General features: G+C 37.6%; 1 protein-coding gene across 1 annotated transcript; it reads right to left on the bottom strand.

Moving 5' to 3' along the window:
* Positions 1–17,945: 17,945 nt before the first annotated feature.
* Positions 17,946–52,832, bottom strand: LOC104154641 (protein MMS22-like; the record flags this gene model as incomplete). The annotated part of the gene is made up of 13 exons (XM_009696973.1): positions 52,648–52,832; positions 50,325–50,450; positions 47,108–47,160; positions 44,020–44,107; positions 43,746–43,923; positions 42,530–42,623; positions 40,395–40,525; positions 36,327–36,440; positions 34,339–34,518; positions 28,009–28,071; positions 21,660–21,779; positions 21,013–21,236; positions 17,946–18,455 (listed from the first exon to the last, which is right to left on the bottom strand). Coding segments are annotated over exons 1-13 (2,060 nt in total), but the record flags the coding sequence as incomplete, so codon positions are not given.
* Positions 52,833–54,167: the final 1,335 nt, after the last annotated feature.

Genomic DNA, 54,167 nt, shown 5'->3' with positions numbered 1-54,167 from the left:
TTTTTTTTTTTTTTTTAAGAGCTACTGTCATAGAAAAAAAATCTAAATTGGAAGGGACCTCTAGAGGTCACCTGCTCCAACCTCTCCTCAAAGCAATGCCAGTCTTGAATAACCCTAAGGAGGAAAATTTTACAACCTGACTTAGAAACTTGTTCCAATGTTTCACTATCCTGTGAAAATCTTATCTTTGTAACTAACAAAAACTTCCTTCATCACCATTTCAGTCCATTGCTTCCTACCACTATACACCTTTGTGAAAGGTCTGATTCCATCTTATTTAAAGCCCCCCCCATTCATTAGATTGCTGTACAAAACAATAAAATGCCTTTCCCCCGCCACCTCCCATCCAATCCTTCTTTTCCTAAGGACGAACAAACTCAGTTTTCTCTGTCTTCCCTCCCAGGGCATTTGCTCCAGACCCCTAATCATCTTGGTGGTCCTCTGCTGGACTTAAATCAGTATTTCAATGTTTTTCTTGTACTGGGAACCCAACATGCTGCTTGCTTACACAACATAATTTACTTGAAACACATTCTTCTAGAGCACCAGGAGGGCCATGAAGTGTAGCTGTCTATAGCTACACAATAGCCCAGACTCTGATACAACAAATTTTCAGAATTTTTACAAGCTAAGCCTTTTTTACCAATTCCTCACTGTCTTCTGTTCTCAAAAAAATTCCGTGAGAAAAGATAACTACACAGTGCGACTGGAATGCCAAGCATCTGGTTCCAAAAGGCCAGTACCGAAACCCATTTTTAAGTACAATCATTTCCAAAATCCTGCCTTTAGCTCTTCTGTGTGACTCTGAGAACAGGATAACAACAGTTGACAGAGAATTATAACAACGGGACAGGTTCATCTCTTCTGTAAGCTATTGTTTACACTTTAAAAGTAATTTTTCACATAGTAAAGATATCTAAAAAAAATTTAAAGCTTAACAGTTTGACCTTAAACAGATGATTTCTTACAATTCAGAGCCCAGTAGTTTAATAGAGGCCCAGTGCTGATGTACTCTCCACACCAGGGAACAGACACCCGCATATTGTACTAAAGTGGATCTCTGTTTAAGCTCACAGGGTTTCATTCAAACAGATCAAAAGCATACAGGTCACTTTGGAAAAGCTTACAATTTGAGATGTGATGGTAAATTTATGGCCATGTAAAGATAATTAAAATTCTTCTTAGCCATGCTATTAAAAAAAAATAAAAAAAAAATCAAAGTTTGGCAAATTGCTTGAAAAAAATTCACTGAGGTCAACTTCACCATATCTTTCAAATGTTTTCCTTTATCTATCACAGCTTTAGAAATGCAGTTTCTCTCACGGAGCGTGTTCTCACTCAGACTCAATTAGCAAGAAGACTGAGAGAAACTGGTAAAACAGCCATTCTGGCTGCAGAAGTTCAAATGTTGAATTGGTGTCACCTCAGTTGACACTTCCTGATCTGATCAGGAGATGTGAAATGCACTCTGAGGATAACTACACAAAGTTCTGAGGGGAGGTAAAGGAGCAGCCTCACAATATAAACCCCAAATACTGAAAACGAACAAACTAGAAGTATTACTACCCACAGTTATGTCTTTGGACATTCTGAATATAATTTCTAGTAACACACTTGTCTTACCATTACACATGTAACGCTTTGTTATTATCATGCCATTCTTATTTTTCAGGCAGGAAGTCTGAGAAAATACTTCAAGTTTTCTGCATGTCTATTAATTTAAACAAGACTGTAACAGAGGGAGTAACTGTAGTTCAAGTGAAGTTTTCATTTTCAAAAAATGAAACACTTTCTCCAGCTCCTCTAGCTGCCTTCGCAGAAAATCAAAGCCTATATGCATATGGATACTCTCTAGCAACCTGCTGGGAGTCATAAACTATAAGTGGCTTAGGAAAATCTTTCTCTCCAAGAGAGAAAACAAACAGATTTTGGAAGGCAGGCAAACTTGTACTCAAGATAATGAACTAACTTGTTTGCAAATTCCGAAACAAAGTATTTTATTTCCTTCCTGAAAAATCAGGTTTTGTTCTTTATGGAGTATCTGTTGTGTTACAGGATGCTGTTTGTGTAATACATCTTTTTAGTGAAGGACATTACCTTGTTTGTAACACATCTTCTACTAACACTGTTCCCAACATTTGGCAATACAAGCAGTAGAGCTAATTTTCTGTCATTCAGGAAGAACTGTAGGCTTGCTAAACTTTTATCATCATCCCCTCTGAAACACAGTAAAAATCACTGTTAGAACTGATAGTTTATTAGATCAAAGCTACCATCAACAATGTCAATTCTGCCTGGTCGTGTTAACAGGAAAATGTTTTACGAGTTCTACCACTGGGCATCCATTTAACTTCCAGCACCAGCTACGCTGTAAAACTGTGCACATAATTTATTTGGTGACCTGCATGTGTGGGAAACATTATCCAGGCAAAACTTCTCACAGTCTGACAAAACGCTTTGATTTGCACTGTTCAGATGATTGAACAAAAAGACTTTAAGCAATCACCAACAATAGCTTTTATCTCCAAGTGTGCTAAAAGTGCAATACTACATGAGAGCAACCTATTGCCTTCAGACGAGATTTGATAAAATACAAGTGATTGGATAAATACTACAGTTTAAACTTGTATGCACCTTGTCCATCAGGCTGAAGTATTAGTAAAGTTCACGCTTATCATAAACATCATCTTTAGCAATTTCCCCACACAACGCTCATAATGCCTCCAGGGTACCCATGATGACCTGTTTGCTTACATATAGCTTAAAACAGACATTCACTCTAATTACATGAAGTAAACAGAAAACAGCCATTCATAATTCCTCAAGTTACTGCCCTCTTTTCTCTTAAATAGTATTCAACAGTCTTCAAAACAGTTCCCAGTTTAAGTCTGCCACATGCAGGTGAGGACAGATAGGTCCGTCACCAAATTCTCTTCCCTGCATCACAGCAGAACTGATTTAATTACGGCCAATAATATGCACCGTATACAAATACAGGTATCTAATTCCTACATAATTCCAACAATGCAGATTCAATAACTTACTGTGTTTCTTTTCAGTGCAAATGTATTGCTACTACTCTGCAAGGCTTCCTAGAGTTTAATTTGTTCTTTCTCTACACTATAAAGAACATCTGATTTATAGTAATCTGACACATGCTGTAATGTCTTCCAAAAAAGACTCACCTCAGACAGGAAACATAAAATATTATTATATCTAATATTCCATTGTATTTCATATCAACACAAAAGGCATGTTGTTTAAAAACTTGCAGCACTTAATTTTTAAAAACATTCTGCTCCTATGGGCCCGTTTGGTACTTTTTTGAATTCCTTAAGATGCGCTAATCTAGTTCATAACTTCTTTTTTTGCGAAAGCAGCCAATAAAGGCATTTCCTGATGTTTTTACATAAGAACCACTACTGTGAAAAACCAGCACGAGCCTTGGGCCACCTACCAGCTCCTACTACTCTGCCTACGTTCAGCATGTCATGTCCTTGCTACACAGCATCACCTACCACAGATAGGTGACACACTGTCAATAATGCCAGAAATAACTGTTTAAAGTTTTCTGTGCAGCTGCTAAAAGAATTCAGAGACGTCGCAAGACACACAGAGTTAAACGTTTAAGCTGTTTTTCCTATTTTGCCCTTCAAAACCTTAAACTAGAAAATCCCTTGAGTGAAAAAGTCAGAGAAAGGCTACTATCCCTTCTAGGGTTAAAAGATGCTTTTGTAAGATTTTTAGGTCAGATTAACCTTTTGCTCACAATAGGGCTGGTTATTGGTTTTATTTTTTACTGTCTTTAACACAGGTAAAAAAAAATCAATATGAAGCGAGACAAAGGGCTCTGGAGGCCCTGGCTACACCAGCTTTTGGTTTGGCTCACGCACAATGCTACAACATGCTGAGGCTGGGAAGGATTAGCCTGCTTGTGTTGAGTAAACCGATGATACTCAATAAACAGTTTCTGTTGTAAACCCCTTAGGACGTGCAAAGCCACACTAGTTGGCATTAGACCAGATAAGCTGCCGAACCAGCTGTAATCTCATTTAGACCTGAGCTGATCCTCCTGTCCTTTCATTCCACAGGATCAAAGCAAACCACTGAGGAAGCAGCTGTATTATAGCAGCAGTGCTTGCTGGATGCGGCAAACATTTCATAAATTCCTCTCCTTGAAGCAAGCCTGCACATAATCTACCCAGAGCCAGTTCAATCAATGGATTTCTGAATTCGTTAGTCTTATTATTACAGGATAACAGTTTTCTCCACATAGCGTGGTAGTTGTTGCAAGCCAGCTTTGCAAAACAGCTCTTATTGCTGACCATTTCTTTCCGGTAACGTGCCTTTGCATTTTTGCTGTGCCACATGAAAACAATTTAAATCACTTCAATGCAGTATTTTTTTTTGTTAAAGACTGGAAATAAAACCAATTCACAAATACTGAAGTAGGAAGCCCTGAAATATAGTAAGTTCTTCCAAGCATAATTTCTGGCTACCTCATGGCATGCTTCCATGCATCAGTAATAATGACCAATGTTTTCTGAGCTCAATGACAGCAAATGATAATAGTGAAAGCAGAGATAATATTATTGTAGTAGCATAAATACAGGCTAAAATTACAGATGTGAAGGGAGTCATTCTAAGAAAAAGATTTCTATTTGTCTTTTACTCTTTGTGTTCTCTGGAATTAAAAAGAAGAAATATTTTCATTGTTAAAGAAATGAATAGCACAACTTAAAAATCCCCAGAAAACCACAAAAGCAACAGGTCTTTTTAAACTAAGCAAAAATGAAATCCAAGACACTGGATCAAATAAGACTTGAGGGCCCAACGTTCAACTTCCATACACCATTTGGAGTTTCCACTGTGCAATTATACCTAAAAAAATGTTATAGTGTAACCTTAAGAGCTTTAGAAGAACAGAAAGTGTAATTCAGAAAATGTGTCAACTGCTCCATTTCCCACCAGTGAAGTCTGCAATATAACACATATTCACAGATAAAGAAAGTAAAATTAGATTTGTAACTTACTTTGGAATAGGGATATACTATAAAGAAATATTTTTCAGTCCTTTGATTTGCCAGTTTTATTAATTGTTCGTGTAAAGACCTAAGTTTTTTAGTGCAGTTGTAATTGGCAAAAAAAAAATAACGATGCGAGAGGAGTTATGCAGTACAGCAGTGATTTTGTGGTCACATATAAGTAATGTTAGTGATTCTTGGATCACTCCTTGAAGAATGAACAGTAGCCACAGAACTAAGTTTGGCCAGCAAAACAGAGGCCAGGTAACCCTTACAATTAAGGTAAAAATAGCAGTGTTTGTGACTTACTGTTATTTGCAGTAACTATAAATATACAATACCTTCATGCACGCAAACTGAAAAGACGGAGGAACCCTCACAAAGAGCTGCTTTGAGTTTAGAGAGCGCAAGATCTGTATCATCTTTGCACGCAGATCCTAACCTACGCTGCACAGATCTATAGGACCTCTGTATCTGGTCGTTAATGTATTTAATAAGAGGACCAAAAAACCATCCCTGTAATAAAAAGCTTCAATGGAGTATAATAAAATCAGATGTTTAACACATGCAAACGATTTTTAACAGATTACAGAGATGAGGTGTTTAGTATGAAACTGTTTTGAAGCACTGAAGCACAGATGTGCTAGAGCATGTCATAGGCAGCTGGCAAAGATGAACAAAAGGTATTTGAACCTATCATCTACAGATGTGTAAAAAAACCCCACCACACATCTCTTCCTCAATCACTTAGAAGCCATCTGATGTGTTAGTTAATGATTCCCCTCTCTCCACTTCATTCTTCAGACATAAAGGGGTCCCATTTAACATAATCACTTAATAACAGCAAAGTGATGGGTATCAGAACCCTAATTCTTCTAATATTTGCAAAATCCAGCTCTTTGTAATAATAATAACACCATGATAGCAAACTGTAAAACTGTGTAATTATACTTTAATTGTATTGTGAGGCATGCATTAATCACAAAGTTTAAGTACCAAGGATGGAATTATAATAATTCTGTAAAACAAATTTAAGCTAGCTAAGTAGGTCAGAACCACTAGCATGCAACAGGAGACCTCTGGGAATTTATCAGTTAATGGCTATTTATGTGCAAATGAGTGCCCTCCAACCCTCCCAAATCCTGTGTAGCTGAAGGGTATTTCTGTTAACCAGGAGCATGCTTAACTGCTGAGGCATAAATTAAACCATTTATTGGAATGATTTTAATTCTTTTCTCCCCCCACCCACTCTTACTACTCCCTCCACCCTCACTAGTAGCACAATTTACAGTATTAATTTACATGGAGATAGGATTGCTGAAGAGTTTTCAGAAATTACTCTGTTTCAAGGAAGAGGAAAAAAAGAAAAAAAAAAGAGCAAGAGAAAAACTTTCAGTAAAAGACAGTAGCAATCCTATACTTAATCTTGAAATCTTCCAGAGGGCAGATTGAGTTATTAGAAATTCCAGAGGTTGAGTATCACAGCAGTGCAGTGGAAACCCTTTCATAATGAACTCTAATGAAATGAAATTCTGTTTTATGTCCTCATGTTCTAAAGTTGGAGAAGACAATGAAGCTCAAGGGGGACTGCATCAACTGTATTTTCTGTTGGAATGCACAGACTGTACACATATCAAAGGTTTTCTTTCGAGAAAGAAAACAACAAAAATGTCTTGGCTGCAGGAAAAAACACCTTCAATTTTTTGAGTTTGACTTGGAAAAAAACTAGTCATTTTTGATGTCTTAGGAAAATAGATACCTTTACAAAATACTCAGAATCAAGATGTATTGAATCTTCACTGTGATGTAAAATGGGGATGATTTACAGACAATATAAATGATTTCTCAACATATAATCATAGCAGTAATTCAGTACAGCAAGGTAATGCAAGTATAACCTCAAGATTCACTTTTAGGCTTATATTTTCATATGTTTGGTGTTTCTTTTTTCTAAGCACATGCACACGTTTTCTTGCAAAGCCTAGGGTCTCAGAATAATAAAACAGCAAAAGTTTGATTATCCTAACATCAATTAACCATAGCTCCCTGTTACCCTAAACAGGGTCACATCTCCCCAATGTCTAATAATTACATTGTAAAATCCCTTGATTGCCTGAATATATTCACTCTCCCTATGACATTTGGATAATCATGGTTGTATTATAGTTAATTATTATTTAAGAGATGATCACAGTGCTTTACTTTCTGATGTCATCTTTGCACCTAACACAAAACTCCGTGTAAATACAACACACTGAACAAATACATACACAGCATTTCCTCCCCAAATCAAGGTGTTGCAGAATACGCTTGAATATATAAGTGTGGTGTGAACTGGAGGAATTCCCTGGGAGCAAATCTTTAGCAGCTTTAAAATATTTTAGGCAGATACCTGAAACGCTTACTGAAGTGTTTTCAAACGCACATTGCCAATCGCTAATCAATATATTCCTGTCCAGGAAAACAAAGAATGCCAATGAAAATCTTTGCTTTTATTCTCCTGGTTGACTTTTTGTAAGGAAAACAAGCCTGCGAAAAGCAGTAAAAGAAAAACCTCATTGTCCTGGCAGGCACATCTGTACTGGTACTTGCCTGTTCCTCTCTTCTCCTGCCCCTCAATAAAAGATGACACACATCCCCGGCTGCGGCAAGCGCTCTGGCTGCGTGCGTAATGGCTGCTGAGGCTGCCTGCCTAGTCCCTCCACTTCCACATAGAGAACCAGAAGGTTTCTGTTTCTTAACGGGGATTTGCAAGCACACACGTTAAACCAGAGACTTCATACCACTCTTTGGTAACAGCCAGAAATTAATAAACAAACAGAACTATTTGACAAAAAAAAAGTTCACTTGTGTATTTTCAAGGAGAATTAGCCCAGCTGTACTGCCAGAGCCTGCCACAAGCCCACCGTTACCGCTCTATTCCCTACGGTGAGGGGCCGCAGCCTTGATTATGTCTGTACCTTCCAGCCATTGGCAGGGTCTCAGCATCACCCTAAGGCTTTAATTAACCCCGATTAGAGATAAACAGGGCCTTCTGGTTATGAAAAAGAGGAGAGAACAGATAGCACCTTCAGCTTATTGGAGAATTAAGTAAACCACAAACTGCTTTTACCTTTCTCTACTTGCTCCTCCCAGTAACAACATCAGGAAGGGACCTCCACGAGATGATGCACGATGTACGCGTTGCCGGGTATGCCCAACTCTTTCCTTTTTTTTTTTTTTTTAGGGAGGATAGGGTAGCCTGCTATTTCAGGCTCATTTCACATAAGGCACATTTTCACTGTCCCTGGTTCAGTATCACTGGAAAGAAAGCTGGAGCATTTAGGCATTGGCAATTAATGGCACTTGGACTTGCTCCAAGCCAAATAAAACATGACAACTCACACACACATGCCCTGTATCAATTAGCTTTCTTTGGAAAGTGTCTAAAAAAGCATTTTCAAAGACGTTTTCTAGACAGATTTCAAGACTTGAACACAAACCCACCAAACACCCAGCACCCTCTTCAGCAGGGCCTCTGTGCTGCACACACGGTACGAGCCACCCTCACGCACCCAGCCCAGAAATTCCAAGAACTAGTAGGACACAGAAGCACTAAACAGGTTCAACTTCCCCCCTGCAATAGAAAGGGGAAATTAAAAGGAGTGCAGATACTACAATCAAAATGAATGACAGATTTCCAAAGTTAAAATTTATGGCAGATTACAGTTTCAGGTACAGTTTCTTTACCTTCTGATTTCACCGAGTTTTTGTTCTGTAAGGAAAAGCACAGAATACTGTTTAGGAAGCATCCTTCCTGATCAGTCACCAGCCACATCGAGCGCTCCTCAATATCGAATCACAGAAACGTAAGTGAAGGGCTGGGTAGCATCTTGAGAGTCATTTAGGGAGTTCATCTCAGTCGTCTGGTAAGCTTACAAAGACTACCCTCTGGCAAATGTTTGTCTAATGCATTGTCTAAAAAGTGAAAAAATGAAATTCAGTTCCACAGCTCTCTCTTGCAGCCTGCCAAAGTGTTGACATTCGCAGCCTACTCTAAGTAACTACACTAAACTTCTGCCCCAAATTGAGCCAAATCCTTCTTCACTGGTATGGAGAACAACAGACAATTTGTCTTCTTTGCAACATCCTTTACATACTGGATAACTTCTAGCATGGTTCCCCTCAACCTTTCCTAGCTAAAATCAGTTCCATCAAGCTTCTACAAACTTCCTACTTTCAACATTCACCTCTGTGACTCTCTCCAATTTTCAGTTTATTCATAAATGTTTTGTAGACTGACATGTCCAGAGCTACAGCTAAAGACAGAATAAGCAGCTCCTCTCATCTGCAGAAGTTTTATTAACACACCCCACAATGATATTTAAATTTATTCATTTTTTCTGAAGCAGAGTCACATTAAGTCCTGCTTCCTAACATCATACAGGCTGTATGCATGAAAGAAAGTCACTGTTAAAAGTTAGCCAACAGACAGATTTCAATCAAATTTCAAATTTTCTTATAGCCACTATGGTCTTACAAATTCACATAAATAAATATCCATGTAAACAGAGGTGAAAACATAAGTAGCATGCCCACCCCCCACGTCCTTTTTAAGCTACAAGGGAATCCATTTGAACTACCATTCCCAACCAAATTTTGGTTTTCCTCCCTATGCCAGGCAGAAACTGTGCTAGTTCAGGGGTAATACCGGCGCCTGCAGCCATCTGTGCTGCTGTGGGCAGCAAAGCCTACAAGCAAGGTCAGGCCAGGAGCTGGGGTACCAGCTATGGTACCTGCCTCGCTTCCATGTGAACCCCAGACGTGGGCATCCCCGTTGTTTGGCTCCCCTCACGGTACACACTACCTCCCCATACTTTGATAGTACAGATACCACACCAAACATTCCATATGTTGTGTTAGCATTTTTCCTTCCTAATTTCAGTACTTGGCCTTCACTGCTTCCTCTTGTTGATGATTTTTTTTTTCCCAAAATATCAAAGTAATTTTAAATTCTCGTTCTGCTTTCCATTTGAACACAGAGAAATAACCTATAATTTTTGTCCACATATGAACTCGGACAAACTCTGTAACTCATTTTCATCTACTACAACTAGTTGCGCTAAACAGTTCCTCATTTCAGTGATCTGAAGCGGTACCATTAAACATTGATAATACTAAGATAATACAAGTAACACTGAAGCCTCACACCAATTACATTCTTTAGGAAAACTGTCTTTCTCCTTCCCATAGACTCACGTCATTTTACAGAAAAACCGTTTGTACTTGTAAAGTTGCTGTTTTCTTTTCTCTTCCTTTTTTGTTACCATACCCAGAAACAAGTTGTTTTATGTCCCAGAAGAAATTTCATCATAAGCAAAAGCATCCCAGGGGGAGAAGAATCAAATAGTATATACCCAGGAAGCAGAAAAATAGAAAACAGTAAACAGAAAACACAGAAAGTGTTTAGAATCATCCCTTCTCTTCATTTAGTCACTGGTTTCATGAGAACACCAAACTGCCTTTGCTGATGAGGGGGTCCTGTAAGTTAGTAGAAAGAGAAGCTGACACTGGTAGGTTACTGCTGTCAATCTGAAATTAATTTGGAAAAAATGAAGCAAGTGGGTATTTACCATCATTGTAGCTATTACTGTTTCCAAAGCAGCAGTGATGGAGGAGGGGGGGAAGAAAACCCAAAAGCTTGTTCTACTGAACCACTGAACCGAGCCTTTCAGAACTGCACAAACTACTACAACCTGTGCTGTGGTCAGCATCTGGCACGTGCTTTGCTTGCTTTTTGTTTCCCTCTATTAAGAGAAGTATATTCATGTGTTCAGTTAGCATATGGATTCTCCTTTGAGTTCATTGAGATTTTTTTTTCTCCTCATTAAAGGTCAACTTTCTTTAAAACATGCAGGCACAAATTAATTCTCCTCTCCAGAGATCACCTCCTTTCACAGGGGCTGGCAATGGAAAGAAGAGTACAGAAGGAAATATTTTATGTGAAGTGGAGACACACACATACAGTTCAGCACACAAAGATAACTCGTCTAACCGTTCTCAAAGACAACAGTGGCTTGCTCTTGTCCCAACATGTACACTCGCTATTTTATCGATTGCATTTGCGATTCTCTGCTAAGAGAAGAGACCAGAAACATAGGGCAATAGCTGGGCAGAGGCACTTTGGTATGCTAGAGAGCCTGAGAATGTGGTTCTGAGCCATCCATCCGTCCGTCCGTCCATCCACTGCCTCCATCCTCCTGCCCAGGCTGTCAGCAGGAGGCAGCATCCACCCTGACAGCAGCGGCTCTGCACTGCAAAGTAGTTGGGAGCCAGCTTCATTCTTCTGTCATTATATAAGCAAGATGACACTGTTCTCTAATCCAGCCAAAGCTGATAAGTACCATCAACCTGTCACTTCCTACATTTCAAATTCTAACACTGCAGCATCAAAGAGTTTTTACATTTCGATTTCTTTTGCTGGCAGCGGTCGGTAGCCTCTCATTCTCCCACGGTGTTCTAATGCAGCATTTGCACACCGGGGTTACTCCCAGCCTGAATAGCAGGTCATCCCCTACTCACTGAGCTCATCTGCGGCCCATGTGCTAGGCAATTTAGATCCAATCAGCCCTTATTTAGCTCAAGAGTAATGAGCAGCATAGTGACACAGACTTAAGCCTGACCCTCAGGACACTGCTCATCAAGCAGTAAAACTGTGACAAAATCATTCATCTTCCACCCGCTGGCAAGAAATAATACTCGCACTCACTGTATTACTTTTTCAAGATATAGAAAAAAAAAAAGTCCTGAATTTTCATGATGTGAGACATTAATTTGCAGAAAGCTGAATTCCCTTAAACCCCCCTGTTGCTATGAGCTCACCAGGGGGAAATAGGCCTTAGGAGACTGAAATGGAATAAAGGAAATTGCTTCAGCTTTCTGTTCATTTTAAATAAGCCTTAAATCTGACAAGAGATATCCTAAAGAGAGAAGAAATATATATCTTGTAAGGTAACGAAGAAACAATCAAAATTAAGAGATTAGAAGGCTACTTGCATATAATGGTTTTATTGGTGCAAGGATTTCTTTGTTTAACATCCACAACAAAAAAAATATTCCGCATGAAAAGCCATGCTCACACCTTGTGTGAAGGATAAAAGAAGGAAAACTGAGAAGAAAGTTAATTTGGGGAAAATAGTTTCAAAAGTGAGACACTTCCATCAGAAAACAAATCTGTGCTTTATGTCCTTCAGGGAGCACATATTTCTCTAAACAACCGCAGGGTCCCAAGCAGCAGGTTCTCAGTACACTTGGATATGATTTTTACTCTCTTATTTTAGTGGATTTACTCTTACACAACAGTAAGTCTTGTACTGCTGTCAGGTAGGCCACAGAAAGCTTATGTAGACTAATTTTTGGTAGATAAAATGGATACAATGGATGAAACACAGAAAAGCGTTTCAATCTGTAGCACAGGGAACAGAGCTGTGTATCTTCATGATTGATGTCCAAGTACTAGACTGGAGTTCCTTTAGCTTCGGGTGTCTACCATGAGTGGCTTTGTTTGGGCATCAACAATCAGAAGATCTTTTGACAGCTTTTGTTGTTTCAGTTTGTTCTTAAAGTGATTCCAGAATAGAGTAGAATTTTTCAGTTGGAAGAGACCTACAATGATCCTCTAGTCCAACTACCTGACCAATTCAGGGCTGACCAAAAGTTAAAGCAAATTCTTAAGGATGTTGTCCAAATGCTTCAAACAGGCTTAGGGCACCGACCACCTCTTTAGGAAGCCTGTTCCAGCGTTTGACCACGCTCTCGGTAAAGAAATGCTTCCTAATGTCCAGTCTAAACCTCCCCTGGCACAGCTTTGAATCATTCCCACGCATCCTGTCGCTGGGTACCAGGGAGAAGAGCTCAGCACCTCCCTCTCCATGTCCCCTCCTCAGGAAGATGCAGAGAGCGATGAGGTTGCCCCTAGCCACCTCCTCTCCAAACCAGACAAGCCCAAAGCCCTCACTGACTCCTCGTAGGCCATGCCTTCCAGCCCTTCCACCAGCCTTGTTGCCCTTCTTCTAAGGCAGATGCTCTCTATTACATCTTAAACACCAACATGAAATCGATTTTAATCAATTATTCAGCTTTCACATGGCTGCCTACTGATTCAAGAAAATGGACAGTGAGAAGTGGAAGTGAATATTCTTGCAAACCTGAACCAACGCTAGACATACACAGGAACTTTCTATAGGCAAGGTATTAGGTACACAGCTCCAGTGCACTGTATCTCATTTCATTCCTTTGTACAGTAATATTCCGTGAGCAGAGGACACACAATCAGAACACAGGTCGGTTTTAGCTAGTCATCTTCGAAGATTAGAATACAAGGAACAAAGTATACAATGTTATTTTAGACAAAAAAAATTTCCTGAAAAAAAACCCAAGAACTCTCAAATCCCACATAAAGTAGGAGGAAGAGAAAGGAAAATCAGTTTTAATTACCAGAGCCACACCTTAAGGCGACAACTGTAGCTAAGAACACATCCAGTACTCCCACAGAAGATGGTAACAGATTACTTTGAAGGATTTAGACACAGCAAACCTCTCAAAATGCTGTTATATTGTAAAGCAGTATTTGCTTCCCGTGCTCTGAAGCATTTAGAGACGAGGTTTTCTTTATGCTCATTCAAACCTCAGTTTTATTAATGGAATAACTGAAGTTTAAAAATACCCTAAAAATATTTTAAAGCATAGGTCAAGCTAGCACAGCAAGGCATCCTTGCTCCCCAAGTATAAGATCTATGTTGTGGAGTCAAGAAAGAAGGACCAATTTCCTTTTTCCACACAGGTAAACAAAGTTCATAGCAACTTTTAATGACTTTCTAAGGGTCATCATTAAGCCTGGGAGATCTTAGAGCCAAACTAAGATCTTCTGACTCTCAGTTCAGTGGTTTAGTCACAGAGTTGCCCTCTGTGCTTATCAGGACATCACAGCCAGTAGCTCTACATATACTCACAGGATGGGATGGGTAAGAGAAGACTCATGCTCTTCCAGACTCTTCTGGATACAGTTTTCAGAAGTTCAACATCAGAAAATACATTTTACAAAGACTAACACTAAGACCCCTGAGGGGGAAGAAAAGAAGGGAGGGGGAAGGACCTTTCTATTCTGCTCCTGAGCTTATCTGCTGACTTACATGGTAACAGAGAGGGGGAGAGAGGCTTCTGTTGGTCTCAGAAAGCTTCCCACAGGCTGTTTTGATGGCAAGTATAACACAAAAAAAAATTACAAATAACTATACATTTCCATAGCAAAGATAGACGGGATAATCCATTCCTATCGTGATTTCTCTCACAAGCTCAAGGCTAGACACACTCTAACAGATAGAAACATCCAGTTCTGCTGTTATCCATAGCCCAATTATTAATGTAACTTTTAATTAGAGACCAGTTTACCTGATTAGTATTCTGGTAGAGCTTATGAAATTTACCCACTGAAATTTTCAATAACTTTTCATGTCCTTCAATGCTGGCAGAACAGTACAAAAGGGTCTAAATACATAAGAATTGTTTTCAAAATAAAATTACCATTTATTATGTTGTTAGGTTTGTGGTACTTCTCATTTCTCCTATGGGAATCAGTAACAAATCTCCCTGAAACTAGGTAAAGATGTTCGGAGCACAGGAGTGATTTTACACCTGGGCATATACTTGCATTTTATAATCCTGTAACTCAGTGCTAATACACTACAAAACCCAAATGCCAGGATGATGATGATGAGAAAGCTCATGTCAGAGCAATACCTGATTACAGTAAGAGACATTTTAACATGTTTCAAGCACTTCTTTTAAGAATAACATATTGCAATGGTGGAATCTACTGTTTCCAGGCACTCAGCAGGTTTCTCTGAGTTTGCATCTGTTTTTACAGCGAGTTCTGTCAAATCCATTAAATGCCTGTATTTTTATTAACCTAGGGTTTATTTTTGTGTCATGAGGCACTCAGATGATGGGTAGTGCTAGAGACTTGGAACAAATGAAAGCATACATGGGCAAGCAACCTGCATTTACCTTTCATTAAAGAAGGAAAAAAAAAATAAATCAGAATTCTAAAACACTGCTTAAAAACAGAAATGAAAAATAAAGGAAAAACCTATGGCTGAGCTAGAAGCTGAATGCTCCAAATAAAAATAGGAAGGAAGCGCTTTGCAATTTTATTCTGGGGGTTTTCTTGATTGTTTACTGTTTATTTTACATATGTTTTTGAAAAGGAGACTGTATTAAAATACAATCTTACACTTCATACTGAATCTCACTATGAAGATCAAATACTTGGAAGTGCCAGCAAGTAGCATCTTGTTTCCAATTACCCACTCACCACATACCAAAAATTAATAAAAATGAGTTCTTCTGCCAAGTCATAGTTCTATTTAAATATATGGACACCAAAATAATCATAATGGTAACAATAAAAAAAGTGGTTTGAGAAAGCTTATGTAAAACAGTCTAAGCATAGGTAAATACAACAATCAAAAGCTACCAGTACTTTTCTAGTAGACAAGAAAAGCACAAGAAAAACCTGGAAAGGGTTATCTTAAAACGCAGTAGTGTAAAAATAGTGAAAGTGGAGGTCTCTTTTCAGTTGCCTTTTAAGAAAAAAAGAAAGGAAGAAAACAAGTGCACTTTCAAAACCTTGTACGCCAAGTTTTAGCCCAGAGCAAGTTTTCACTGCTACGTTACAAACCCTTGAAAATAAAGGTTTATAATGGAAATGCTGACAGACCCTTAACCATAGCAGCATGAATAGCTATAATTAAAGGAGAGCTTTTGGCTACACCTCACTCTGTAAATGAAAGATTGCCATTTTTACAGTATCCTCAAATAAAAGCAACTGGGAAACCAACCCGGAATGCGATTCTAGCAATCCAGCAAGGTATGTTAAAGGCAATTGCTAAAACTATTTGACATTTTAAGCTTTAAATACTGAGGCATTTAGTTAACATAACCAAGTCGGTATTTTCATAATGTTACTTAATCAGCAATACAGAATACTCCCGTGAGCCGTCATCTGGGGTTAGCAGAAAGTGGCACATGAAGTTATTATTTCCTAACAGCCTAGAGGGACCCGCTTCTTGCTTTAATCTGAGATCTCCCTTCCTTCCTACCTGTAAATTCCTTGTCATACAGTTCTAAAATCATTAGAAGTGCAGTGTACAGAAGTCTTACATTTATGAAAGGCCTACTATCTTCTATATACCTGGATTTTAAAAACAGGAGAGAGAATGGCTTTGAACCATTTCATCCTTTTCTGAGTTTGCAGACCGACCAGGCCTAATCAGTCTGGTTAAGCCAATAATAGTTTAACATCTGGTTGGCACAAAGTTCACCAAATCTTCTGAACCGAGAAAGGGGTTTTAGTGTTTTACTCGTACAGCAACAGAGGACTATTTTCAGCGAGTCTGTCAAAGTGGGAGAGAGAACCGGTAACATTTTCCTGTTCCATGCAACCTGAAGATCAAAGAGTTTTAGAAACGTTAAGTAATTAAGCTTCTCCGTAGATGGGATAAATAGGTAGGTAACAGTAACCAAATGTATAAATACAGAAGTTGAAATAAAGAACGGTTAAAAACAAGGCTCTAATAATCTCTCTCATACCAATTAGTATTTGAGCATGCTGGTAATTCAAATATTTCAGCAGACCTGCTTTTTGTAAGAAAAGGGCACGAATACTGTCCTGTACCTTGTCTGTGATGACCTGAGAAGTCTGTAATGAACTTCTCTGCCCTCCTCTCTGTGTTACAAGAGGACCACATAACCTCCAGGTCTGGAAAGCTTCGAAATAATGCCAAGTTATAAAATAGGCAACTTTTTCACCAGTCTCAAATTTCTCCTTATTTCATCTTTAAAAACAACACAACAAATGCTGTGTATTAGCTAATGGAGAAAATGTCAAAGTATTTTTGAAGTCTCCAATTTATTCCAGTAAATACATTCAGTTGAACTGAAATAATAAATAATAAATCAACTAAACTTAGTTTCGCGCTTCATCTTTTTTCAAAAGACTGCCTGAAAAACAGTTGTCTTTGGATGTATAAGCTATTGACAGCTGCAGTCAAACTACTAGACAATAACAAAGAACCTAGTTAAAGAGAGATCTTGCATATGGGCCTCACTATTCCTATTATGCACTCTTCCACAGCTCTTTCCACATATTTCAGTCTTGCACATTTGAAGTAATGGCAGATCAATAGCTGCCTCTTAATATTTTACAAAAAAAAAAGCGCAGTTTGGGCTTCAAACTGGAGGACTACTTCTCAAAGGCATCAGTAGACAAAAATATGCTTATTGAAGGGCACTGTAGATGTTGAAAACTGAACTAGTACATCAAAGCAGAACTGCTTGAAAGTGGTAAAATATGATTTCCTTCTTTCCTATTGAACCCCAGACAAGTATTTAAATCTCTAACTGTTGTATTTGATTGCAACCTTGGTGAAAGAGAAAAAATAGAATGAAGGGTCTGAAAAACAGAATAGATGCACTGAAGAAAAAAAAAAAAAAAAAAAAACAAAAAACCACACACCAAACACCAAAACCCCCTAACTTAAATAATTTAGTACAGATAATAATTTTGACATTTCCTGTGCCAAAAGAAAGATGGTATTGCCTGAAATAGTAGCAACTGGAAGACTTTCTACAGTGCCACTAATTCATAACAAAGTTTCAGGGATGTCAAACCTAATGTGCTGAAATAGTAAAGAAACATTTCTAAGACTCTAAATGCAGTGAGGTATCGGTAGATTTTGAAATGCAACATATCATTCACATTCCTCCAGAGATCTCTCTTTCCTTTTACTCTATTTCCCTAAGAAATTAATATGAACTTCAGTTTAACCCTGAACACAAAAAACCCATGCCAGTCTATATCCACAACTTAACTAAATAACTTACCGAAGTCTGGCTATAACAACCTGAAGAAAATTTAGGACCATACTCAGTTCAGCTCCTCGACAAGCAGGCAGCAGCATAGTAAAGCCATCATTGAGCAACTTTTCCTCAGAAAGGCTCAAATAGCAGCTGGTCTCAAACACTTCTTGGACACCATCAATGTAGGTTGAAAGTAGAGTCCAGAGATTTTGTTTCTGTATGTAGTCATTTTTGGTTACTAAAAACTCCTTTGCCTTCTCACTGAAAGCATTTGAGAGTTTCTCAGCTAGGACACTAATGTCCATGTTCTTCTCAACATAAATTAAAAGGAAGGCAAAATGACCTCTCCAGATGAGAGCTCTCCGAGACACAGTGATGGAGGATGGAGTCAGGAAATCCAAAAGATCCAACACTCGACTCACTATATCTTCTGTCTCTGCAACAATTGCCAGCAAGAGGAACAGGTTAAAAAAGTTCTGCAGCCCCACTTCTGTCAGCTCCTGCATTCTTCTCCGATGGAACTTGGAATAAATTCTACATTTAAAAAAAACCAAACAAAAAAAAACAGGAAAGAGAAAGTTTCTTAAAGTATGTAATTTTCTATCTGCTTGATAGACTAAAATTGTATTTTCATGCTTTCACTTTACAGTTAATTCTCTTCCAATAACCCTTAAATTTTAAATATCCTCTCTTCCCTCTCCTCTTCTACTCTTTTAGCTACTGGAACAAACATGCTATTTCACCTTCTGCTGTTAATACAAGCAAACATTAACAGTTTTCAACCTCAGGTACAGCCTAACCCTTCTCCCTTATCCAACCTCTAGCACAAAGCTGAGCACAGTGTTACGAGCAGAGTCTTTCTATTTTGTCTGTGATGAGCATCCTCCATACCATGCCTTCACATCAACCAAATTTAGCCCATGAGGGCTGCTAGGAAAGGAAGTTACCAAATGGAATCTCTTCGCAACAGCAAACAATTCCTGTACCCCAACATCTTCCCGAGAAACTCCCTTATTTCCATGTGGCACAAAGAAAATTAAAAGAGACTAGGAACCCACCTTCCTTTAGCTACTGATTTCTGTTCTTATCTTATAATGCCACAGCCGCTGTGATCAAAGGCTCACCTACCTAAGCATCACTGCAGTAAAAGGGAGAGGAAAATTTCAGATGGAAAGCTCCTTTTCTCCACAGTGCTTTGTCAAAGTCTGTACTGACCTGTATTGCACCTACTGTATGGACTGTGGGCTGCAAGTCTGGGAGAAAACAGGGAAACTGAGGCATTTGGGAGAGAAATCTCTCTCCAGCAGGTAGATGTTAAGAAACTTTAAGCTGTGTTGCTTATATGACAGTGCTCAAGTCATATGTAGCTGTTGGTGAGAAGCACTGCTCCTTTGCAGTTTTAAAGTGGTTGACAAAAAGGAGAAAGCTCTTGCACAGGTGTCTTTGCTGTGACCTTTGCTTGGATCTGGTCTTTTAAATAAATGTCACCGTTCCTACCACAGAGGAATAAGTGAAAATGGCTTGCTTAACTTTTTGATTTGGGTGTTTAAAACCTTGCATATATGCTTCATCTTTAATTTAAAGTAAGTTCCACATACAGTAGTTAAATATCCATAAATGCTGTTTTCCTATTCTGTCACCTGGAAAAATAGTTGGAAATGGTGCTGAGGTTATCAAATCTAGCCACCAAAAATTACAGCAAATCCAATTAATGTTGTTTAGTAGTAAATTACTACTGACAGGCATTTACGTTCTTCATGCATCAATTAATGCTTGGGTAGCTGCTGAAAACAGAGTTCATCCCAAAATCGTAGCTGTAGGCTGTTAAATTTTGCTGCTTGTGTAATTGATTTATTCAAGGTAGAAATGATGAATACTGGTTGAGCAGACTGATGCAGTGTGTGTTGTGTATCATTATTCCCCCTCTTAAATTAGGGAAAGTAACAAGCTATAATAGCACAAAAATGTAAGGATAATTTGCTTTTAGTAAAAACAGAGCGGGCTAATTAAAATTGCTAACTAAAGCAAGACACTGATTCAACATCCAACAACATATTTGTTTCTATGTAGCCGTAGTAATTTTTAAACCCAAACTTTACCGACTGTCACAACTCAAGTGTACCTAGACATTAGGTATATTTTCCCTTTCTAATAGCCAAGATAACCCTTCTTTCTTCAAAGAAACATGCACACCTTACAAAGTTATGTGGTATACACATGTGCTTTTTTTATATATTTATTACTTGCACACAAAAAGATTTTCTTAATACTTAATAAAGTTTTAATTAATTTTATTAATACTTGGTAAAATCTTTTCTAAAAAAAATCAAATGAAAAAACTACATGAAAACTAATTCTAAGTCTTCTGTATCCAATGAAAAAAAAGATTTAAAAAGTTAGCACTTTCAATGATCAGTACAATCTCATTACCATAATAGAAGTTTTAAGGATTCAGGATTTAAGCATCAGGATTTTGATTTAGAGCATATATATTTTATGAGGTTTTTGTATCATGACTGACCATACCTCTTAATTAGTATGTTTCAAATTTTTCAAATTAGTCTGTTTCAAAATTAAATGAAAAATTAAAACCCTCACAAAAAAAAAAAAAAAGAGGTATTGTGAGAAATTTTGGAAACCATGAAAAAAGAAAATGGAAATATAAATGAAATTGCAGGCTTAGCAAGAGCCAGTCTGCTTGTTCTTGGACAGCACATGGCTTACATGCAGCTCAAACAGAACTTCTGTGCTTTAATTACATTACCTGCCTGGCACGTGGGTTGTACCACTGCACAGGTTGCCAGTGTACCAAATTCCTGGCCTGTGGAATGAAGTAAATCATCACAGGTTACGGATGCCAAGGTGATTCTTGGACCCAGCTCTTGGACCTTGTCACAGCCTCAGCTGGCAAGAGAAACTTCAGGGAACAATTTGCTTTCTTCAAATTATGAATTGCCCTGGATCCCTCATCCCCTTTACTTTGGCTCGTGAGCACAGTACCCTGCCTTGCTCCGGTAAGCGGTGGGAAGGGTAGTGCAAGCTGACTGACTAGAACTCTTCCAACATGAGACAAACTAAGTAGCGGCCATACCGTCCTTTAATTTGTTTCCAAGGGCGCACGCCACTCTTCTCTCCTTCTTTCATCATCCATGCCAAAATGCTGAGAAAAATGAAGTAACTATTGCTGGACTCGTACAGGGCGGGGATCTGCTGTTCACAACAGCAACTTTTCACCAACTCAAGCATTGACAAAGAAGTTTTACTGACATTTGCCAGACCCTTCAGACCAAGCCAAGGAACAGTAAAGCAACTGTTCTAAAAGAATAAATGAAAACAGAAAAGATTATAAGTAACAATAAATACTCATATTCCAAAGGCAACAAGATGCAATCCTTCACACAAACAAAAGGATATATTCCTGCCACAACTCAAAAAATAAAAATGCATTGTAAAGGTGCAAAGTGTTTTTACAAGATCTTAAAATCAGTATTCCTGATGAAAAGCAAGAGTAAAATATATTATAATTCATTCTATTGTGACATAATGTAATGGACCATAACATACATTTAAACATGATTTCTTAAATAAATGTAGCAAATTTAGGGATACTGCCGTTAACTAGTCAAGTTTTACAAAAGTATAGCAATCAAGCTTGGCTACAAGAGTATCAGAATGAATTGCTAACAATCGAGGACCATCCACATGCAATTATACATTTTTATATACTCATCTACTTACCAGGTTCTTGCTGTAATAATCCCAGAGTATGGTGACAATAGATAGGTTCAAGTCCCAGAAAGTACACAAAGTCAAACAGCACTGAAGATGCATTCGTAAGTTTTCCTCTAACACACCAGTCTTGAAAAGGGAATAAGAAGTTTATTGTAGGAGGGGAGCATCACCTTGTCTACATATAAACCCAATACTATACTAGCAGGCTACTAAGAATAACTTCCTAATATAAAAATTATTATTAATTATATAATGTTGAGTAAATGTAAACCGCATCTCGCAATCCAGTCAATATAATAGTTAATCGTGCACCATTTCAGGCGTCCACAGAGTTGTAGACACATTAAAATAACAGCCAACTCAATATTGTGAGCCTAACTTGAAACACGACTGCATGGTACAGAACCTCACAAAACAGTAAATGGGGCATTAGCTATGCTGAACACATGAGTCAGCAGAACATGTTAAGCCCTTCAATCGCTCAAATGCAAAGGAAAGCTCATTCACCACTGACACACAGCGAAGGCGCAACTATCTGAGAGTTCATGTTTCTGGTTATAATATTCCAAACAGAACATGATTCAGAAAGGAAAGTTCCTCCTTTCTCAAACCTCTGCGACATGGCTGTACTGCAACATCCCAGACAAGTCTAAGTCAAGGGCAGATGAGTCTCTGAACACTGGGAAAAAGAAACAGACAAAAAGCTTCCCACACCACACCTTTTCTATTCATCGGTTCCAAATTTTGCACACAAAATGAAGGCTCATAGGAAAGAAAACAGGAAACGTCAAACAATTTGAACATAGTGAAGCATTCAGGTTGTGACTGTGGGATACCAAGAGTGGGATTCACCTCATCCAGCTTTTGATGTCAGCAAAACTGGACTTGCATCAGAGCTAGGATATTAGGCGCTCCATGCTCAGACTGAAATCATGTGTTTAATCCAGCCTATTTCAGATATCTACTTTAGGATGATAAGTATAAGTGACAAGCCCTGGAAGGGTTTTATTGTCTCTGCTGACTCTAAAAGTGGTTTAGTGGGCCAGCTTGCATGTAGCTGTCTTAGGGGAAGACTTTTACACATGTAAGTAACACATCTCTGGGATAGTAGCGAGCTTGTTCTGTGACAAGAGAAACCCCTGACCTACTCCTAGCTTTCAAATACATCTAAACACTATACAGGCCTAGAATTTCTAAAGGCATAAAATGAGCTAAAGAGGAATAAAAGTGGTAAGAAAAATTAAAAAGATACAGGATGAGTTTTATGACTCAAAATCATAGCCCCAGGAAGAGGAAAATGAAGGAAATCATGCCTCATAAATATTGGGAAGTTATCCCCTTCAGTTCCAATTACAGTGCTAGGTCCTGAATTATGTCCCAAGCTCACTCAGCTCAGAAAATACTTAAATAAAAAAATAATTAAAAAAACCCCCCACTAATAACAGGTGATGGAAAAAGATAGTATTAGCTCGTGTTGGGTTTTGTTGGGGGTTTTTTGGTTTTTTGTTTGTTTGGGGGGTTGGTTGCTTGTTTTAAAATAGTCTTTCATTAAATCCCTGTTACTGGAAGAGCAGGACTTCTGCACTTACCCACAAAGCTGCTACTTATGGTTTACTATGTCTGAGAGCTGCTTTTTTCCCCTGTTTTCAATGCTGCACAAAGGAGTTAGAACTCATTAACTTATCTCTACCTGGCTATACATTCATGTGGAAAACATTATTTGCTACACTTTATCAGAACACCATAAACAATTATACCAATCATGTACAGTAACTTCTAATCATGTCTGCCTTCTCTTCCCATGAAAAATTAACGTAGGGCATATGGCTTCTAAAGTGGTATATTTCTAAAACAACTTGAAAGTTGAAAAGGCTTTTTCAGTTGTCATAGAAAATTATATATTCCAGACATTATGTATAACAACATATGAAAAACACTGAAATAGAAAAGAAACTCCTCAAGACAGATTCATTAAAAGATGTACAGGACAATAGTTCAAATATAATAAAAATGCCTACAAATGAAAGGTCATCCTCAAGTATTGTTTTTATATACAACATAGCTGCAACTATTAAATCAGTAGTGTTCCCAAAATAACAATCTTACACAAAAAAACAAGGGACAGAACCACAGTCGTTTTCAACAGCTGGTTTGGGGTTTTTTCCAATTAATAAAAGCAAGAGTTTCAATGTAAAACAAAAAAACTGCAGCAGAACATACCTGTTTCTCTACAGAGACCTACCCAGTTATGAAAGATGCAAAAACCCACCCAAACCAAAACACACACCCTTTAGAAAGATCATGCTTATTCTTAAAGCTGTAATTTGTGCATAGGATTAGGTTTAGGATCTAATTCAACAAACAATGACTGCTTCAGTTAAATTAATTCAACAATAAACATGGTACTGTGAGCAGCTCAAATTCAACCACTATTTATCTGTCCAACAATAGTTTTGGAACAGTTTCCAAAACCAAGATAGTACTGAAGCCTTTATCTCAAATTTAATATGAAAGAGTTCTCCAGATTTCAAATATCCCTGGAATTAATGGATTCCCTCATTGCTCTTTTGCTTAAAATGGTCTCTTGCACTGCTGGAAATACTATCAGAACTCTTGAGGTAGCCAGCTTTTAATTTATCGCAGAAGGGAGGAACACCAGATACTATCAAAATGATAGTACTATCTAAACACAACATTTTTCTCTTATGACCTCCTACTGTAATAACAAAATTGGTTTCCTGGAACTCCAACAAATACTTCTGTATCTCTTTTAGAGTAGAATTAAACAAAAAAATATAGTGAAGGTATAACAAAATTGAGGCAGAAATGAAACAACATGAAGCATTCATTTTCTAAAATGAGAGAAGGCTAATAAGACAGACTGCTATTAGGTCTTACGAACAAAAAAGCTTTTGATTCTCACTTACAATAAAACTTTGTAAACGCAAATTCATCTTATACTGACAATCCATAAATTTAGTCAGTTTGATGTTGCCTAGTATACAAATACAGCTATGTGAATATTCCTAGTACAACAATTTTCATTTTGTAGTACAAATAGAATTATAAACCAGCTCTGCTTTTGTCATTAGCCCAGCAACAGAAATCCAAATTACAACAGAATGAGGAACACCTCATGTAACTAGTTTCCCCATATATGCCCTTTTTTGTGATACAGATGGGAGATCTTTCACAGAAGCAATTGTCTTCAACACTATCCATCAAGAACTATATATATATATATAAAAAAAAGGCAGTTTCTGGCTGAGAAACTCACCAGTCTGTCAATTGTGTGAAGCTGAAAGGATATATCCAAGGAAGCAGCACTCTACACTTGCCCAGGTATTCATTATTGCTCCTACCTTTATTTACAGCTCACAAATCTCCACTGGTCCCCTAACCAGAACAGGAACAGCACCTTCACATCTTTTCCTTGCTCAGAAGCAGGCTGCCCTTAACCTGCCAAAGAAGGAGTTCCTACCTGGAGAGAGGGCACTGCAGCATCCCTCTGCCACCTTCACCTGGCCCTGGCCCACTTTCCTCAGGAAGGCTTTATCACCCCCAAAGTCAGGCAGATGCTGGATGAAGATGGCTCAGGCTCTCTGCTGCCTGCACAAGGGCTGCCCTCTCCGTGCTGAGGATCACTAAACTCAACAGGTTTACTGAAACTACCAAAACGCTGCAGGTTTAACACTGGTTAGTCATTTTTGCATCCCAATACTCAGCTGTTCTAAGGATGTTAAAGCTAACTCCAGCTTCTGCTGATTCATTACCAAATGTGACCATTCTTTTCTCTACTTTCACGATGTTCCCTTACCCTCAAAATCCATGTCTGCAACAGTGCCTATTAAATAATCTTTTCACAACACAGAAATTGAAGCTCACACGGAGAGAAATTAACAGTTAGTTGTAGGAGAGAGATTATCAATTTACATTACAAATGTACGATCTGCACCTTTTTCAGATGCTTTTGAACACACCCACTACACGTGCTTGATTTCATCTCCATTTCCCCTTCATCCTTTGTATATTCCCATTCTCCTTCTGAACATGTAGAGTCTACAAGCTTTTGAAGTTAGGGAACAACAAGCATAAGTGGATTATGAGGTTAACGGACATACTAGGTACTAAATATGGTTAGTTTTTACGCTCCTACATACTTAAAAATGAAGTTTCTAATCATTAATTCCTGCCCTCTCTTGCAAGTGAGTGATTTGGCACTATAATTTCTTGTAACTTATTTTGCACAGCGATTACTGTGCATCTCTAGTACAGATAACAGAGGATATATGCAGAAAAGGATGGGTCATGCAGGATTTACTAACAAACTCAAGTCAAGTATTAGTGGGCAGTATCATCAACACTGTCCTATTGTTCATTCAAAGAGCACTATTCTCTTTTGCTTCTTCTTCCTTTTCCATGTTCCATTTCATTATTGACTTCTTGGTATCTCATTGTGCTTCTCATTGCTACATTTTCTGGTCTCAAAAATACTCAGAGATAAAAAAGGATAAGATAAAACGTAAGAGTGGCCACATGAAGCTGACAGATCAACAGAGGAGATGGACATGTCTACAGATAAAAGAAAATCTCCTTCCTAGACACTGTCAAGAAGGCTGGTGTGCAGGGATAGGAAGTGGGATGCATTTTTTTATAAAAGTACCTACATGCATTTGTGCATGCACAAATAGGGACTAATGCTCTCCAATGAGCATTTTCTACAAGCAGCTAACTCCATAATGCAAGAAAAAATAATGAACAAATCAAAAAAAAGTAAACTAGATGGCTCCTTAGATAGTTGGTATTAGTTGCAAACATATCATTGGCAAATGATGGCTTGTTTTAATTCCAACAGTGGTTGCCTTCAGAAATTAAAACAGGTATTTACCTCATATTACTGTGTCATGATCAACTCGTTATTCAAATCTTCAGAACCTGGCCGCTTAGCTGCCTTTCTAAACTGTTCACAATTCAATACTTGTTTAACAGAAGTATCAAAAAGCTGTATATTGTACATTGATTCAACTTCAGAATAATCTTCACAGTCATCTTCAAAACAACAAACATTCACAAGAAAAGAGGAATATTTTGAAGAAAAATGTAACTACAAGTGTCCTCTTACTGTTTCACAGGTTGCTGACATACAGAAGATACAACACAGGAAGGTGGCTAAGCAGCTACTCACAGTTTTTATGCCTCTTATCTCATCTAAATCTCTCTAGTTTCTCTCAGAATGGTAAGCATCCAACAAGTGATGTCATCACTGCAGTTTTAATGTATATGCACAGTGTGTGTATTCAGTTATATACTGTGAAATCATTCAAAAAGAGTTCACCTTTTAAGCTGAAAGACTACATAAACAAGTATTAGAGTTTCTGTATAGCATGACTTTCCAACTTTTTAATACCGTCTATTGTTTCAACTATCCTAACAACTACAAAATATCTTTTGTTACAACTACAGTTTTTACAAGTGTTGTTCCATACTCCAGCTTCAACCACAGCTATTGCTACTGCATGAGCAAGGCAGTAATAATTCCTCTTCTGCTTACAACAACAGAACTCTGAAAGATTTTTTTTTTATTTCATCTGAGACCAAATAAAAAAAACATGTTTATTTTCTTCTTAAGCGTACACAAATTAAAGAAATTATTCTTATAGGTGTTGCTGATACAGCGTTTGCAATTTGTACCATGCAACTTCAGAACAGACTTAGAGCTGCAACGTAACATATTTAAAAACGTGATGAACAGCATATTTAAAAGCATTTTAAAAGGAGGTCAATTCTGACCTCTGGGCCATGAAGCATTGCATTAACAGTTCTGCAGAAAGAAAAATGATAAGGTATGAAATGAGTGCTCAGAAACTAGAACCTTATCAGTAAGAGTTTGATTCAAGCCTGTAAGACAAATTGCTCAGCAAGGCAAGTCACCTTCCCGCTGTGATGGGGATATAGCTGAATTTTCAATGGAACTGACTATCTCCCTCATCATGTCTCCTCAACTTGATATCCTTACATTCAGTACCTGGTTTACATTTTCTACGCATCCAGTTCTTATTCTGAATACATCTTGTCTGAGTAGCCATATACCTACCCTTCCAGGATAATTATCTTTTTCCTTTATCTGACAATTTAGCATCAAGCATAAACACTTTAAAGCAAGTGTAACTGCTAACAAGGAAGAAACTGTATACTGCCATAGTTCAGCTATGTCAAGGATGTTCATTTATCTGTGATAAAAACACTAGAATTCCAAAAATACACTTGTTAGTTGGACTGTGTTTCATGCACTGTCTTTTCCCGAAAGCATCCCTGACACTTTCCTTGTTCATTATTTCTTCCTTTACACACTTACTTGAGCATCAATGGATTTTTTGAGGAGTTCTTCCACAAATTTCCAATTGGATTCCTTCTGCTTCTGGAAAATAACGATTATCAGCATGAAATAGCATTTGTATTCCTCACAGGAATCATTATGTGATAACAGGAAAATAAGCAGGCAAGAGATTTCCAGAAATATTTAATTTCATGACAGCATATTGTAGTCATCACTGACAACAGCTCTTTCGTTTTACTAATGTAATTGATATCTGTCCTAAAAATTAGGCCTCAAAAACAAATAAACAGCTGAAAATAAAGAGTACGCAATTTAAACTGCTTTGACTCATTTGCAATCCCAACCTTCGCTTTTAGTAAAGCAGCAAAACATTCAGGCATTTTTGATTAGTATAAGCAGTAAGTATGTCTTACAATTTCTTTCTTTAATATTCTGTAAAAAGGAAGATACAAGGGGAAAGAAAGAGGAAAATGTACAATCTCACATTTTCTTGTTTTTTCCTTTTCAATGAAGAAAACCCACTTCTAACTCATTTGTCCCAGGCCAAACATTAAGGATTGTTCTGGCCAACTCAGTAAGGAAGGAGTTGGCCAGATAGTCATGGCCTATATAGATAGAAAAAAAAATACAAGGTAGGTCAAATATGGCCCATAATTCATATTCTTCAGCTTGGGAAGACAGATGGCTATCCATTTGAATCAATTAGACCATGCTAATGAAGTAAAAGAGTTGCACGGCAAAGTATATTAAAAGGAAGAGGAAAAAAATGTTTAGGCAAAGTGGGTAAGAAAAGGGTAGAAGGTTTTGCAACTAAAGCTACTTACCAGGAAAAAAATAAAAGGCAACAAAGCCAACACACTTCCAATTCCAGGAGGTCCAAAAATCATCTCTTACACTCAGTTATGTATATAGCTTGTGTAGATAACCAGATGTGTGAACACAGTACTTTCATCATTGTCCTGCCTTACTCATTCCCTCCACTATCACAACTGTTAAGCCCTGTAAATTATTCTGCAGATACCTGTCCTTTAAATGTCTGTATAGAGCTTAAAATAAAGAGCGTGTTATGCTTTGGTAATTGAAACATAACTACTTTCCAGTAGCAACACCACTGTGCCCCATCCTCCTGTGCTACTGACTACGATACTTAATGCTGTGACTTGGTGACAATTCCACACAGAACTCCAGAGAGTATCGAGATAAATTTAAAGATGAACTCTTTAAAAAACATGCACTAATACTTATGTAATTTGACTACCTGATGGCTTTACATTTTTGCACGACAAGAAAAAGAGAATTGTGAGAGATCAGCGATGGTAGCAAGTGGCAGTCTGCAGGCTGTTTATGGAACAAATATGAATGAAAGGACAGATCTGCAGAAAGTTACACCAAAGCTGCGATTTCATGATTCAGGAACTTGAGTCGTATCAATTAAAGGAGTTCCCACCGCTTCCTCCTCACCCTGCCAGCTGCAGCATGCCAGTGCTCGGTTGTTCTGGTACTTCTGCTTGTGGGACTCAGCAAGAACCAGATCACTGAACCGACCCGGAGTTTTAGGAGAGGAAGAAAGAATGAAAGACGGAGGAGGGCCTGACCTAGGTCATAGAATAGGGACACAAATAATTGTGGCAGAAGAACAGACAGCACATCACACCTAGGGTCATAAACAGGACTTCTTAAGTTGTTACTGATGCCAAAGTCTTTCTGTCCTGAAACCAGAGAGGCCACTGCATCAACAAGTAGTCGAAGAGTAAAGGCAGCACTTCAATAAGGAGTAAAGTCCAGGAGGTGCACAACCAGCATTCCCAGACAGTTCTGGCTAGTATTTACATCAGATTTTTGACTGCAGTATTTTAGAGATTGATGTTATGTGTATCTACAACACTGGCATGGTCCTGCTGCAGACTCCAAGTAAAGCTAATCAACTGCTCAAGAGCCAGATTTACCAGAGATGTGTAGATATTAGAGAGTCACGCTAAATGGCTACGAGACCTCTGAGAGTCTGGATCAGTGTGCCTACAATGTGCTTTTAGCACTCCCATAGTCCAGGGACACAAGATTTATACAAAAGGTGTTTATTGCCAAAGTCCCAGCTCATCTGCAGTATGCAGATCACTACAAGATCCTGGAGTAATCCAGGGCAAACTCCTGACACCAACTGGAATTGATTACAAGAGTGCACCCAGGTTCAGCCCAAACTCAGGAAAGAACGACAACAACCACCCGCTGCACTCTTTTTTTTTTTTCCCCACTTCAATTGTCTCTAACTTTTGACAGACTTGTTTCATTCAAATCCCACTAAATTTACCTCCTAACAGTATTCCCTGCTATACCAGCAATACAGCGTGGCAACTGTTCACAATCCATCCTTGTCAGAGACTACGTAGAATCTACATCTCTTACTCCAAACCTGCTGGCTTACAACATCCTCCCTCCACCCCAGAGACTGATAAAAATCAACAGACCCCAGAGACCTCACAGTGCATAAAAGCACTGCTAAAACCAAAAACTTGAGCTGAGACCCTCTGGGTTCACAAGAAGCAACTTTTGCAAGGACTAACAGCTGACTACCTGGAAAAGCCATACTAGGCTTCTCAGCTGGAAGTCCACATTTGCATATCTCAGAACGTAGTCATTTCAGATTATTCAGAGGCAAGAATTCTTAGCCCCAAGTAATTCTGCCTATATTTCCCTAGCCCACAGTATATTGAAATTGACCCCTGCAATGTTCAGAAGGAGCAAATTTTCTCATCAGGTCCCATTTGGTTTTTAAATGTACAAATCCTGCTTTTCAGAAGAGTGAAGTGGGACCTGAATGGGGGTTACAGAAAGAGACGTGCACTGTACATCCCTCAGAACAGAGGCTCTAAGAAACCTGGCCAAAATTTTCTAGTTTAAAAAAGTGGTTTCATGTGTATGAAATATATATTCAATATATATAAATCATTACATATTTGAAGTTACATTATATGAGCTAAAGGGGAAAAAATAAAAAGAAGCAAGTCTGAAACCTGTTTAGAATTTTAAAAGCTTTCATAATAACCTCAAGGCCATGCAGTCCACATTAAAAAATTGAAAATCTTCCACAGATGACATAGGCTTAGAGGCAATTTTTGCTACTAAGCACATGAATAACCATCATTATGACACATCACCCTCCCACCTCTGATCACAGTTAATTAAAAGAAAGCATGTGTCATGAAGCCATCGCATCAGATGTTTAACCAACAAAACAGGACTACATTGAGTCTTGATGTAATTCCACTGACTTCAAAAGTTTGTATCATGGACTATCCTATCTTATAATGTTCAAAGAATGTTTAATGCTGCAATTTGGGGGGCGGGACGGGACGGACCCAAAGAAAAGGATACCATCAACTATCTATGACAGATAACATTCTTGTGGTATGTGAAAAGGCACTGTTGTTACTGATAGACTTTTTGTAAGCACCCATGGCACTTAAGAGAACAGGGATCCCTGGACAAACTCACAGCCACACTCCGAGAAATGCAAAGCACAGCTAACAGTTTGAACATAAAGTCTACTGGAAACATCAACAGGAGCGTGCACAGGATGGTCTCATGATTTACAAATCAAGACTCGGAAATTCTCTTCTTCCAGTGGGCTCTAAGAGAAAAAATGTTATTTAATCTTGGGCAAGTCACTTCCTGTCACTGCATCTCAGATTCCTACTTTAAAATAACAACAACAGGAATCCTTTTTTCCATTCTACATCTGTTCAGCTTATTTAAGTAATACAGTGCCTGGGGCAAAAAATAATCTCTCATGAGGCTAAATATAGTATGTGCATTGGTATGAGAGACAGGGAAAAAAAATCCAGTGATCAAAGTAAACGGTATAGTATCACTGCATTTTGATTAAGGCGTAAAAATATAAGAAACCTGGGATAAACGTCTGCTTCACACTGGTTTCTGTATTCAACCTGGCAATAACCTTTTCTCTCCATCTAGGTTCCTCTAATAAGCAGTGAGTATAGCAATTCTATCTTCCCAATACCCCTCTGAAATACACGATGGACTATGGTCCTCCTCCACTACCGTAGTAATAGGGCAAAAGGAAGGGAAGCTTGAGATAACCTTCAGTGTAACAATCAGATACGGTCGGCAATTTTACACTGTATGAACGTGCAAGAAGTTGCTTCATTTTGCCATGGTATTATTCGAAAAGACTGGCCCACATGATAACGAGCAGCCTGCCACAGGATCCTAAAGGATCTGTCAACCCGCAAGCAGCAGAAGCATCTCACATGCATTAAGTCCTCTAGTCACCAGAAATGGTCACGAGTTTTTCAACTAAGTATTCATGCACCAAGTTACCACACTTTCCCTATCTTTTTCTTTTTCCCCCTGACAAATCAGGGAATTTGCAAGACAAAAATCAATTAAAGTAACTCTTACTTTTATTAGAGAGCCTAATTTTACTTAGGATTAAAAACATTCACAGAAGTTCAACATTTTTCACTCCTCCTCTGTTTATACACTAATGCTTTTAAAGAGCTAAAGAGGAAGGGGGAGATTTTAAGTTATCAAAACAAATTGATCAACTGATGTGATCACACTCTTCCCTCTTTACAGATCTGCAGTTCACAAACAGGTTTCAAGGTTTTAACCTTTCGTCCTAAGTCAGGACAGGAAATCACAGTAAAGAATTTAACAGAAAAAGGATACGACCTTTCCAGTTTCAATATACACTATTAAATTACAAACAATAAGAGACACTTTACAAGAAAAGGCAATTAAGCCAAATTTGTGGAAGAAGCCATATATAGCTGATGCTTGGCAAACTAGGGAATATAAGCAATCCAGCTGAAATGTAAACAAAACCAAAAAACTTAACGAAAAAAAAAACCCAAACATAACTACGAGGCAAAAGATAAAAGAACAGAAAGACAGATGACAGAAGACCGCATGACCTGATTCTCCCTAGTGCCAGAAACACTATCAGACAAAAAACCCCCAAAACCCTAGATTTCTGGGTCTTCAGCTATCTCTTTGGTTTCTAGTCAGCTCCCTCTACAGTCAATCACGAAAAATTGGCAGCTTTTATACCTCTCAAAATTGATGAATTGCCACAGCAAGTGCCTATTTCCTTCCCAATTAATGATTCGAAACTTAAAACTAGGCAGGATGAAACTCAGTAAGAGACTGAAAGAAGGGTCAGGGTTTACATGACCCCAGAACTGCAGAAAACTGCAGTGATGGCCATGAAGGAATTTGATGCCAGTGTTTTAGTTGTCTCTTGCTTATTCATGGGATTTCCTCAGCTTTTGTAACTGGTTCTTTTTCTCAATATCATCATTACCTCTCATCTCTCAGTTAACAAGGAAAAAACCCCAAAAGATAAAATTGAGGAGGTTGCTTATTTCCTGATGTGGAACCCTTATTGCTACTGACCATTTTGCATTTTCTCCTTGCCTCTATAGATGATGTTGTTCTCACTGGAAACCGACACACTTGTTTTAATTTTGGGGCCAGATTCCCACTGGTTGCTTACATCAGTACCAAGTATGGCCCTACATACATCTTACAGGTGCAGCAATGGCATGTGCAGGTCTCATCTAGGCCCCTTACAGAATGCATGGTAATGTCGAGTTCCTCACAACAAGGTTCAGAGACAAGAACCGGATTAATCAGGGACTCACCTGCTCTAACCAGTATGAAAATCTAAGGACATTTTCTAAAAGCAAGTGTCTTGCAACTTACTGCCAGAACTTCATAAACTGAAGCTTGAATTCAACAGTTATTAGACAGTGTCTGTTGGTACCACACCAACACAGAAAATCAGGCTGTATACATAAAATATATATGCACCTTATCATGCCATTGCTGTGATGCAAAGCGAATGCAATTAGACAGATTGGAATTTATCCAGAGCAGAGCTACCACTTTAAAAAAAAACAAGTGGCATTAACAATTACAGAGTCAATGTTTGTACCTTATGATGTATAAACCTCAGTCTAATGTGCTCATTTCCTAAGACAACGAACTCAGTGAAGTATTTATGCTGCAGGCAGACAGTCTTAAAACATATGCTACATCATTAAGTATATATGCTACTAACTAGTTGGGATATTTCAAGTTCCCTTAATACAGTAACCTACTGAATATCTGGTGTATAACATGAATACATCAGGGGCTCCTGGAATATTTATTGACTTGTACAAAGCACACCTTAATACCACCAACCTTAAAGGACCCTTTTTTAAGGAGTGTGAAAATTCCTGTATTACAACATCAATTGTTTTCTATCAACAAAAATAACCAAGCAAAGTCAGAGACCTAAATAAATTATAACTACTTTTAGGTATTTAGAAAAACCATACTCACCTTTTCATCTAGATTTCCATTACGGTCAAACTGGTAGAGTGATGCCAGATGACTAATAATCCACCAGCTAAAACTCAATGGGTCTTTACACTGAATTGTTTCAAAACTAGACATCCTTTCAGAACTACTTGGCCGTTCAAAGATATTCTTTAGAGTTTTGTTCACCAAGCTCCAGAAACTCTGTAGAAAATACAAAAGAAAATTTGAACTGTCTTGAATATCAAAGCCTATGTTAACAATTTTCTCTACAATACTGTCCTCTTGATTAATTTGCTTTTTACAGCGAACAAGCAAGATCACAGTCATTTAAGAAAAGAACAAAAACCAGTGTTCAGTATTACCAGAGAAAACTTTGAGCTATTTTAGAATGTCCTCTCTCAAATGCCAGTAGAAAGCAATGTGAAAGGACAAGCTTTGGTCACAAGGAAGAACATGGTGTGATACTTCACAGGCAAAATTATAAGCTGATGGAATGACCATGTGCAGACAGGATGGTACACTAACACTCACATGGGAGAGATTAGAGTTCTTTAGTGAAGGTTTTTCATAAATCTGTTACAAAAAAATTTTAGTGCCAAGCCTAATCCCACTAAGAGGAATACAGTAGTAGATAGCAGAGAATCACTCTGAAAGACAGTAAACTGAGGTTCCAACTGCCTGTTTTGTTCCAAGGCTGTTCCAGCACTGACAAACTGATTAATTCTCTCTGGCTCAGATCCCTCTCTATACCACAATATTACTTCTTAGAGCCTGTGCCTGTCTTCCCTAATTATACAGAAACTCTCCAGGACCTCTTTGCACCTGTATTTCACACACCTTAGCTGAGTCCTGATCCTGACTTATGTTTCAAAGTGCTAGTGCAAACACTTAACACTAATGAAGTTTCACTTGTGTTGTCCACCTTTACATCTGTTGTCATTAACAAGTAAACAGCTATCAGTACAAAGACTCTACTGGGAAGTACATCATTCTATACTAAGTGAACAGTACTCATTGCACAGCTGGCAGCTTTGGTTTTTATAAAGATTATTTCAGAAAATTTCAAAGGATTTTGACACTTCTTAATATTCATTCAGAGAAACTTCAGCTCAATTCTAAGCAGCAGTCAAGAAAGAAAAATCAAAATTCTATAAAATATTAGCAAAGGAAAAGAACAAAATAGAAAACATCATTATGCAATGTGTAAAATCATATGGCCACCTAACCAATACTTGGAATATTGCATGCAGTCCTGGTACTCTGCCATTCGAAATAGGATGTAGTATTACAGAAAAAGTTTCAGAGAAGGCGCCCGTAAAAATAATGACTGAATACAGTAAGACGCCTCAGCCTAGAAAAGGCAGAAGGTAGGAGATACCAGAAAAAAAACAACACACTAAAGAGACATATAAAGTCATATCAGTATAAGGAAAGAGAACAGGTAGTGATTGGCTCTTCCAATAAAAGTATAAGGGGGCATCAAAAGAAGTCAGCAACTACAAGATTCAAAAACAAAAAACAGGTTATTCTTGTACAGGTAGTTAAGGTATGGGTATCAAAGACAGAAACATGGGCTAGATGGACCTTTGGTCTGACTGCACCCACGCTTCTAACGCCTGGAGATGAATCATTGCAGGACATATCACTTAAATTGCAAATAATAATAATTTTTTAAAAAATGGGTAAAGATGGTTTCTTTTCTCTTGTTCTACTATACAACTTGCACAGTCTGTTCCTTTGCTTTGCTTTCCTTAGCACAGGGAGCACTCCTTATCAGTGCCCTAAGTCATAACCAAACAGTACACTGCAAACCTAGGGTCAGGACTTGATGCACATTAAAGACAGCAGCCTAAAGCATCACAGTTAGCATGCAGTCCTCCTAAAGCAAATATAAAGTTCAGTTCTATCATCAGATATGTGAACTAGTGCATTCATGGCAACCTGGGAACATTTGGCAACTGTATTGCATATGTAACTTGCATGCATATGTAACAGTATTCTTCCATTACCTCTGTGTGAGACCCTTTATTTCTGTGGTCCAGCAGCTGAATAAGTAGAATCCATAACTCTTTAATGCAGGCACAGGGATAATGGTGACTAGTAAGAGCCTCAGAAGGTCTCACCTGAAAGAGAATATGCAATAAAATTATTCAGAGAAGTGTTATTTTTGAAATTGCATTTTATGTACCAATATTTCCTCTGGTTTTGGTTGTTTGGGGTTTTTTTGCAGTTAAATAATATAGCTATAATTACATATTGGAAAGGGCTTTATTGCATTAACATCCAAAAATATCTCTCTCATACAACAAAAACTGTTTCCTAATTCCACATAAGTTACAGGTTGTGCTATTTCTTAGTTTCTTCTGAACCGTTGAACCGCTTTCAAATATTATTTAATCAAGTGAAAATGAGATTCTGAGGACTAAATGAAGAGGAATTGCAATAAACACCGATTCATTGTCTGACAGTAGGGAAAAGAGAAAATGATTGATTAGATTTTCTTGATGTTCTTGGGAAGAAAAAGATTTCAAATGATTTAATAGCTATTATTGTTGTTATTTTTAACTGAAAAATCCTTAATGACTAGGCATAATGCTAGTGGAATATGTTTTTGTTGGCATGAGGATGTTAATGTTCCCACAACATTTCACAAAATCTGCTTTTCGGTAAATTTACTGCAAGGCATTCTTTTAATATGCAGAAAACAGCATATTTCAAGTCATGTACGTTATTTGATTACTATTCCATATTTAACAAAATTCACTCAGACTGATGCATTTCAAATGCAAAGTAGTCGTCTTGTGATTCATCTTTCAGTTTTACATTCCCCAAATTGTGAAACAAAATAAGTAAAACAGCAAAAGGAAGTGCTAAATACATAAAAATTCTCTGTACGCTTTAAAGTTTAAGACCTACCAGCACTGTATTTGAAACAACCCTAGTATAGACAAAACTTTACTTACTCTGTCTTAGGACTTATGAATCCACTGAACTGTGTTAAGAGATGGTAAAAATAATGAGAAAAGCTTTGCTTAAACAGCATAATTCAGCACATTTTACCTTCAGCAAGGGCACAATAGCAGAAATGTAGGAAGAAAAGAGGCAAGACAAAGCAGGTCATGCTCAATTTATCCCTAAACAACAAGCAGTCGAAGTTTGAATAATCAACCTACACCCCTCTAAAGCAAATAGAGAGGAATGGGCACCAAGAGAGACTAATTTGTGTAACTCACTGCAGGAGAAAGAACTGTTGCTATCCTTCCCTGACAATAAAAAGAACCTAGAGTGACTAGTTTAGCCAACTAACTCCTAGACACCTAGATTTGATTAAATGAATCCTGAATTTTTACATCCTCATGCTCTTCCTGATCTGCCTGATCCATTCACGCACCACTATTCTTGAATCACACTGGTACTTAAAATCATTTGTGAATTTGGAAACCTAATGGTGTAAATTAAAAATTAAATCAAAATATGCAATGCCAGTGACAGGAGTAGCTGTGCAAATGAGACATTACAGAAGTGGGAGTGAACGACTAAAAACCATACTCTCACAATTAGAACAAGTATATCACCAATAGTTTCAAATCTGTATAATATTCTATAAGGATACAGACTTTTTATTTATCATCCACCTTTAGAATGATACGACTACTGTTTTCATACAGCTCCAAATCAGATTTAAATACTGAACACTTAACTATAAGTATGAATTCATACGTATTTATAAGTGTGACACATAATTTGTTTTTCTCTCCCTATAAAGAACCCTGCTTACCCTATGAAATTGCCAGGGTGGACCCTGACAATCAATTTAAGAACAACATGAGGTCAAGACTGAAATATTTAAAATAATTCTATTATTCACATTCCACGTGCGCTGTTTAGATTTTTTCCATGTGCCTATGCCTCCTCACACTTTTAGTTAAAGATCTGTTGTGGGAATCTCTCAACAACCTGAGATAATCTTATGTAAATATTATCTCGAGAACAGACATCAGTGTGACCACTAAAGTCTATTGAAAAACCCATTACTTAACTACTAACTTTCCAAAACTGAAGTGCCTCAAAAATACTCATCATCTAAGAGCAAAACAGATCCCTGAGAAAAAGCATCTACTTATTACAGATGCACTGTAATACTGGAGGATTTTATGGAATTTTTAGGTACACAATCTATCTAACAAGTTTTGGGACTTTTACATGGAGTACCAGTTGTTGCAGCAACTAGGTTTCTTCATCTACTACTTGCATCTACTACTGTGCTCTTCTACAAGATAGCAGGATCTCTTCTGCAGGAGATGTGCAGTATCTGTCCAGGACAGAGTTTGGCTAGTAGTATCAAAGCAAGATACCATACAGATATTGTTAAGACTAAGGATAACTGAGACATTGTTTTCTTCAGAGATAGTCTGGATTTCCTCTTGCAACATCCCGAGTTCAGTATCTTGGTAAGAATGGTTATAACCTCAAATTGTGGTGCGGTTGGGACAGTAGAGCTCTGGTGCCAGAGATGTGGCTGCTGAAAATAGAAAGAAGGTATCCAAGGATATCTATTTCTCTGCCAAATGTATCCCAGAGCACAATGGGCTCAGTACCTGATCTGAGTCAAGCGTCTTGATACCAGTGCTGCTCAAGAAACAGACCTGAAAATATGAGTCTGGAGGACTGGAGTTTATGTCCCTCCTTCCAAGGATACCCACAAGTGTTAAGAGCTGCACTTCTGAATATTCTCAGCCAAAAGCTTAATGACAAGTTTTAGTGATGAGCTGACAGTGCCATCTATTATGGGTATCAGTTGTGTTTTCAACAATTTTGAGGGATGTTACTTCTGTTACTGAATTATAGCAATGAATGCATACTAGAGGAGGCACTAGCTGAAGAGACGTTTTCCAGCTCAAGTGCAAGCTCCACTTCAGAAATGAATCTCAAACAGAACTAGTTCAAGCTGAGCAGCCCAAGCCTCAGGAGAGCTGAAGAAAAAGCAGTGGCAAAACAATCTTCTCTTTGTAATGTGGCTCTGTGGAAGTAGGATGAATCTGTCATTTTAACATCTGACATTTCAAAGTCTACCATCAAGCACAATGGTCAACAGATAATATTTGAATCTTCCTTTAAAAAAAAAATTACTCTCGTCTATTTGCCTTTTGATGGAGAAGGAGGTTGCAGGATTATCTGATAATTTAATACATCAAAACTGATTTCAAAAACTAAGAGTTCTCTACAGAAAGATAGTTTAAAAGAACAGTTATCAAATGCTAGTAGAGCCATTCCTACCGCCCCAAACAGTAATATGAAAGAAGAGGGACTCCATTTTTCACGTCTTTGTACTAGGAAAACAAATTATACAGTGGTCACCGCTACTTATTCTCAGAGTTCAGTCCTGCACTCATGGATCACACATGTCCATCTAAAGCAGATTTCACAATGACACAGTCAAAGAAGATTATGCAGTTCCTTTACTAGCTGCTATATGGAGCCATTATGACTTTCCAGCTTTGGAGTGCTCAAAACAGGTAAGAAAAAAAACCACTGCAGCTATAGAAGGAAAGAAAAAGAAAAGGAGAAGGACAAGTTTTCCCTTGACAAACATAAAAGCATTGTAACAGAAAGATGAGGTTGTGGAAATAGGAGCAGTGCAACGATAAACTGTAATACGACATTCTGTAAGTGTCCAGTTAGCTTACTGCCAGGATTACAGTCATTCTCTTTTTGTTCCTGTTGAGAGACTGAAAAGATTTTTTTTTTCATCTATAGCTCTAAACCTTTTAGACTGTGCCATGTTTGGCATTAAACCTGGAACACTGAACTTAGGAAATGTGGCACTCACTTCTGCTCTGTACACAGTGCATTTCAGTATTACTCTCTCACTCAACTGCCAGATGGTCATGAATAAATATAACACAATTTGAGCTCCTAACAAATAACACTCTTTAAAACATGGAGATAGAAAGCCATACATAACATTTAAAACTTAGCAGTAAGAAGTCATCTATGTGTTGGTGCAGTATCTAATTCATACGGTTCCCAGTATAAGCATCTAACTGCCCATGTCCTATATAAAGAAAAAAAGTTACCTTTATATACTTGTTGATGGACAAGCTTATTAAATCAGATATGAGATTTCCACAGTGTGTTTCAAATAAACTGATACTGGTTAAATTCTCTCCGGTTAGATTTACGAAACGGTTAGCATATACAACTTGTCCTAAAACACAAAAGAAAATTAGGTGTATTTAGTCCTGGGTTTGGCTGTAGGAATACAAGACAGACAGGATTTTTTTTTTTTTCTCTCCTACGTATTTTAGAATTGGTTTGTTGAGCTGTATGTAATTTTAATTTACTAACTCCTTTGGGAAAGTTTATCCATTCTAAGTTCAAGCTACTCCATTATTACACTGAAGTCTGGTATTATTCTGGTTGAGAGTAAAATAGTCTGGTACTTTACAGCCTTTTATTGGCACAGTTTTTGCAGTGGAATAAAGATTTATTTATCTGCGAGTTCCTCTTTGTCACATGCCAGTGCGCATGTTCTGAAATCATGACATGTTTTGCAGATATGCAAGTTGATGACAAACAATTCTGGAGAGGTCTAACACTTTCCTTTGGATGTGTTGATGCAAAAAGCTGGCATGATCATATTCCAACCTGAGCATTTGTAGACATTAACACAGATAAAATGGTAAAGTTAAGAGGCTGTAAGATCTTATCCCACAAGCTTTTCAACAGTACAAGTCCCTTGACATCAGTGGAACACAAGATATGTAGAACAAGTCTGTATTTTATTCTTGGAAACGTAGGGTGAAGCCCTGAACCCACCATCCTGCCATTGGTCTCAGCAGTGTGAATTTTCTACTCAGCATATTTTGCAGAACAAGATGTGAACCTAAGAAATTCTACAAGGCACATCAGAATATAAGACATGATAATATATGTAGATACTACTGTCTTGACTAGTAAGTTTTGTTGTTAAACAGCACGAGCCTTCTCTTATGAAAATGGATTACTGCATTATTACTCAGAACTTTATCTAGAAAGTAAATATAGAATTCTGGACAATAAGTTGCCTCCAACAGTCTTCGCATCCTTTCTTCAAAAGGCCACAAAAAAGGAAAGCAGGTTATCCCACAAGAGATCATAAAAGCAGCTTAGAATTATAGAACAAACAGCCAATCCACACATTAGCCAGTAACATGGACACGCAGAAAAGTGAAGATGCATTAATCCAAGCAAGGCTGTGTTGTGACAGCACTCGGGAGCAGGTGAAGGCTAATCCAAGAGTTCAGATTCAGTCTCAGTTAGCTGGGCTAAACATGCAGCGCATTCCTTCTAGATCTCAATGTTACTCCAACTGTTGTAATTCCTATATGGAACTTACATTGATAATTTATAATAAGGGGAGGGGGAAGTGTAGGTTTGGTTGTAGTGACACAATGATTACAGAACAAAATACATTCTTGTGATTTATTTTGCTAGCATGGACACAAACAATAGATATAATTCTCACAAAGCAAATAGAGTTCTTCTCTGTACTGCAGAAGAATTGTTAAAATAAACTGAACTACTTTGAAGTTGGGCTCTTCAATTGCATTCCATGACCTTTTTTAACTAGCTTCTATGAATAGCTTACTCTTATCAATCTAATTTTTGCCCTTTTAAAGCCTTTTTTTTTTTTAAAAAAAAAACAAAACCAAAGAACAGCTATTGTCTCGCCCTTTTCTTGCTGTACTTTTACAAGCTCCTCTCACTGAGGCTTCTTCTTTTGCCCAGTATTTTCTTCGTGTCGCATATGGTTAACAAAATAAATTCTCTGATATTCTTTGTTCTGGTCTATCCTTGGCCACTTTTCCTACATTTTTTTTCATCAAATTGCTGTTCACTGTTATGCATTCTGGATCTCTGCAAACGCATTTTTACTTGCAATGTCAAAAAGCGTACTGTTATTAAACATTCAATATGTTGTAAGCATTAGTTGAGAACAAACTTCTTAATCTTGGTCAAGTTTGGATAGAACAAATTCCTAATACTATTATTGGAGCTACATGAAGATTCACAAAGAACCTGCCTTCACCATATTTGAGTTTACTCCATTAAATATAGCTATGCTTAAAAACTACCAAAAGTAGTAAATGATTCTGGAGAAATTAAGATGAGAAATCTAGGTAAGTTATACATACAAGAATAAGTTCAAGGAAAAAACCTGCATACTTACTCATCATTTTTTCACCTAGTACATGAAGAAGTTCCAGTATTAGCCAATTCATATCCAAGTGGAGATGTAGTAAATGCCATGATGGTGGAAAGACCTGTGATTAGAAATACACACATTTATTTATTTTTAACATTTCTTTAGTAAATTCTGGATACTGTACTAAGACACGTGAAGGTGAGCATACATTTTGCCTGCAGCGAACATTATGGATATCTATGATCAAATACACTGTAATATACACACATGCCATTCAGTTAAAGAGGAAAAAAAAAAAAAAGAGCGCAAACAAAAAATCTTCCTGACAACTAATTCTGTCTGTAGAGGATGTTCATGAAGTCTTTAAGCTGATCTTAACTACAATTTAAACGCAATGTCTGGAATCAAGCTTGACAGATTATAACACCCTTAGTTATGCTTTCCTTTCTAGAAAAGTATCAGGTAGCATACAACCTGCTACGGTAAAGTGTGCTCTTAAAGCAATTCCAAAATGTCAATATTCTCTTCCTTAAAGTTTACTTGAAATTACTGTTTCTTTCACCAGCTCAATGGTGGCCCTACTGACAAACTAAACAAACAGCAAGATTCAAAATACTGCCTCTCAGTAGATCATTCTTCTCCAGATACTAGCTTATACAACCTAAGACTGAAATTCTCTTTTTCCTTCTAAAAGATTTGAAAGCATTAGTTACTTTATCTGTGCACAAATCTTAATGGTGTATACTTCACTAGTGTTTAATGTTGCAGTGCCTACTTCCATGTCTGTACTTCTCTTCTTTATATGCATGATCTTTTCCTATTTTGAGTCAGATTTCAGAATGTATTTTTTAAAAAGTGCCTCTCCTACTGGAAAGCTCAGAAAAGTTAGCCATTAGTAAGGACAAAATGCGAGGATTTTTTTTAACGTGCTACGCTAATTCAAGCCTACTTATCTACCTGTAAATGGTATTATCATTTGTATAATATAGGAAGAATTCTAAAAGCTATAAAAGTAAATAAATAAAAATAACAACAGAAAATCTAGAGCTCATTAGATGTGTTTGCCAAGTATGGGATGGCACGTAGTTAATAAAAGGAAAAAACCCAACAATATAAAGTATAATTTTAATTTCAGCCTGAAAGAAGATTATTCATTATTCAGCCAAAATTTATCAAGTTGAATATGTACTATTATACCAAAAAAAAAAAAAGAAAGGTTAAAATTATAAAAGATATCAACCTTTGCCTGATGTTGAATAGTAAATGCTGCCAAGACACTGCTAGGGAGTTCACAAAGGTGGCCAATGTGCATGGTCAAAGCATGAAGCTCTTCCACCAGCATTGATGGTAACTGCACTTCTAGTTCTTCATATGGATGGAGCATTTCCTCATTTTCCACTTTAGGGGGTTCCAGATACCTGAACACACATACACAGGCACACAATCAGAAAATGGGTAAGAAGCAGCTACACAAAGCAGAGTACAGAAGTTAATAAATTGGGTGCGAACCTCACCTGAAGATGAAAACTTTCACATAACGCAAAAACTCAACACATTGCTGTCTGATGCTCTCTGCTTCAGAGTGCAAGTTTGCAGCTTGACCTGAAGTAAAAGAGATCAATAGCTTAAAGCAGATGTGCCCACACTGTGACTCATGTAACATATGCATTCTCCACATTAATTACGCCAGACCACTGGAAAGCCACCCTCTTTTCTGAGGACAACTTGGGAGATGGCTGGTGGCAAACACCCACTTTTAAATGTCATCTTGCCAGAGGGATCCATTCTTTATCTTGTCATCTCAGGTGCATATCCAAATACAGAGGGAAAAAAACACATCCTCAGGAAAGGTGGTAGAGGCAAGCAATCAGGGATAGAAGAAATCATTCAGCCCTACTGCCTTGCTCCCTGTCTGCTTCCAAGACACCTTCAGAAGACACCTGTGAAACAATTTCTCAGCATCCTTTTCTCTTGGGGGACTTAAGCAGGTGGACTTATTTGGAAATATGCTTTCTAACTTCTCTTCCTAGGAAGCATCACACTGTTGCACAGTGCCTTAAGATGCATAATGCTAAGAGCCATCCATTCACAATCCTGTAGCCTGCCTTTCACTTGCAGCTCTGTATCCTTTCAGCCAGTTATTGCAGCTATGTGTCTCCTTTCCTTTGCCCTCTGAAGCTGTTGTTCTCGTGGTGTTACCCTCCTTACCTTGCACCTGCAAGCTCAAACACCATCGATACAGTAGAGATTCACTGGTAGCTATTGCAACTGGTGTGAGAATCGCTCCTTATTTATTCCCACACCTTGCCTTGTAGCTTTCAGCTTACATTAGAGAAAGATGAAACATAGTGCATAACAAAGCAGATACAGCCATTTAAATAACCAATAACTACTGCCCAATAATATATATACACAAAAGCTTAGCAACCAGTCAGCCTGCAACACTCGTACCTGATTAAGCATGTCTCAATCATTGTTAACAGCATCACAAGTGGCAACAGCAAACGAGGAGTTTGAGCGGGCCCCAACGAAAGTGTAGCACATTAGAGGAGATGCCTGGCAAAAGCTCTTTGTCACCTCCTGCACTGACTGCATGCAGAGGGAACGGACATCGCCTTTGCTCCTCTCCCCAGCTGGCCACTGGGGACTTTTCCCTTTCCTTTTCTTGCCCTCTCTCCCCCTTTGTTTCCCCCCTATCCCCTCCAGGTAACCTTGAAGTTCATATATACTACTTGTTACAGACCCTATAAATAAAGTTTAGTGCATACAAGCCTATCTCAACATGTTTTGAGCAGCAACACTCACTGAGTGAAGTAAATCAACTGGTACCAGTACCATAATACTCCAGCGTACAGCCTAACCCCACCACATAGGAACTGCCACCGTAATGAGCCATAAGTTTAGAGGCTCAAATCACTCTGTTCTAAAGGAATTATTTATAGATATTACTGCTGCTTTGTAGCAATAACAAATATTTTATCCTCGTGTTCTCAGAAGTTCTGTTTAAGCAAAATTTTATATTACAGTATTTCACTACAAAATCTTTTGCATACTGTAATAAATCATTGAGCAATGAAATAAGTAGAACAAAACAGGAACAGTAGAGTGTTAAGAATAGATCAGGCATTTTCAAAAAAAGACAAAATAACACAGAGCATAACAAAAGATTTTACATGGCTTCCACATTACACAGTTCTCAGTACCAAGTCTCCAAAACTCATTAAGACTGATAGGAAATTACATTAAATGTACGATATTGATATCTGTATAAACATATACACACAACAAAGATTTACTGAGCCAGAATTCTGAACTGGGGTTTTCAACAGTGGTGATAGCGCATTTATCTAAGACATCAAAAATACCTAACATCACACTGCCTGATCATTTTAAGTATTTTAATCCTCACGACACCCCTCTACTGCTAGCCTGCTTGTATAAAGGGGGAACCGAGTCACAGATGTATCAGTGACTTGCTCTAAGTCATAAACAAGGCCTGGTGCAAAGCATAAAATTCAACAGTTATTTATTTTACTAGCTTAGTTGACAAAAGGAAGAAAAGGATACAGAGAAGAGAACCAAGCAGATGCTTCCATTTAAGGGGAAAAATAACTACAGAACAGTTTCTTGGTGTCCAGCTCCCATATGAAAGTTCAAATGTAATTTAAATTTAAAAACTTAAATATTTTAAATAATTTATTTTTTAAAAAAGGCTGTTTCCACTTATGTATTAAATGTCAGCAAAATTGGACTTTTAAGATACAATCCACAAAAGCACATGCAAGAAGCTTGATGATAAATTCATACTAATGATTTAAATGGCAGAGCATGACAATATCAAACCAAAATAATATTAATGTGTAAAAATACTCACTCGTACTTTTAGAACACTAGCAATTTATCTGTAATGAGAAGATACTACAGACAGTTTATTTCTGAGTAATTACTGAACTTCTCAACTTGCTAAGTAATTCAGCCTTCAAACTTACAATAAGCCCAAGGCTGCAATAATCCTTCAGAAACATACTGCCTCTCATGCCTTAGTATTTAATTGAAACAAAGCGTTTTGTAGTGATCCCATTTTATCGATCCTGCTGCAAAGATAAATTAAGTTTGTAAATAACTCCAAACTAAGCAAATATAACTAACTTGTTTAAATGTAAGCCAAGAGAACACCAAAAAAAGTCCCAGCCCATTACCTTTGTAACTAAAACAGTTATTGGGAGTTTTGATGCAGCTTTCCATTTTTAATTAAATGAGTTAGTAGTTTTGCCAAATTCTACCTTAGGGATGACATCTTAGCTCAAGTCAAATTAATGTGAAATTCCCCACTAAAGTCAGGATTGTCCTGTGCGCTTACTATACAGGCAGATCTGGCTCCAAAACTGACTCACAACATTTCCACTATCTATTTTTCACACTACCGTACATCACTTGGTTGCCTGCATTTGCACCCTTACTGCAGGTTTATGTTGTTCTGCGGCATGCTCCATGGGCCCTTGGTCAAGAGTTAAAGCACAAGTGTGATCTGTGATAATACACTTCTATAATGAAAAGGTAGTCAGATATGTACCCCAATGTCAAATTAAGTGTTAAACTTACCAAAATCAGATGAACTCATTTGTACTAGGTTTTCCAGTCTGTGTATCTGTTGCCTAATTAAAGGAATACAAAGTTTTATGGTATTTACATAGGTAAAAGTTGTTTAACTACATTTTAGTAAGGTATAAATAGCACAGAGAGAGGTGAGAGGTGTTTCTTTCTTTGTATTTCTGAAAAAGTTTACAGAAATGTAACTTAGGAAGGAGTAGTAGAGGAAGGGAACAGACAGGTCTAAGTGTGAAAGAATGACAAGGGATAGAATTTTTGCTTGTTTTTAAAACATTGAACACAGTAACAACAAATACAAGATTAGCTAAGTATCAGAGGAGAAAAAAAAAACCAACCAGACCCACAAAAACCCTGAAAGCCATTCCCTGCAAGGGATCTTTCCATAAGAGTAACACAACTTCATATTTGAACACAGACTAAACCTGAAAGTTAGCCCTCCTGGTGTATACTCAGTGTACACTAAATTCATTTGTGAATGAGCACTAGTAAATTGTGTCAGCAGCCTTTCTTCAGCACAAAAGATAAGCAGCAACAAATAGAGTAAAAGGAGAAAGTGCCTCTAGAAAAGTTAAAACTCAGTTCAGTTTTGGAGGGGAGAGAGCATTTTTAAAGAAGTTGCTAACTGCCATGGCAAATGTGAATTAAAAACAGTTGTAACATAGGTAAGTGGTCAGCCATATTCTGCAACAACTGTTATTTTCAAGAGGTCTTCAAGCATAGGCTCCACAGAAATAACGCAGTGCTAAACTGAATACATGAAAAGCGCAACTGTGTAAAACAAGCTTTTGAAAGAAAATGCTGCATGAATTGAGGAAGGAGCTCTCTGCCTCATTTCTTACACAGTCAAGGTAGCAACGATGGAAGGATTCAAAAACAGGATACTTGGATCCAACTCAGACCAAATGTTCTTACAAAAAAAAATTTGAAAACTAGGAAGTGCCCACAAGGATCCAAAACCCCAGGTTGTAACCTGCATATTAAAGGGCAGGCATACATTAGAATTGTCTCCCTTAGCTCTTCCTTCCTTGGACAAAGTCACGTCAGCTACCAAACATTACCTTCAACCATTTAGGTGGGTTTTGAGGCTTTTTTGTTTTGTTTTGAAACCAAAGCTGAATTTCTGTATGAATTTTTCACGTATTTCAACCATATAGAAAGGAAGAAAGTCTAAAGCAGGAGGACTTTATGAAAGAGGGCTGTTGAGGTTGAAGGTTAGAGAGAGAGAGTGCGTGAGAAAGGAGCCACACAGGGGAAAAAAGATAAAAAAAAAAAGCTCCACTGAATTGACAAAAGACAGGTTACAGTGGGCTGATAAAATAAAAGCACAAACTGGGCATGAGAAGCGTAACAAAGATATCATCAGTTAAATAAGTCACTTTAATTTCAATTTGCGTTTGTACCTCAAAGATTGATCCTCATGGTAGTTAATCATTAAATCACTTCATTTGCAAATAAATATTCTGACAGTTAAACTGGTACGTCTGCTTATTAATCAAAGATACATTGTCTTAATATACCCACTTAAATGGCTACATAGCTCTTACTCACTTTGACTCACACATCTTCAATCACATAAAAAAAACACAAGTAAGAATTCTTTTCACTATGCAATTAATGTTTTTAACTTGCAGTTCTGCTGTATAACACTATTATTTATTACAGTATTTAGAAATACTAAATAACAATCCTTAATATTTACAGACACATTAAAAAAGACTAGGTTTCTGTAAGCATGTATTTAAACATAGATATTATCTGTACTTCATAAATTGAACTATTTACAACCACCTTGTCCTCAAGAATCATTGTAACTTGTACTTTACGCATATGATTTCCACAACAGAAAAAGGAGCTTTCCTACTTTCAGTTGTCAACTGGTGTATAAATGAAAGTGTTCCATTTTATGACTGAACAAATGAACTGAAAGAGAGAATATCTTTGCAGAGGGACTTGTCACACCAAAAGACAGCTTAGCAACCCAACTCTCCTAGCCAAGAGTTAGCTGAAATCCATTATTCCTACCAGTTCAGTAGGTTTTAAAACATGCATAGCTTAAATAACTTAAAAGCCACAATAAAATGTATTATGCCTTATGTTCATCTCTATTACAATTACAGAGCAGTTTATATTACAGAAAAACATCAATTTAATTCAACAGAGCAGCTACATCGTTGTCTCACTGCCCAGTGATTTTATGTTAATAAACAGATGAGACTAAATGCTGAAAGGGATACAGTATTTCTTTTAACTAAGTTATCCTCCTAACTCTTTCTTTATCAGATTTTTTTTATTTTTTTTTTTTTAAATCACAGTGAAGTCAAAGCTTGCATCAAACAAGCAAAGCTAAATAATACTGGTTTTAATATGCTGCCTGCCATCTATACCATCGTGTTTCAGTAAGCCAGACCTTATTAATGATGTTTCATGTCATGCCCTTGGTCATACCCTAAAGGGATGGAAGAATCCACTACAATCAAAGGAACGATGGAATATATCACACATATTTGAGGAATAATACAAAAGCTCCTCTCCCATCCACTCTCTGTATGTGCTGTACATGCTGAGGATTATCAGTAGCAAAGAGGATTATCGGTGATCTGTGTATTTGCATTGACCAGATTAAACATCTACATTGAATTAGTCAAACACTGAGTAACTGTATCTGAAGAGATTGCTGAAGCTATCCTAATCCAAACAATTGAAGAAAGTGCTGCATCCAGCATTTACAGTATTTGATTTTTAACCTCCACTTTTCTTTATGCACAAAAAAGGACTTAAAAATCTTCAAAAAGACAACTTCAATTATATAGGTAGCACAATCTCATTCCAGGAAATCTTACATAGTTTATTCATATATGCTGAAGCTAGAGCCTTCTAAATTAATCACAACACTGTCGTAATAACTATACTTATCAATTTTTATCTGGTGATTGCCAAGATATGCACGACATTGCTTAGAAATTTCTTATTCAGTCACATAATATTAAAAAATCTGTGACACAAAAGTTACTTCCTCCCATAATTCCGTCTGTGTCTTATCCATCACTTACCAGAGTGTTCGACGCACAGCATAACCTTTTTGGATGCATTGCATAGCCCACAGTCTTTTATGATTTTACTATCAAAAACTTGAAAAGTTTGTTACATCCTTAAGGTGGGTATAATTACAGAATTGGATTAATTATAAAATACACTAACATTATCATACCTAAGTAATCCAAAGAGAAGTCCACAGGACTCAACCAGTGCCATTTCAGTAACCCACTGAAAGCCAAACATTTCCACTACATCATCTTCGTAGTCATTTGGAGAAGGATCTAGTCTCAGCAAAACCCTGTAAAATAGAACCAACAATATTCATACATTCCCCAGTAATAAGTTTATAGAATACAATACCTACAGCTGGCTTATGTACCACTGATATTTTATCAATATATCAGCAACATGTATACTATAGATAGGAAGGAGTAACAGTGCTCTCAAAAAGACAGACTGTCATACCTTTTATAGCAATATGATATACAGTACATAAAATATGATAACTGCTAGCTTCCAGAGCACAAAAACATGATATAGTCACAGGACACAGTATATTTTAGAAACAAATAAAAATTAACAAGCTACCACCCTGAAGCATCTTCATCCTTACAAAGTGGCTGAGCCATAACACACAGACTGTCCTTAACAGAAGAGGCTGCCACGTTAGATAACACATTTGGCTGTAAGTGTATGTTTGGAATCTGTCTCAATGTACACTGCATGCCTAATAACTAATGCTAGAACATACATCCTTTATATACAGTTAATAATATTTATATAGAACACATTGACAAAAGCACATTGATAAAAAGCACACTTTTAGGCAGGTGAACTGATGAGGGTCACAAAATGCAACTTCATTATTATAATTATAACCATATATAACTTTAACACTAGGCCATGACTACCCTTTGCTCTGGCTAAAGAAAAAACGAGTAAAATCAGAATTACCATTTTACTCAAAGTGAAGAAAATCAGACATCTGTATAGATTGTTAGAACATTACTTCTTGGGCAAATATAAAAATATTTCATTAATGTGCTTTCAGAAAAAAAAAAATCACAGCAAGTGGTATAACAACAACAATGTCAAAGCAAATTATTTCAGAACTTTCCTACTGCTTTTCATAAAATACTTCAGTGTAGATGAAGCTGAATTCACTAATATGCAAGAAATATTTCTATTTTAAAAAATAAAAAAAAATGTACTGGGCAAGCACTTGGTTTTCATTATAGTACACACCAAATTCATATTCTTCTTGAACTATGCACTATTACCAATTCAGTTCTCAGAGGCAAAAAGAGCCATCTGCTGAATAACCGGCTCAGTCTCCCATAACGCCTGTAGTTCACTTGGTAACCACCTAAACATTGGTCTGTTTTGAAGCCTTTAGCAATTAAATCCAGTTACTCCTGTTGCAGATAATAAAGACAGAGGAGTCCCTCACATGCAGGTTCTTCCAAGAATTTACAATCCAAGTAGACAACGTGAATAAAATACAGGAGAAGAGTATTATCGTGACTGTAGTGATTTGGGAAACTTGCCTACATACAAGCTCCTGAGTGAGTTTTCACATGAAATTGTTTCTGTCATGAAATGCTTCTTTGTCAGTGTGGAATCCACTACTGATACATTCACACAGACATGGGCTCTCTCAATCCTCTACTTGACATCAATTTGAATTAATGTGCTCTGATCCAACAAAAAAAAAGAAAAAAAACAAAACAACAAACTATAAATAAGGTAGGGAATGGGGGAGGTGCAGTAGAATCCCCTTTAAGGCTTTACAGAAAAGGCTGTGGAAATGAAGCTTAAAAAAATCCCAAAGTAACAACACAAAATATGAGGCTTGGCAGGAGGACAGACAGAAAGATTATACTTGTGTAGGAAAAACAACAAACCTCCACAGGATCAGCAAATGGCACAGAAAATTAAGTTGGATCATAGATAGTAAAGATATTAACTAAATCAAAGTCACATTTTAGATTCTCACAGAAAATACTTACTTGTTATGCATGTGACCACTGAACCTTAAATCCAGAATGCATGCAAAGGTAGAGCTTTGAGAAAGATGGTCTTAAAGCTACAAAGGACAGGCTCAGTGGCCTGGGGAAGCTGGGCACAGCAGGTTTGTTTTTCACATCGAAAAGAGAGAAAGGGCCAGCACTGAATAGAGTGTTGACTGGAAAAAGCAGTGCTGCAGCCTCTTCAGAAATTTAAGGGGTCTCGGATGCTGTCACCCAACAGGCCAGGTTTGAAGTGTCCTAAAGTAAGTTCACAAAGCTAGGAACTGGACCTAGAACGCTGTTCAAAGCAGTGTATCAACACAGTTGCCCTTTCCACTCTGGTATACCATCAAGTTGATCTCAGGATCATTAAGAACTGAAGAACAAACTAATTTGGAAACGCTGTCAGCATTCAGAGGCACCAAACACCAGTGGAAAGAACATCTTAGACGGGTATTATATTTGTAACTCAAAAAACCCCCGTACCTCTTAAGAGACCCACTTGCTAAATAAGACTCTGTAGAGAAGCCTCTCCCTCCATTTTGGTTGTCAAAAGCACAGGAAAAACAAGGCGGCTTTGAGTTCTCATTCTCCACTTCCATTGCCATCTCCAAGCTTTCAGTGAGAAACGGGGGTGTGGAGGAAGCCACAAAGTCATCGTCCATCGTTTCCACCTGATCCAGAAAATAGATAAAAAGACATAGCGTTTCTTCAGATAAATTTCTCATTGTTACAACTCCCTGTAATCCTTTACCTCAAGTGAGAACACAGCTCTGACCAACTGTAACATCAAACAAATGAACAGAGACCACCAAGAAAGGCAATCATGGTCTCATGCCCTGCCACACAAGTCTGCCACTTCATGCAACTTCATCTTCCTTCATCACAACCTGTTCCAGTATTCACATTAGTGACTACAAAACTCAAAAAGGTTCATTTTCTTCTGGTTTAGCTCTCTAAATTGACTAGTCATGAGGTTACACTAGCACTAGGGTAAAATAATAGGCTGGAATGCCTCACAAGGCATGGGTCAGCTACTTTCAGCAACACTTCATTTTGTGACCAGAGTAGCCACGCTATGAAAATACATCATGCATTACAGGCCTCCGGTTGTCCATGACTTCAAGGCAACATTACAGCTCAAGTTCCTTTGAAGAAGCAGCAAATACACCCCACGTGATAATTATGGAACCCTGAAATGTTGAAGTTTTGAAGCTCAGAAAATGACTGCATGGTTGATTCTGACTTCCTTTGAAGAAGCAGCAAATACACCCCATGTGATAATTATGGAACCCTGAAATGCTGAAGTTTTGAAGCTCAGAAGATGACTGCATGGTTGATTCTGATATAGCTAAAGTTGGAAGCTTGTATTAAAAAGATCTGACTTCCCGAGAATCTGAAAAAAAGAGAAACAAAAGGAAAGGAAAAAGAAGATCCTGTGTAAAAGAAGTTCACGTATACTTCACATTAGTGATTTTATATTTTATACAACATATAGAAAGAGTATAACTAGGCAACAGGTGCCACAGCAATATGCAAACAACACAATTAAAACTCTAAATTAAGTTTTCAATTTCATTGCTGACAGTTTTTGATACTGCTCTCGCAGAAGCTAGTATACACAGTGGCTAGAGGTTGGTAATAGAGGCTTGACTGAAAAATTAGCTCAAGGAGAAAAGAAAAAAAAAGAAAAAGAGTTTCTGTCCTACTTTCCCCCATTCATTCACATTCCTGCAGGAGAGTCAGCTGTGCAACTCCTAAGTCAAAGAACGACTTCAGCGCTTGCAGCTCACAGCAGGACCCTACGTATAGGTGTGTTAGCACAGCTGGCAAGGCAGAAATAAGCAGCTAAAGGGAATGCCCTAAATCAGAAGAAGAGCTTCTAGGGAAACTCTGTTCAATTTAGGGTATCAAAGTCGCCCCACACGACAGAAAACACTGGGGAAAAAAAGCACACGAAGGGCAGCTCTTCACGGTCACAACTCACGCCAGTTCTCTACTTGTCT

Source organism: Cariama cristata, unplaced genomic scaffold, assembly GCF_000690535.1.
Source record: "Cariama cristata isolate BGI_N322 unplaced genomic scaffold, ASM69053v1 scaffold18373, whole genome shotgun sequence".
Lineage (NCBI taxonomy): Eukaryota > Metazoa > Chordata > Aves > Cariamiformes > Cariamidae > Cariama > Cariama cristata.
Note: the sequence above shows the minus strand (reverse complement) of the source record. Positions and strands in the feature narration are given on the sequence as shown.